The sequence below is a fragment of the Ammodytes marinus genome (genome assembly GCF_949987685.1).
Source record: "Ammodytes marinus genome assembly, chromosome: 7".
In the NCBI taxonomy this organism is placed as follows: domain Eukaryota; kingdom Metazoa; phylum Chordata; class Actinopteri; order Uranoscopiformes; family Ammodytidae; genus Ammodytes; species Ammodytes marinus.
Window position 1 is genome coordinate 4,003,294 of NC_137211.1, and position 60,000 is coordinate 4,063,293.

A 60,000-nucleotide genomic window follows, 5' to 3' on the forward strand; every position below is an offset into this window, starting at 1 on the left:
GGCAAGACACTGCAGGTGAATAGGGAACATCGATTCTTTACATTAAAACAATACTTTTTTGTATTGAATTTTTTTTCTGAAATGTTTGGATATATACGGTTTTCTAGAAACAAGAGGTGGCACAACTTCCCCACCGGCACAACTTAGGCCACTCTCCCCTACAATATAAAAGCTTCTTTAAAGGCCCAATTTGTATTGATTTTGCATTAAAACTTCCCACATTTCCAATGTTATTTTTTTTCCGAGTTATTCATTTTATTAAAGTAACGCACCGGTCGCCTGTCAATGGAAATGGATCGGACGGAATGTTCAGAGATAGTGTAGTCATGTGAGTATTCCAGTTTTGGTATTGTGTGTCTCTGATGTTCCTCGATTCCACAGGGTTAAAAGAAAGTCTATGGTTAAGGCAAAAATATGGGGAAAATGTGTGTGATTGTTTGAACAGGGAATCCTTTACCCATCAGAAATATTCAGTGCATGGCATAAATTAAAGTTTAGTGTCCCCTTTACAATGATAGATTAAATGTACTTAAACACAGACAGTGGCAAAAGTTCTGTTTTAGTTTTACTGGATCTCAGTGCCGCTTTTGACACAGTTGACCACAGCATATTACAAGATCGACTAGCAAACTGGGTTGGACTCTCTGGAACTGTACTAAACTGGTTTGAATCCTACTTAAAGGACAGAGACTACTATGTGTCAATAGGCAATTTCACATCTGAGTGGACACATATTGAATGCGGGGTCCCCCAAGGTTCCATTCTTGGGCCTCTTCTGTTTAACATCTACATGCTCCCACTAGCTCAGATTATGAATAAGAACAAATTATGCTACCATAATTATGCAGACGACACACAAATTTACATAACCATATCACCAGGAGACTACAGTCCGATACAAGCACTGAGTAAGTGCATTGAACAAATCAATGATTGGATGTGCCAAAATTTCCTTCAATTAAACAACGACAAAACTGAAGTAATTGTCTTTGGTGCCAAAGATGAACAATTAAAAGTCAGCGCACAGCTTACATCTGTTATGCTAGAAACCACACACCAAGCCAGAAATCTTGGTGTTGTCATAGACTCCGACTTGAATTTCAAGAAACACATTAAATCAATTAATAAGTCAGCATACTACCACCTTAAAAACATATCAAGAATTAAAGGACTTATGTCTCAGCAAGATTTAGAAAAACTTGTCCATGCATTTATCTTTAGTAGACTTGACTACTGTAACAGTGTCCTTGCAGGCCTTCCAAAAAAATCTATCAGACAGCTTCAGCTAATTCAGAACGCTGCTGCTCGAGTCCTTACTAGGACCAAAAAAGTGGATCACATTACCCCAGTTCTGAGGTCTTTACACTGGCTTCCTGTCACTCAAAGAATTGATTTCAAAATACTGATGTTGGTTTATAAAGCACTAAATGGTTTAGCGCCAAAATACATTACTGATCTGCTGATACGTTATGAACCGTCCAGAGCCCTTAGGTCGTCTGGGACAGGTTTACTTACAGTCCCAAGAGTTAGGACTAAACGAGGAGAAGCAGCTTTTAGTTTTTATGCACCAAATATCTGGAACAAACTCCCAGAAAACTTGAGGTCTGCTGCAACCCTCAGTTCTTTTAAATCGAGTCTGAAGACTTTTCTGTTTCCATTTTAACCTGTAATTTTTCATTCGCTTTTAAATGTCTTCTAATGTGTCTTATGTATTTTAATCTTGCCCCTGTAAAGCACTTTGAGTGGCCTTGTGTTTGAATTGTGCAATATAAATAAACTTGCCTTGCCTTGCCTACTTACTGATAACTCAGAGAAACATTAACCTCTGAAACAGCATTAACTTTTACAACATGTTGAGCAGCAAGGTCAGCTCTCCTGTGAATGTTTCATTTATAACCTCTAAATATCCTCTTCAGTTGAATATATTCTATTGCTGCTATAAAGTCTTAAACAAACAGATACTTTAAAACTGCCGAAAGGTTTCTCTATCAGACAAAGAAAGACCATAGTGCAGAAAATACTACGATAATAATTTTGTTCATCTTTCTTTTAGCACAGATTTAGCATTTTTATATAAATAACCTGTTCCAGAATTGTACTTAGGTGTATGTTTGTCATCTGATTTATCTTAATGGCCTGTGTGCGCTAAAAAATTATTGTGACTAAAGCCAAGGGGCCTTGCTCCTAAAACAGGTGTTTATGTGTTAGGCAACAGGGTTTGCAATAGCATTTATTTTTGATAGATATGGTTCTCTGACAAAACAGCTTTCTGTGCCGAAGCCTTGGAATTTGCAACACGTCTAAGTGAAAAAGTTGAAATTGTGTTACATGACATTTTGTTTATCTGTGAGTGTCTGTGAAGGAATGCCATGATGTTTTTTACTTTTGCTTTCTGTACTCCTAGCCTATATTATGCCCCTCAGTGGGTGTAGTTCAGCAGATCAGCTCTGTGAACGCAGCATATAACATTCACCTTAAACCAAGAAACCTCATTCAGGTAAGAAACCTATCGTGTCAGCTTTTAGAGTGCAAAACAAAAATGTTTGTTAACTCCCAAAAATATTATATATTATACGTTATTGACATAATGACACATAATAAGGACATTTTAATTGCATCTTGTTATTTCAGTTTAATTGCGATAATACGACACATTGTTTGAAACCGACATTACCTCTTTGTTTTTCAGAGGAAACTACTTGTCCTGAAGATGGCAGGTAGGCAAACGTCATGTAGAAGAATTGATTACTGTGTACACTTTGGTGTTTGTAGACGTTAAGATATTAGTCCATGGGCCAGAGGAAATTTAATTATAGCCTACATATACATATACATATGTATATATGTATACACACACACACACACACACACACACACACATATATATATATATATATATATATATATATATATATATATATATATATATATATATATATATATATATATATATATATATATATATATATATATATATATATATATATATATGTATATACAGTGCCTTGCAAAAGTATTCATACCCCTTGAACTTTTCCACATTTTGTCATGTTACAACCACATACGTAAATTTATTTTATTGGGATTTCATGTCATAGACCAACACAAAGTGGGGCATAATTGTGAAGTGAAATGAAAATTATAAATTGTTTTAAAAAAAAATTACAAATAAAAAACTGAAAAGTGTGGCGTGCAAAAGTATTCATACCCCCTGAGCTAATACTTTGTAGAACCACCTTTTGCTGCAATTACAGCTGCAAGTCTTTTGGGGTATGTTTCTACCAGCTTGGCACATCTAGAGACTGATATTTTTGCCCATTCTTCTTTGCAAAAAAGCTCGAGCTCAGTCAAATTGGATGGAGAGCGTCTGTGAACAGCAATTTTCAAGTCTTTCCAGAGATTCTCAATTGGATTTAGGTCTGGGCTTTGACTGGGCCATTCTAAAACATGAATATGCTTTGACCTAAACCATTCCTTTGTAGCTTTGGCTGTATGTTTAGGATCGTTGTCCTGCTGGAAGGTGAACCTCCGCCCCAGTCTCAAGTCTTTAGCAGACTCCAGCAGGTTTTCTTCCAAGATTGCCCTATATTTGGCTCCATCCATCTTCCCATCAATTCTGACCAGCTTCCCTGTCCCTGCTGAAGAAAAGCATCCCCACAGCATGATGCTGCCACCACCATATTTCACAGTGGGGATGGTGTGTTCAGGGTGATGTGCAGTGTTAGTTTTCCGCCATACATAGCGTTTTGCATTCAGGCCAAAAAGTTCAATTTTGGTCTCATCCGACCAGAGCACCTTCCTCCACATGTTTGCTGTGTCCCCCACATGGCCTTTGGCAAACTGCAAACGGGCCTTTTTATGATTTTTTTTCAACAATGGCTTTCTTCTTGCCACTCTCCCATACAGGCCTGATTTGTGGAGTGTACGGCTTATAGTTGTCCTGTGGACAGATTCTCCCACCTGAGCTGTTGATCTCTGCAGCTCCTCCAGAGTAACCATGGGCCTCTTGAATGCTTCTCGGACCAATGCCCTCCTTGCCCGGCCTGCCAGTTTAGGTGGACGGCCACTTCTTGGTAGATTTCCAGATGTGCCATACTCTTTCCATTTGGATATTATGGACTGAACAGTGCTACGAGACATGTTTAAAGCTTTGGATATCTTTGTATAACCTAACCCTTCTTTAAATTTCTCCACAACTTTATCCCTGACCTGTTTTGCGTGTTCCTTAGTCTTCATGATGCTGTTTGTTGAGAGCCTTGTGTTGGTTTGTTCACTTCTAACAAAGCTCTGAGGCCGTCACAGAACAGCTGCATTTATACTGAGATTAGATTACACACAGATGGACTCTATTTACTAATTAAGTGACTTTTGAAGGCAATTGGTTGCACTGGATATTATTTAGGGGGATCAGAGTAAAGGGGTATGAATACTTTTGCACGCCACACTTTTCAGTTTTATATTTCTTAAAAAATTAGAAAAATATTTATAATTTTCATTCCACTTCACACTTATGCGCAACTTTGTGTTGGTCTATCACAAAAAATCCCAATAAAATAAAATTACTTGTATGGGTGTAACATGACAAAATGTGGAAAAGTTCAAGGGGTATGAATACTTTTGCAAGCCACTGTATATATATATATATATATACACCCTATATGACTTCAATGAAAGCTTAGATTGTCCCCTTTACAATGATACCAAACACATTATTATGAAATAGCCTGAACCCAGGTAGGCAACAGTGTCTAAAGTGCAATTGGAAGTTAACTTCATCAGCTGATAACACTTCTACAGCTGTCACTCAGGAAGGGTTATCACACCAAAATATCATCTACAGACGCGTATCTTTACAGAAATGAGACTTTGCCACCTTGAGTGGTAGCGACGAGTGAAATTTTGGGGTCTGGCCCGTGGACTATATTATAAATACAAGTGTACAACTGTAACCATAATGCAAGTGTGGTGAGCTTAAAAGTTCAACAATCTTGTGAAATTGAAATGTTGAAATTGATTGCGGATTTTAAAGGGATAGTCTAGTATTTTTGAAGTGGGGTTGTATGAGGTTCCTACTGCAAAATACTGAACTATCCCTTTAAATGGAAACATTAACTTAAAAAATAACAAAGTTTCCCTTTTTATTCTTTCAGACCCAGAGTATGAAGGTCAGTAAATTAATCTTTTTACATTTTTATCGGTAAAACGATAATGTTGCATGTTTTACTCCACTGGTCTGTTGGTGATGAAGACATTTTAGGGCTCGAAGGCTCTGTTGGGGGCACAAAACACCAAACACCCATTTCAGGACTGAGTTAATATTAAAAAGTTGAAATGTTGTGAGAATAATATTTAGAGAGAAAACGTGTCAAGTCAAAATATTATGGGGAAAATGAATTATGAATTTATTTTAAACCAATAATAAAACACTGTCTAACACATGACTGCTCAGTTGGCTACCTCGATATCAAAAAGGTTTTATGGCCCCACGGTCGATCATCCCAACCAAACAATTTTGAATCAAAATATATCTGATGGTCTTCATTAAGGCCAGGACACACCGGCCCGATAATCGCCGTCGTAGAGTCGGGAGGGGTCGGGGACACGAATCTGTTTGGTGTGTGCCGTGAAATTGGTCGTCATAGATGTCGTCGGGCTTCTTTTGAGCCGATTGAACATGTTCAAACATGTTCAATCGGCGGCGGACAGTCTTTCATTTGGAGCAATTTGATTTGTGGAGGGCTAGCGAATCAGTGAAGCCCGGAAGTGAGGCGGGTAGCACAAACAGCTAACAACAGTTAGCCATCGTTTTAATGTGTTTGTTTGTTTCGTTCAGCGAGTACTCACATGCATCAACCCTTGTTGACTGCTCGACACCATGCTCGACACTCTCTGCTAAAAATGGTGCTCTTTATGGTCCATAAATATAAATACGTATTTATATCTATGTGTATGGTCTAGACTCTAGAGAGCCGTCCCATCATTTCCGGCTTCCGTATTTTTTCGGGCCACAATACATTTTAGCGCCGCCTGCTGTTATGGAGACATTACGTCCCGCGCAAGCGCAGAGCGTACGGAAAGTCAGCAGTCGGTTTGGTGTGTTCTTTGCACTTTTTCGGCCGCGATGGGAAGACTGGAGCTCCCTGGATCGGCAGTCGCGATTTTCGGGTAGTCGGACTGGTGTGTCCTGGCCTTTAGACTAAAAAGAGGATCCAAGCCTGAAGCTTTGTGACTCTCTGCTTTATACATTTTTTTTACATAAAATTTTCTTCTTTAATAGCCTTTGATTCTTGATTAAACATAAAAAAAAAAATTTTTTAAATTAGCTACATTTTGAGATTTTTTATTCTCGTAATTGTATTGTATAGGATTTATAATTAATTAATTAATTAATTAATTAATTAATTAAGCAAATTGTATTATAGATAGCCTATCTCATTTTCAAATCACTTCTTATGTCTCCAGACCACAGAATCTTTTCCAGCGTTCTCTAGTCGTCCTTTTGAGAATTAATTATGAATGTAATTTCTGTTTTGTTTGCAGCGCGCCTTGTTGGGACAGGCCGTGCCGATAATAACCTCAACCGGGCTGATGATTCTCTAACTGGTGGCTATGCGGGTGCTGCTGTATACGTAGAAAAAGATGGAATAGGACATTATGCTGGTGCAGGATTAGGCCTTTTTAAATCTCAAGCGGGCGATTTGGAGATGATGGCGAAAGGGCCCAATGTTGCGTTTGGATGGGGCACCTCTAAAGAGAACCGCAGTACGACCCTCTTTTGCAAAGCAGAGGTGTTCAGTATTTCTACCACTAACGGTCCAGTGAAAGGTACCCTGGGCGTGGCAGCAGACACCGGCGCCACCATCGGGGCGACAGGGGTAGAGGTAAAGCTGCTGGGCACAGGCGTCTCCATCGGTCGGAAAATGGGCATTTCACTGTTCGGCTCCGGGGTCGAATTCAACTTGTGGTGAAATTGTGGCTTTGTATCAAAAACATCGCTTTGTTTTTGTGACTTCAACAATCAAATTAAATCGATGTGTTTTCTTTATGTCTTCTGGCTTTTAGATTAAAGAGCAGCAGAGTAATATTACACCAGTGTTCATGTAAACTGATAGAGTGCACAAATCAGATTATTGTACTGAATTCCATTTCCTGCTAACGACTGTCTGTGTTCCACTAAACCTGGTCATGACTGGCTGACATTAAACTTCTCTTAAATTCAAGCCATGTTTATTTCTTATTGTCTGTATTTCATTTTATTGTTATTATTCTTTATTTTTAACATCCTGAAGTTGCAGTCGTGGGATAATATTTGATAAGTCCATCAACACAGACTGTTTGTGTATTATGTTTTCTTAAAAAGTTTTTAAATACAATTTTTTTTTTGTATAATTTAACTTTTTGGAAATTATTTTAAATATGCAGCATACTTGAGAAATAAAAGGAAATAACAACACTCAACTTCATACAAAATCTAATTAAATATGAATTAAACCTGCAGTGTGTAGAATTTTGGGTTTTATTTCCTAGCAGATTTTGTAGAAAGTAATTATAATATCCATAAGTATATTTAATTTAGTGCATAATAGCTGAATTTTTTTTTTTTTATTTATTTTTTTTTCCTTTAGAAAGGGTCTCATATATGTCCATATTTCTGCATATTTTGGACCAAGGCCTAGTGCCGCCATCTTGTGCCGAAAGTGTCATAGTTGGAATGTCATCAGATGCATTGTTTAAAATTTAGAATAGTTCTTGTCCTTGAAGGCCACTGTAGCTTCTGTTATTATTCGAAAGAGTTCGGGTTACCCAGGGAGCGTTGCATTCTAGAACTTTGTAGAACTTTCTTGATGATGTCATATTACACACTGCACCTTTAATCTACATGTAATGGTTGCTGCTTTGATCAATACATAACTCAAGCAAATCAACTCTTAATCTTTTTAAAGACTGAAAAAATATGTTCAAGTCATTTTCAAAAGCAACTACATGTGGGGTAATTTTAAGAAAAAATACATTTGTTAAAATATAATTTACTTGTAAAATACAAAAGTTTAATTTTTTTGTTCTGAGTAAAAATACCAAACTTTACCAAATGATGGTCAAAGATTGATAGATAGTTATTTGTTTTGAAATGAACTTAAATAAATACGAGTCTTTGCTGCCCCCTTGTGGCGAAAGATTTTACAGCAAGCCCCCACTAGAAATCTCACAGAACAGCCCATGTTAACCCCTAAGAGGAGTGTTGTGCATTTAGGGGAGCTGTTATTAATTTAAAAAAAATTTACTCTACGATAATGAGTGGTGGAAAGTAACTATGTATGATCGGCTACATTTACTCAAATACAATTGTGAAATACTTTTCTTAGTATTTCATTTTATGTGACTAACGTAAAGGGTTCGATTTGTGGTGGTTTGATCATTTTAAGAACAAACACCAGGATATGAGAATTAAATGTTTTGCTTTTTTCAAAACTATTTATTCTTCAATTAAGGTTTTGCATGAATTGGATATTGAGGATCTTATGTCAGTAAATTATCTCTCATCGTTTCTTTATAATTTGTCATTTAAAGGTGCTACGAGGAACTTTTAAATATTTCTGAAACAGTCTCATTTGTCTTCTGATGATCATAAATGACATGTAACAGCAAACGAGACCATCAGCGCAAAGAATGCTATTTTTATAAAGTTTTTCTTAATGCCTTTGTCATGGGTACCTGTGATATAAAATAACATGACTGATATTGTTACAGCCTTTATGTATGTTAATGACAAAATAATCATTATATTAAAAAAAAGAACTTTCAAGAATACAAAATCAATTCCATTTGAAGTTTATTATTTTCTAGATTAGTTACAAAACAACTGAAGAGTCGGGTATGACGTACGGCAACGCTCTGAATGACGTACAATCTCATTTATACACTTTCTCTCACATTCACACACACAGAAACTTGATCAAGGTGTTTGTGATTCACAGCAGTGTATATTCACTATGTGCAGCTTTATACACACACACAAATGTTACAGTTTATGATCAATTGTTAACATGTATACACACACGCACGCACACACGTTACAGTTTATGATCAATTGTTAACGTGTCCACACACACACACACGTTACATTGATCAATTGTTAACATGTATACACACACACGTTACAGTTTATGATCAATTGTTAACATGTCCACACACACACACACACACACACACGTTACATTGATCAATTGTTAACGTGTACACACACACACACACACACACACACACACAACACAATCTTCAGTCTTATGGCTGCATGCGAATGGCTCCGTCCAGCCTGATGACCTCGCCGTTGATCATGGGGTTCTCGGCCAGTGATGTCACCAGGTGGGCGAACTCCGCGGGGTCTCCCAGGCGCGAGGGAAAGGGCACCTGGCGCGCGAGGAAGGACTGAACCTTCTCTGGTAGACCGGCCAGCAGCGGAGTGGAGAACAGGCCTGGAGCGAAGATAGAAATACACATACATATTGAGATGTTTTATGGTTTTATTCGGTTTTTATTGTATTAACAGACTTACAGGGACCAAAGAAATATTCATAAATATTGAGATTGTTTTATTCCTGTCCCATCAATATGATTAAGGAAATATTTTATTCCTAGATTAAAAAAAAAAAAATGTTTTATTGTATTAATAATTTTTTTTTTTTTCTCTTCCTTCCAATAGACCTACAGGGAGAAAGAAAATACACATAAATATTGAGATGTTTTATGGTTTTATTCCCATTGAAGAAAACAAATAAAGAATAAATAAGTTATAGGAGGGGAGTCAGTGGAGAACAGGCCTAGAGGGACCAAAGACAAAAATAACACTATTGATATTGAATAGAAAATGTTTTTATTCCGAAGAAGTAAAGAAAAAAAAAGAAAAAATAAGCAATAATAAACAATAAAATAAAAGTGAAAGAAATCAACAATTCTACATTTTAAACAATGCACCTGATGACATTCCAACTATGACACTTTCAAGATGGCGGCACTAGGCCTTGGTTCAAGATATGCAGAAATATGGACATATATGAGACCCTTTCTAAGGGAAAAAATAATAATTCAAAACATTTTTTTTCGGCTATTATGCACTAAATTAAATGTACTTATGGATATTATAATTACTTTCTACAAAATCTGCTAGGAAATAAAACCCAAAATTCTACACACTGCAGGTTTAAGGTCAGAAAGAGTTCATAAACACGGCCAAATTTTTTATTCCGAACTAGTAAAAAATGAAATAAAAAATAAACAATAAAATAAAGGTGGAGAGTTACAATTAAGTTATATTTACAAACAATGAAGACAACCTGTCTAACACTGACAAAATGTTTATTGTGACAATAAACATTAGGTGTGTGACACTTTTTATTTGAAAAAGTATTTTCAGTGAAAAAGTATTAAAAAATTATCAACTTTTTTCCCCAAAAATTATTTGAGTTCCCATAGTAACGGTGTACAGTGTTTTGAGTGTATGCACATACCGGGTGCTATGGTGACGACTCTGATGCCCATGGGAGCCAGATCTCGTGCGATGGGGAGGGTCATTCCAACGATCCCGCCTTTAGAGGCAGAGTATGCTGCCTGGCCCACCTGGGAGGAACAAGATAGGGAGGAAAGGTTGAGTGTGTGTGTTTGTGTCTGTGTTCTATGTGTGTGTGTGTGTGTCCGTGTCCTGTGTGTGCGTGCGTCCGTGCGTGCGTGCGTGCCCTGAGTCTGTTTGTGTGCGTTTGTGTCTGTGTTTTTGCATGTGTGCCTGTGTATATATATGTATATGTGTGTGCATGTGTATACATATGTGTTTGGTGTCCGTATATATGCGTGTGTGTATGTATGTGTGTGTGTGATTGTATGTGTCTGTATGTCCGTATATATGCGTGTGCGTATGTATGTGTGTGTGTGTGATTGTATGTGTCTGTATGTCCATATATATACGTGTGTGTATGTATGTGTGTGTGTGTGATTGTATGTGTCTGTATGTCCGTATATATGCGTGTGCGTATGTATGTGTGTGTCTGTGTATATGTGACTGTGATTGTATGTGTATGTTTTAATGCACCTGTCCATCAAATGCGGCGACACTAGCGGTGTTGATGATGCATCCTCTGTGTCCGTCTGCGTCCGGTTCGTTCTTCCCCATCGCGCCCACAGCCAGACGGATCACGTTAAAGGTTCCTGCAATGTTTACCTGACACACACACACACACACACACACACACACACACACACACACACACACACACACACACACACACACACACACACACACACACACACACACACACACACACACACACTTATTTATGCAAAGTTTCCAGCAATGTTTACCTATGTATGTGTGTGCGTCCCTCTGTGTGTGTCTTACATCGATAACACGTTGGAAGTAGTCCAGGCTCTGTCTGTCTGTCTGTGTGTGTGTGTCCCTCTGTGTGTGCGTACTTGCCCCTCTGTACTGTATATGTGTGTGCCCCTCTGTGTGTGTGTATGCGTGCACGTGTCCCACTGTGTGTGTGCGTGCATGCGTGTGTCCCTCTGTGTGTGCGTCCCTCTGTGTGTGTGTGTCCCTCTGTCTGTGTGTGTCCCTCTGTCTGTGTGTGTGTCCCTCTGTGTGTGTGTGTGTCCCTCTGTGTGAGTGCGTCCCTCTGTGTGTGTGTGTGTGTGTGTGTGTGTCCCTCTGTGTGAGTGCGTCCCTCTGTGTGTGTGTGTGTGTGTGCGTGCGTCCCTGTGTGTGTATGTGTGTGTGTGTGTGTGTGTGTGTGTGTGTGCGTCCCTCTCTGTGTGTGTGTGTTCCTGTGTGTGTGTGTCCCTCTGTGTGTGTGTGTGTCTTACATTAATAACACGTTGGAAGTCCTCCAGACTGTGTGGAACGTCTTTCTTAAAGTTGTAGGTTTTCACTGCGACGGCGATTCCGGCGCAGTTCACGGCCAGGTCCAGTCTACCAAACCGCTCCCGGGCCAGAGACACCGCCGCCTGCACGTCTGCCTCTGACGTCACCTAGGGGTCGGATTGGATCAATAAAGTAAATCCAATCCAATCCAAAAACAACCAGGACAAGAGGTCAGAAGATAAACAAAGTGTGCAAGTGTAAAGTGGTTCCTTCCTTTGAGATGTACAATGGCTGGAATTAAAATGTAATGTGTGAAAGTACAATATAGTAGGGCTGCAACTAACGATTATTCTCTCGATTATTTTCTCGATTAATCCATTATTAATCGATTAGTGTTTTGGCCCGTAAAATGTCAGAAAATGGTGAAAAATGTTGATATATTTTCCAAATCCCATGTTGACGTCCTCAAATGTATTTTTATGTCCAAAACACACAGATATTTCAGTTTACTGTCATAATAGGATTAAATAAACCAGAAAATATTCACATTTGAAAAGCTGAAATCAGAGAATTTGGAAATTTTTTATCAAAAAATTACTTGAAACGATTAATCGACTATCAAACTAGTTGGCGATTATTTTAATAATCGATTTGTCGATTAATCGTTGCAGCTCTACAATATAGCCTAATTAAAACAGTTACAGGTAGAGTTCGTCAGATTTAAGACAATCGGCTAAATGTCTAAATTGGTTAAAGGATCAAATCAAATCAAATCAAATCAGTTTTATTTATATAGCCCAAAATCACAAACACATTTGTCTCAGTGGGCTTTACATTCCATACAATATGATACAATATGACACCCTGCCCTTACACCCTTAGCTCGGCTGAGAAAAAACTCCCAGTAAAAAACCCTTTACCGGGAATAAAAAAAATTGAAGAAATCTCAGGGAGAGTGGACAGAGTAAGGGATCCCTCTCCCAGGACGGACATACTGCAATAGATGTCATAAGTAGAGAAAATCACGAAGGAATTTGATCATTGACCAGGTGATTAAAGGACTCACGTCAGCGGGAGCGAAGGCGCAGCGTTCCCCCAGACTGGCAGCGAGCGCGGGGCCGTCGGAGGAGGGAAGGTCCAGGATCACCGCCGAGGCTCCGCTCTGGATCAACCGCTCTACGGTGGCACGACCCAGACCGGACGCCCCGCCCGTCACCAGGCCAACCATACCCTACACACACACACGGACACAGAGAGACACGCACATGCACAGAGAGAGACACACACACATACATATAGGGACACACGGACACACACATAGAGAGAGAGAGAGAGAGAGAGAGAGAGAGAGAGAGAGAGAAAGACACACACAGAGAGAGGGACACACACATAGAGTGACACACGTACACAGACAGACACACACGCATAGAGAGAGAGACATACACACAGAGAGAGAGAGAGACACGCGCACAGACACACACACAAACATATAGACACACGCACGGACACACAGACAGACACACACACATGCATAGTGAGAGAGAGACACACACACGCACAGACAAATACACAAAGGGAGGGCGAGAGAGACACACGGACAAGGGGAAGAGTACAGGGACAGGAAACACATTAGTCTTCAAATGTAAAGTAGTTTGTCGAAAATGTCAACTTATTGAGAAAGTAACTCAAAATATTACAACAATCTTTAGGAAACTGTTTCAAATAAGGGATCCATCAAATCTCCCTAAAGGCTGTAACATCTGCTCAGATCATTTTCACTGGACATAATCAATTCCACATTTTGAATGAATATATAGTTTTCAAATATAATTCTTTTTTTTTGGGGGGGGGGTCAAATTTAATGTTCCAATATTCACATTTTATTTTAAATGTAGTTAATTTAGGATTTTAGATTTTAGACACTGAAACAATACAATTCCTTTCTAATACGATAAGTAATCGTCTATTTATAGTTTACAGAAATAAATCTAATTAAATTGAGTACTTGACTATTTAATTTATTTTCTCTTTAGCAGTCCTCCTAATCCTGATATTAAAATGACCAAAAAATGTAATACAAATATAAACAATTGTTGCATTCGTTATGGCCCACGTTGCTCATAGTTAACATCTGATTTAAAGAGTTTTAAGCAGGTCCCATTGCTCTGCATGTATATAAGCCTGTATAAAATATCGCAATGCAACTTCTACAACTAGCTAAGGGAAGCGGATAGGCTCAAATAAAGTCAATTCGAACATTAAAGACACTTGCATGAATCAGAAAACGCGCTTATTTAAATGAATATCACATCACACTGTGTATTGTGATAGAGTTCGGCGTGTGTACAGGTTTATCTTTCTCTCTGCTCACCTTGATGCATCGTATGTTCGCCATGTTGGTTCAGGGACAAGCGGACGTGACGTAACAACGAAGGTCGTCTATTATAAAAGGAGCCGATAAGGGTCAAAGATTTTTTTTTTTAAATTGTCTATGAAGAAGAGGAAAATCCCTTAAAGATACAGTGTGTAATAGAGTGTATTGGAAATGTTCAGAACAGACTTGGATAAAGTCAAATATTGTTATCACGAGTATTTTTAATGAGTGTAGGCGCTTGACGGAAAAACTAGTATAGTGCATAAATACTTTGAGATAATAGTAATTTTTATATCTTTTTTGAATATATATTTTTTAAATAAGTGTTGTTTTTCGAACTTCCTTTGACTTTTTGTAAATTCTATATATTTTTTATTTACACGAATCATTACTGCAGCACTATCTGTCTATCTATATCCATCCATCTATCTATCTATCCATCTCTGGCCAAACATTCCATTGAAAAATAATAATCTTATGGCTGACCCGACACACAGAAATACGGACGGAGTGACACCTCTTTCACTTCAACGCCTCTTCGGTCACACAACGTGTTGGTGTATCTAAGCCCCGCCCCTCTAGTCTGACCTGACCAATCAGAGAGCGTCTCAGGGAACGCCCCTCTCATGGCAGCACGTAATTGGCTGAATAAAAGAGAACGTTGGCCAATCATAGCGGCTCTCCAGGGTCAGCTCAGGCGAACGACCGAAGCTATTATTCAGGAGTTACATGTTTAGTTAGATTTTAACAAATTTACAGGTTAAAAAAAAAAAATGCAATAGCCTGTTATTTGACACTGATAAAGATTTTACATATGTCATTCTACAATTCGGAAGTCTTTCCTAAATAAATGTATAAAGAATTGATTTTTATGACACACACAAACAAGGCACATGACAACATTTATAGTTTTCAGTAATAGGGATACATCCTTTATTTCAAATTGGAAGCAAAGATACAGCATGTAATATAAACAATTGACGTTAGAATCGGATTAAGAGCCTCTAACTTCAGCATCTTCCTAAATACACAGAAATTAAAGTAGAGCTGCAGCATTACAGTGGATTTGCTTAATCATGAAATATCCAATATAATCTAAAATCTAACATTTGCTAGTTTACCCAACAACCTACAATGACGACTGTCAAACTAAGATCTCTCACTCTCTTTCTTTCTCTCTCTCACACACTCTCTCTCTCTCTCTCTAGAAGCTGGAGCATCATGTAGGAGCATTTTGCTGCATTGTGGAAGGCAGTAAGTTGTATAGTTGTATCTCCAAAATAGGGGTTAATTAATATCCCGAACCCCACAACAACACAACTTACTACCTCACCACAACACAGCCACAAACATCCGGACCGGGAGCACTTCATACAAAAAAAAACCCTGCGTTCCAAATCACATACTCTTTCTTTTTACTACACTACATACTTCAGTACAGAAGAGTTTTAGGGCCACAGGAGAGAAAACAATAAGTTAAGGAAGATTTTTATTTATTTTTTTTCATTATGTCGAGAAATGTCAAGAATAAAGACGAATAGTCCAAAATGCTATTGGTGTTAGTGGGGCATTTATGTATTTTCAGCATACTACAATTTACGTGCATGTAATGAGACGTCCTAAATCTAACCTTGGGGTTACTTTTCTATGATATATTCTCATAACTGAATAAACAAAAACTTTCCTCACAGGAAAATGTGATCCCTGGAACACTGTTTGAAGTTAGAAAGCTTCCTGAAAAGTTACTGTTTCACTTTCGTTTATTTACAGCAGCAGGGCCCACAGTTTGGTTCCAGGTGCCTCAAAATAATAAATATTATCAAATCAAATTATATTGAATTTACATGTATGTTAGTGCATATTTGCTCCTTCTACAGCTAAGAACCTGAAGCTAAAGTAAAACCTGGGTAAACATACATCAAAATCAGGGTGCTCCGGTGGCGTAGTGGCTAGAGCGTGTACCATATTGGCTCCGGCCTTCGATGCAGTGGTCGCGGGTTCAAATCCGACCTGTGCACCTTTACTGCAGGTCATCCCCCCTCTCTCTGTCTCCCCATTTCAACTCTGTACTGTCTGATAAAGCTTGAAAATGCCCCCCCCCCCCCCAAAAAAAAATATATCATCCACAATACATGTTCCATCTCCCAACAGGAGTCCAAACTGTAACTAAGCAGGTCTTCTTGTAGCCGGGGCGATGGTTTGGTTGCCGTGAGAAAGACAGTAGGCTGTATAGTTATCTCCCAGATCTGGTGTGATCCTAAAACTATACAAACTACTACCTCATCCCACAGCTCCCGCGGTCTCCTCCGGAATACAAATCACTCAGTAAATAGTATTTTAGATCAAAATCTTGATCTTTACTGCATGTCATCCCCCCCTCTCTCTCTCTCTGTCTCCCCATTTCAACTCTGTACTATCTAATAAAGCTTGAAAATACCCCCCCCCCCCCCCCCAAAAAAAAGGGGTCAGTGATTCACTTTGTCAAAATCAATGAATATCTCCTTCACAATCTGCTACCTGTCCGTACTATGTGTGCGCTGGAGAAATAAAAATATATTCCAGTGTCTATTTGACTGTTTATAGAACCTAACAAACTTACAGCACAACAGCTAATATATTAAATATAGAATTCAACTTCCCTGCAATATTTTGTGCAAAGTTTCTGGTAAGACATAAGTATTAGGACTCAACCATCACAAAATAAATGATGTCACCTCAACTCAAGATGGGCTCCAGTGCCGAACACAGACCTAGGGGGACAGAAAGATAAATATATTAAAATATAAATGACATACCATCAATAATAAGTAGCAGGACATAAACAAACTAACATTGATTATTGAAGTCAAGTCAATCTGGACAGCATATTACAAACTCTTGATTCAGAAAAAAAAATGTAGAGTATATAAAAAAAATAAAAAATTTAAGAAAGGGGGGCGGACAAAGAGTACATGACAGGGGCACATCAAAAAAATACATTGAGCAACTTGCAACATGCAAAGGGTGACACTGACATTTTTGTTTGTTATGGTTTTTGAGATTTGATAATTAGAAATGTGTATTCATATTTTTGTTAATAATAATCATTTCTTCGCCAATATCTTGTTCTTACATTTGTTGTAATTAATGAAGTGTGCGTTTCAGTTTATTGGAATAAAAACCAAAATCACTGCCGTTTCTGTTCGTCTCGTTAGCTAAATATCTTAACTGCTTTTTCTTAGATTTGAATGATAATTGAAATATCTATAATTTCTCTATCAAATTCATGTATTTCATATTTTGGTGTTGTAGTAGGCTATAGTATAGGGTATACATCAGCAGATAAAATGTCATTTAAAACCTCTTGAATTAACCGTATTTTAGTCCTTGCAGTAAAGTCATAGTAAAAAAAAAAATTGCAAGTCACATAAGCGTCAAGTCCGGAATCTAGTCTGATACACTAAACCTTGAGTTTTTAGCCTGAAAACGGTCATAATAGACATTTCTGCAGACAGACATGAACCTGGGTGGAAAGATAGGACGCTGAATTCATCATGATTCACGGACCTGCTGATAGCTTACATCCTTAAAACCAGGTGATGCTAAAATGCTAACACGAGCACCATTCTCATCCGTTCTCCAAGCTACTTACCACTGTTTCCATGACGCCGATATCTTTTTCAATTAGTAAGAAGTGAAACTATATCATGCTGTTGTTGTTGAAGGGCAAATGTAAAAGGTTTTAGGTGCAGCTAGCTAGTATGTAGCCAGCAGTGTTAGCTAGTGACAGCTAGCTGCTGGAATTGGCGGTTCTCGTCCTCGTCAGTCCGCCAGGGGCCGAGCGTCGTCACAGGGCCTCCCCGCCCCCCGAGCACTCTATCCTGGGTACGTTCTGCTCCATGTCCCGCTATTTGTCTGGTTCTCCACGGCATAGATACAAACCTATAGCTAATAACACCACCAGTACAGCAGCAGCGTTGATTTGTCTGGTCTGCGCCTCGCTTTACCAGCACGCCAAAAAATGAAGCAAAGAAAACACGTGACCGCCCCCCACACCACACACGCAGTTAAAAAAAAACGAGGCGTCATGACGTCACGTTTAAGTCAGAAAGGTGACGCAGTGATTTTTCTGAATGCGGGATTTTCTTCTGCTACTACTACAACTACACTACACACATCTTCACGAAACATTTTTTTTTATGAATGGAAACGATTTTCCAAAGATGAAGTTGAGAAAATAAGACGGTCAGAAGGATAGACTACATTCACTGTTGTATCATCAAATAGTAATCTCGGACTGTAACCTATATAATAAAATAATAATACAACATTTCTGTATTATACACAAAATAAATCGTTTTCGTATGTCTGTATAGAAGCGTACATTATTATTTTTTTTAATTTACTTTATTTGCAAATTAACAATACAAATAGGCGTAGTGCAGTGCTGGTACTATATGTACAATGGTAAATAGTTATAAAATCTGGATAGTAGTTTCTTAATTACAGTAGGATCGAAGTAATATCCTGATAATTGATACTTTTAAAATTTCTAAATAAAGTAGCTTATTCATGAGATGTAATTTATTTGCTTGTATGTCTTATTATAGCGATCAAACTGGTCTTCAATCTGCTTTCTTCCACGACAATTTCCCCTTTTAAAATAAAGACACTGGGACACCATCAAAATACTTTTTTTACTAAAAGAATAAATTTTATTTCAGCACTGTAAGTCATTTCCCAACCAGTACAAACATGACTGCCATCTTCGTCTCTTTCTAAACCCATTCCTCCCCTCCGTCTGTGTGAGAGCAGACCACCAACAGCCAGACAAAAAGTTAAAAAAAAAAAATTAAAACGAAAACGAAAAAAAAAAAAAAAAAAAAAACTTGCTTTTTCTCAATCTTTCCACAAACAGTCTGGTGCTTCCATAATGCTAACATTGATGACAAATTATACCAACCATAATTATAACAGCAATATGATGATAATATTTCTATAACAATAATATTATGGATCATTTTTTTTTAATCCTTTTTCAATGCACAGGTAAATATATTTTTTTTCCGGAGGGGGGGAGACACACAGCCTTGTACTGAAGCACATGCAACGGTACACTTGTAGCTGTGGGCTAGACAAAAATGCCCTTTTTACTTGGACTCTGAAATGGGGTGTTTGGGGGGGATTATACTGGTGTTTTTGGGGTGTTTTTTGAGGGGGGGGGGGGGTTGTGGCAGTGTAGAGAGAGACAGACAGCATAAGGGACCTTTAATCCAAAACTGTGAGAATCCTGCAAATGGTTCAGAACAGGCGCTAACACAACGGGGGTGACTTGACTTTTCCACATTCTGTATGACAGACAATAATACTGTTTTGACTCCTACAACACTTCTACATCGGACATTTCGATTCAGGGACTTTTGGTTCTTCTTAAACATTGGCGAGCTCTTTCAGAAAACTGTTTTTAACATTGTATAGGTCACAGAGATGGTGAATTTTCCTCACAAGAACTTCAGCTGAGATTTTTATTTTTTTTTTTCATGGAAATTTAACAGAAATTCATTTGGTCTTTTAGGGATGTAGCACTCACTTTTCATTTTCGAAAAATCGGTGCATTTTCACAAATTCATAGCTTCAATCATCTAAAATGTCATAAAACAATAGAAGGAAGCCTTTAAAATATCTCAAAACCCAAAGTTTTCTATAATGAATGAAAGCATTAAAAATAATAATTATAAAATTCTCAAATTTCTGATGCTGGACCATGGAAAAATTGGCTTCTCTGTTAAACCATTAACAATTTTTTGCCGATTTCTTTTCAGTGAAATTGATCAATCGACTAATTGTTGCAGTTTATGTCGTAGTTCCAAATTAATTAATTCATTTCTTAATTTATCGACAAATTGTCTAATTACAGTCTTTTTTTTCTGAAAACACATTTCGGGAGGCAAACTGATCTCAGATGTGTTTTTTGAGGAAAATTCAGCCACTTTTAACAGCCTTAATGCCCTCAGTCAATCAATCAATCAATCTGGGAAGTCGAAGAAGGCAAGTTCGATTAAGCACAACATTTACATGAGGGCGCCAAATACCCAGCACGCCTGAAAACGTATCGTGTCAATGTGTCATTCATTCCTTTGCGTTACCGTAGTAACTAAAATTCAGTCAAAAGAGACATTACAGGGTTTGAGTGACAGGGAGTGGTGAATTTACCCACAATGCCTAGAACCTGTGAACATCTGTCACTCACTGTCCACACACAAACTAATCCATCCTTCTTTCTTCCCCTGTCTGTCTGCGTCTCCACAACCACGGTGAAAAAACAAAATAAAAATAGACGTAATAAATTCACCGTAACCTCACAGACCTGTCAAGAAAAATCACACGTGCTGTAATGTCATAATATATAGAGTCATACTCATCAGAAAACGTGTTACTCTGGGGCAAACCGTTGACATTTTGGGCGACATTTTGGGGATATTTGGGGCGCGATATAGTTGGGATTACTGGGTGTATACTTTGGTTCTCGGGGTGTTTTACAACTGGAGATGTTTCGCTGCTTTTGTGCAAGGGCGCTGCGTTAGATTAGATAATAAACGAGTCGACCACGAAAAAATTGTTTCATCTGGGGGGATATTACGAGAATCAAAAACATAGTGCAGACGACGATTTTTCAATTTCGAAAAAAAAAAAAAAAAAAAAAAAAAAAAACGGGAAATATTCATTTTTACTTACGTACATAATAAACGGTGGTCTAAAGATGCCATATATAAAATACAGGTAAGGAAAATCGCAATCATTACAGTTTCAAATCTCTAGGTTGGCTAAGCGTATTTCAGTACTAACTGAAGCAATGGTAGAAGGATTAGATTAAGAAGATGTAATAATAACATTAAAAATAGTAAGAAAAAACACATTTTTGCACAATTGAATAAAACCGTTGTGATTTTTTTTTTATAACCTTTTCAGAATATTTTTTTTGTTTGTTTTTTTTTACTCCAGACTCTGGCTAGTACATTACAGAAACTGATTATCAACGTTAATATTTATTTACCTTTTTACTGTTAGTTGGGGGGGAGTTGATTAAGGGGGCGGGGCAGCCCGAAAGAGAAAAAAAATATAGAGAGAGAATGGCCATTAGAAAGTTTAACGGTCCTAACTTGCTAAAGAGAGGAGAGGCATAGCGGAAGAGTGAAAGATTGAAGAAGAACTGAAGTACAGGGGTGTGGGGAAGGGGTTAACCTATGTGTGATATATCGGAGTGTGTGACTGCTTTGAGTGAGAGCTTGGTGAGCAAGTGTGTGTGTGTGTGTATGTGAGTGTGTGTAGTCTATAGGGGTGATATTAGGGGCAGAGTAAAGAAGAGAATGACAGTTTTGTAGGCGAGAAAGTCATAGCAGTAGGCGTAGGGGGTGGGTTAGGATAACAAGCATAAAAATCACTGATCAAATATCTATCGAACTAAAACAGACAAAAGGACAAAGAGAGGGACACTACATCATGTTATCGTGTTGAATTTTTTTTCTTTTTTCTTCCATACTAGCTACTGTGTAACTCAGGGTTTAACATCTATGTATCTGTGTGTGTGAACATGTGAATATGTGTGTGTGTGTGTGTGTGTGCGATGGTCGTTTCCGTGCCTACACCAAAACACCTCTAACGTGTATTCTTTTAAACGTGTCCATGCAAACTCAAAAATGTGGGATATTCTTTCTGTGGTTGTCAGTAGAACGCGACGTTACCGAATGATCTCCGATGAAACGGCACAGAATCACTTCAGCATGAAAGCAGAGTGACAAATGCAACTGAATACCTGTCTTGTCGTGTGTATATGTGTGTGTGTGTATGAGTGTGTGTGTGTGTAATGGTTATCTTGCGAGCGAATCAATAAGAGGGCGGTCGTATACCAGATCACACTCTGGGGCTCGCCACAGAAAAAAAGCCATCTTCTAACAATGTACGTTTTTTTTTTGCGATACACATATTTTGTACTAATGTCAAAAGTTGAAAAGCAGTTAAGTATATGACTCCTAGTTTTAAATTCTAGTATTTTCCGGCCAGTGGAGCTATATATATATATATATATATATATATATATTCTCTAGCCTATAGTCTTGGTTGTCTGTGTATTACAGTCCTGTGTTGTGTGTGTTAAAAATCCCAACGCTATTAACCATTTAACTCTTAACCTAGGAACAGCTAACAGCACTCCGATCGTGTGCTTTAAAATCCCTATATACGAATAAACGGCTTTATTTAAAAGTCCGAACTTCGATTTTCGTTTTGGTGTAAGAGAGACGGCGTCCCGAGCCTTGTAGTTATGAGTGTAGGCCTACACTCAAATGGCCGGGTTTCAAACGTTCAGCGTACTGTATGTCACTGTAATGGTATTGAGTTTCATAACTGAGGGGGAAGTGTCATTGACGCGACTACATTAACACTTACATATATATATAGTATAGTCAGGGTTCTTTTTCCTTCAAAAAAACGGCAAATTTTCTCTCAAAAGCTGTTTTATTTTGTATGTCTTGTTTATGTCAATTTCCGTGGCACACGATAAGAGCAACAAGTCATCAACATAGTAAGAAAAATAAGGTGCTTCTTGTTGACACTTTGAGCTCATTTCAAAAAACCTCTTTTAAGTTAAGTTTTTATAGAGATCGTATATGGCCAGCATCTCTCAGGCAGTTGTTTTTATTTATATCCGTTGGTCTTACTGCTTTTTTTTCATTTTGCAGTTGTGCTACCAAGTAAACTGGTTCGAGTTGTATGTCCTGTTTCATTCCGTCTATCAAGATGATGAAATCTACTATAATAATGTGAGTGGGGGGGACACATCTTCATTCTCTACAAACATAAGTGCTCTAATACAAACAATTCTTTTAGGCGTCTCAGATTGTGTGCGGAACACTTGTGGATTCCGCGATGAGGCCTCTCTCTCTCTCTCTCGTCATGTGACTTGTGAAACCGAACCCCAAAAAATCCTCACAGCCCATTACGGGACGGAGGTACTTTTTTTTGGGGGCGGGTATAATAAGTGCTTCCTGTTGGTCTTAAAGTGACACACAAGAACTTTAGCGGGAGGGGGGGTATATCGTCTTGACAACAGTTGATGTATGTTGCCACGCCCCTTTTTTTCTGTTACATCACTGGCTTCGCCTCGTGTAAAGCGGCGAGCCTTTTTATAATACACTTTGGAAATAACGTTTTTTGTCTTTCTTCTCGTTAGAAATCTGAAGTGATTCCCGGGGGAAAATTCTCGACGTGGAGAAAAATCGACGGCGGGGAAGTCACTTTCATTGCAAAGTCCTGGACTGATTGCGTGAGGCCAGTCTTAGAGGGGAAAACAGTTAACCCATTTCTTTTCCATCTTTTTTTTTTTTTTTGGCCTTAACTCCTCAGAAAGGTGCGTCAGAGAGTTTTATTCATATCTTTATATCGACTGGTAGAGGACTTTCCAGTGTGGTTTAACATTTCTTTCCTTTTAAACAAAAGTGCTTTCTTTGTTTGGAAACCACTCTTGTTCACATTCTGACGTCTCTCGAATAGATTCTCTACCTTTTAAACGTAGTTCTACATCATGTCATAACGATTTTACGATTAAGCGCAGGGGACACCCCATGACAGACGGGCAAATACACACCTGTACGGGGGGCTGGTTCAAAATAGGGCTGGGCGATGTGTCCGAAAATGTTTAATTAGGATATCGATAAGTATCTCGATAAATGTCAAATCGTAATTTCTTTCTTGTTTTAAGTGCTTGTAAAGGGGCGCTGTCACTCATATAGTTTTAATTCTACTACAGTTAAAACATGTCAGCCAATTGTAGCTAACTATTCCTGCGACCTGATTGGCTGTTGGTATTCTTCTTCTTCTTTATCTATATAATGGCAGGTGGCAACTTGTGGTTAAGGTGCATTAGCTCTAGCCTCTACCGGTCGTTTAACTTTTAAGAAATTTAACATTTGTGAAAAATTTCTAAAATCGGGGGAAAATGATATTGTGATGATATCGTTAAAATCGCTACATAACCCAGCCCTAGTTCAAATTCTTTATATATTTAAATACAACATTAAGTGCTTCTGTTAGGGAAATACAATCAAAGCTTTTGGAGATAGGGACAAGGGGGGGGGGGGGGGGCGGTGGAGAGGATAATATAATAATGCACTTTTTTTTTTTGGAGGAGCAGGGTAAATATAACTTGCATACGTTGGGGGCTTAAGGTGCATAAATTCATGGGGGTCACTCACTTAGCACTGCTGACGCTAGGCTATGCTACATAGGTCAAAGTAAGATAGCACATAGCATAAAAATACTTAGAAGAAGAAGAAGTGCTTGGTTTTCAATAGCCAATCAATCGATAGAGGGCTTTTTCGCTGTTAGTAAAATATACTAACGTTTTTTTTTTTGGGGGGGGGGGCGCGGACGAGAAGGGTCACTGCACAGAAGAATGATACTCACTTTGTATCTCTCTGAAAAATTCATGTAAGACAAAAAAAAAAACTCACACGAGATCGCTATGGCAACAAACCGCATCATCGTCAACAACACGACTAGCGACCATGGCGACCAGATGCTGTAACCGTTGGAAACCACATCCAAATCCGTCACCGTAACTAACCGAAAGCTTTAAACATCTGTGTGCAGAGATTCAAAAGAATAAGGGACCATAAAAAAAAAAAAAAAAAAAAAAATCAAACTGTACAGATACCCATACGTACAAAGGGGGTAGGGGGTGTTTTTTTAAGTGTCGGGGCGTAACAAAGGGGGCGCAGGGCTTCAAGCTTATTCTACTTTGAGTGCTTTTTAGGGAGGGACGCTTTAGGATATTTTGAGGGTCGGGGCGCATTACAGACTCACGGAGAAAAAAACCTCTCTTCATAGAACAATGTAAAACCACATGAGAAAAAACTAAAACAGGAAGTAACAGCTAGCTAACCAATCAGAGGGAAGCAGCAGGGGAAAAGTGGGCGGGGCCTTAGCAACGATCGCCTGCTGCTTCCTGTGAGAGTTAGCACAGCCAGCTAGCACGCCGCGAGGGGCTACAAAAACAGGGAAAGGCAGTCGAACACAGAACTCTCTCAATCCATCCATCCATCCATCCATCCGTCACTCCTCCTTCTGTAGTGCTCCGTCTGACGGGCAGTCGTCAAGGCAACAGGGGGCGACTACTACTTCCTCCTCCACAGCCACGGGCCCTTCTGATTGGTTGTCTCTGCTGGCTAAGGCACAGGGGATTGGCTGGCCCAATGCGCAGGCCGCAGCGCTGCCATTCAGCTGCTGAGTGGCGACCTCGTCGGGCAACGGGTCGTCTGACGGCTTTGGGGGGCTGCTGCTGCTGGAGGGGGGGGACGACGTCTGGATGGGAGGGGGGGCAGAGGGTTAAAGAAATAGTTCTCACTCTCCGGCTCAAGAAAACACAATAGAAACCATTCCTGTAACTGTTTTATGCATTTTTGATAAATAAATAGGCAAAGGTTTAACCAGGTTAGCTTAGCTGAAACACTGCTGCTGGAGGGAGGGTGGAGGGTTAATACAACAGAGAGGATACGTAGATGTGATTGAATGTTTTGAGGAAAGACAAGTTTAAATATATAGCTCAATTCAGACACAAGGCCATTCAAATAAATAAAGCTTTGGGGGGCTGCTGCTGCTGGAGGGGGGGGGGGGGGGGGGCGACGTATGTATGGGAGGGAGGGGGGACGGGACAGAGGGGTTAATACAACAGAGAACTTTAGATGTGATTTATGGGAAAAGTAAGACATCAATGGGGAACTTAGTTTACTCAGACAAGACTAAAATAAGAAAAACTCTAGCTGGACACTTTCCAATGGGATGTCTACATGAAGTTAAAGACACCAGCATAAGCGATGATTTCTGAGATAAATCACATCATCTTTGGGGGGGGCAGAGCGGTTAATACAACAGAGAGGGGGGATATGTAGATGATATTTTAAGTTGGGACTATTCTCCATTATCTGATGCAAAAAGATAGACATAGCAAATGCTCGTGTGGTACCTGTGTTCTGTTGGCAGGTGTCTTCTTCACTCCGCGTACTTTAGCTGGAATCTCTTTTCCTCTCCTGTGAACAAACACAAAGATGTTTGGACGTGGAACAAGTATCAATAGCCTTTTTTCACATTGATGTGGAACACAAGAATCCGTATTCTTTGTTTTATGTCTCCATTTTGAATCTATGATTTGTAAATGTTAACTTGTTTATGTTTCAAAAACACTCAAAGTTATATAAAAAAAAATGTAAAAGAAGAATGCATGTCTCTCACCCTTTCCCTGCTCCCACAGACACCACCTGCATGTTGAAGCCTCGGCCTCTGATTGGTTTGTTCCCGGCCCACTGGCCCACCACCATCCCCGCGATCTCCAGCTTCCCTCCCTGGGGCGGGATCGACTGGAGGCCTGGACAGGGAGGAGAGAAGTTAGTACGGAGACTGGCATTTCTATTGTCAAAGAAGAAACTATAGTGACCCAATTCAATACTACACACTAACTTCATGCAGTATGTACAATATGCTCTTCTTTATCAGCTTTAATTAGGCTATATTGTACTTCTAATTCCAGCCATTCTACATCACTGTCTAAATATATCGACTGGAGGCTTGGACAGGCTTTTTTCGCATTTTTTTTCAAATGATCTCTTTGTGCAAATTATTTTTTTTCTCATGTCTTATTTAATGTATTTTTTTGACTACAAGCATTCTACAGAATCACTTTTCTCCTTGTTCAAAATAACTATTAAAATTACTGATTATAAAAAAAAAATGTGTGTGTACCATAGCAGGTGTGTGTACCTGGGAAGGCCCTGGGCCTGTGCTGGTTGGCGTAGTGTGGATGGTGGGGGTGGTGGTGAGGGGGCATCCCTCCCATGGGGCGCGGGGGGTAGAGTGGGGGCATGGGGTAGAAGGGAGGCACCATGGAGGGGGGCAGGAAGGCAGGAGGGGGGAGGGGAGGAGGAGGGGGAGGCGGGCGGGACAGGTTAATGCCCTCCAGGATGGCCTGCCGCATCTTCTCCACTTTGGACACCAGCTCCTCCTGAATAACACAGAGAGATACAGTTAGATACACAGATAAGAGAATCCCTGCGTTCCAATAGGCATTCTTCCCTACTATTTAGTATGCCAGAAAAAGATTTAGGATGTCCCAATACATGCATGTCAATTGCAGTATGCCAAAAATACCGAGATGGCCCACTAACCCCATTTGTATTTTGAAGTATTCATCTTTATTCTAGACATTTCTCGATATAATGAAAACAAATATTCCTTATCCGATTCTTTTTTCCCTCCTGTGGCCTTAGAACTTTTCTGTACAGGTGGAAAAAAAACTATTTGCTAAAACCTGGTAAAATGCATTTCTCCTTGCTATTGACAAGGCTAATGTTCTTTTGTACATTGTCCCTCTTCAAATTGATGTGGAATTGGTCTATTCTCGCTGAGTGCCTTGACGTAACCCCCCCCCCCCCCTTGCGCGAGTCAATCTTTCATCCATATCATATCAATAATTCAACCTCATAGCCTTTATATTTTTAAACCAGGACGTCCAGTATTTGGATCAAGTAGCTCATGATAAACTTGGTCTTTTATAACAATATTTCAGGTACATATGAAATCAAGATGTAGGTAAATATTAGAGTATCCAATCAGATTTAGTATCAGAAGAATCCATTTCAAAAGACTCAACAATAAAATGTAATGGGGACAACCCAGAGAGAGAGAGAGGGAGAGAGACAGAGAGACAGACAGACAGACAGTCAGAGAGAGAGAAAGAGACAAAGAGAGAGAGAGAGAGGGAGACAGAGAGAGAGAGAGAGAGAGAAAGAGAGAGACAGAGACACACAGACAGACAGAGAGAGAGACACACAGACACACACTCCTGTTCGTACCTGGCCCTCACACATGTCCAGCAGTGCGGCGCGGTCTCTAGCGGCCCGGGCCAGTTTGCTCTGGAAAAGTTTCCCGTCAAAGAATCCCCAGGGGCAACAGTGTTCCCACGGCAACGGCTGGCCACACACGTCATTGACAAAGAGCGCCGTGTCGACGCCCGCCATGAAGAGAGAGGCAAGCTGCACCCCGCGAGAATCTACCTTCTCCACCTGACACACACACACACACACACACAGACAGACAGACAGACAGACAGACAGACAGACAGACCAGAGGGGGAATCACAGCATTTAAAAGACTATTAGAATGATATGAGTGAAAAACACAAGTGTAAAACAACAGCATTTAAAAGACTATTAGAGTGATATTATTGAGATGTCCCTACTGAATAACCATGCTGACAGACAGGCAGGCAGGCAGACAGGCAGACACACAGACAGACAGACAGACAGACAGACAGACACAGACACACAGCATTTTAAGACTATTCGAATGATGAGTGAAAAGTACATGTGTAAAACGAAAGTACATAAAAAAATACAATGTACAGGTCTTAAAAACTAATTTGTTACATTTTTAAGACCAAAACCAAATCTAAACCACAGTAGAGTGAGTGTAGAGTGGTCTGTTACCTTGAGCTCCTGCAGTTGGTCGGGTTCGTAGAGCTGACTGGAAACGGCCTGAGCCAGAAAGGCATCCAGCTCATGTCTCTGGAGGATCCTCCCCCCCGGCCACTGCATCATATACCTGACAGGAGGGGAGATTTGAAAACTTAATTTAAAATCTTGGGACAACAATGCTTAATAAAGGGCAGGAACTACAGCAGACCACACACATTTAACCAAATCAAAAAAAAAAACCTTAATCACAAAACACAATATGAGCACTAGACATTTAGTAAAAACATTACAAAGTTCCTTCGGCTAATTAAAAAGGTCGAGTCAGCGATTTTGGAGAACATTTGATGCCAAAATCCATGAATATCTCCTCGCAATCCAGTGCAAGTATATAGTCTACGCTCTGTAAACTGGTATGTTAACAAAAGGGGGGCCTACCATAACCAGCAAAATTCAAATGTACAGAGCCTCAGCTGTGTATTAACACAGTGTTTGTAGTAATGTGTACCTGAGGACGCAGCACATGAGCAGCAGATGTTGTGGGACTTGTGCGGGGTTGAGGAGGGCGGGGCAGTCGGAGCGCATGCAGGCCAGGAAGGCTCTGGTTCTCCGGGAGCGATCCTCACTGGCCCGACCCAGCCACAGGCGCCTGAGGTTGGGGCACGTCCACTCCCTGAAGCACAGCGCGGGCACCAGCTCCGGGGTCAGCGCAGACTTGGCTTTACCGCTGCTCCACTCCTTTACTATCACCGGAGGAACTGGAACACACAGGGCAGGGGATTTATTTGAAATAAAATTGGCCTTAGCATTTTGCAAGCAGTGATGCTTAAATGTGCTACAACAGCTGAAGCTAGATACTGTTATCGCACAGTGCTAATAAGACCAATCAATTATATAAAGGTAAAGGACCAATGCAAAACAAATCTTTAATAGAATAGAATAAAAACAAACGAAACACGTTTAGTTAATGTCTATGTAGTTACAGATTTCACAGAAAAATGTAACTTCTGTGGAAAACTTTAACCTAGTTTGGCTAGTTACCCAGACACACAACTAAGAATAAAAATATACTAAATTAACTTTATTTATACAGGTAAATTCCATTGAGACCGGAGACTCTTTTTCAAGTGAAACCTGTTCCCATTTACACGTTACCATTCACACACACATTCATACACCGATAGCAGGCTAACTATCGACATTCACACGGGGCAAGGTGGGTGAAGTGTCTTGCCCAAGGACACAACAACCATGACACAAAAGGCAGGGCGGGGATCGAACCGCCAACCCTTCGATCATTGGCCGACCCGCTCTACCACCTGAGACACAGCCGCCCACAGATACAAGTACATGTACACTTCATATAACCTCCCATAGTGTATATATATAAACCCTAACCCATCCGCTCACCTTCCAGAGGCGCCCTCTTGCGCATGGCGAGCCTCTCCAGGCGTCGGTGTGTCTCGGCCAGGCTGAAGAGCACGCCGTACGCGTACTGTCTGGAGGCGCGGAACAGCAGCGAGGCCGGAGGCAGCTCAGAGTTACACTCATCCTCTATACACACCGGCATCTTCATCTCTCCCTGGAGGGGGGGCGGGGGGGGGAGGGGGATAGGGAGAGGTTAAACGAACAAACTCCCAGAGAACTTGAGGTCTCCTGCAACTCTCAGCTCTTTTAAATACAATCTGAAGACTTTTCTGTTTCCCTTTTAACCTTAATTGTTATTTAAATTTAAATGTTTTATTTCTTTTATTTAAATGTTGTTCATGTTTTTCCTTCGCTTTTCTAACGTGTATTCTATACTTGATGTATTTTAATCATGCCCCTGTAAAGCACCTTGAATGGCCTTGTGTCTGAAATGTGCTCTACAAATAAACTTGCCTTGCCTTGCCTAAAGAGAGGAGAAAAATACACCTCTTTTTGCAGACATCCACCACTGCTGTTGTTGTGCTTGAGAGCTAGTGTTAGCCCAGAGCAGAGACGTGTAACAGTGATGACATGACGTGGCACTCTAGCACGTGGAAACACAAACCGGTTCTTAAAAGGTTCAAAAGTTGAACCAGCTCCAAACCGACACAAGCACAAGACCAGAAATAGAATCAGGTTCAAATTGGTAGTAAAAGGGACAAAGAGCTCTGAGGAGGGTCATGTTGTGAGCCTGGTTCAATTAGACTCGTGACTTTAGGTCTTTGCTAATATAAAAATATATAAATATATACAGCTCCGGAAAAATTAAGAGACCACTCCAAATGTTCAGTGTCTCTCGTTTGACTATTTATAAGTTTATGTTTGAGTAGAATGAACATTTTGGTTTTGCTCCATAAACTATCGACAATATTTCTAAAAAATTATGTGAACAAAATTGTCACTAAGAGCATTTCCATTACAGACTGGTCTCTTACTTTTTTCCTGTAGCTGTATATATATTTAAAATAAAAATTAAACATATTCTTTTAGAGACTTATAAAAGATGAATGTCATCTAAGTGAGAAACCCCCGTTCACCTTGGTCAATATGTGGAAAATCTGTGGGTACATCAGTCCTCTCCTGTGTCTGTGCTCAGCGACACGCAGCACCTCAGCACTCACCTGAAAGCCATCAGAAAGGTCAAACATAGTTCATTCAAAAGACAGTTAACTACATACAATTCTTCACATGTCAATACGTAATAGGTGCATTAATGATACAAACATCGCTCTTACAATTGAATCAAGTCATTGGCTGTGTTCAAAAAGCCCTTCTAACGTCCTCCCTCCTACATACTCAACAAGTGTATACTCCATACTGTCTACTTAACCATCCATTGTGTATGCGAGGTTCGTCGGACCGTTTACTCTGAAGTATACAGAAGCATTGTTGGGCGGTTGAGTAGGAAAAGTAACCTATCAATCCATACACAAAATCTTCCCAGAAGTAAGTATTCACCCGGGCATTTATCGCCTACACAAACTCGCATACACAACGGTCACATACTCAAATTGACGTCAAAATGAGTACGAGTAGGACGTTAGTAGGGTTTTTTCGAACACACAGCCATTTTCTTTTTCTCTCTCATGGACACTCACCTGAGGCAGAGGGGGTGTGGTTATGTCCATGTGACTCCTCGTCGCCATAGACAACAGTGACGGAATGTTGGACCCGCTCCCGTTGCCCTGGGAACCGTCTCCAGAGACCCCCCTCACAGCTGGCTCGTCCCACCGAGAAGGCTTGTCCGTCAAATGGCTGAGAGAGAGAGAGAGAGAGAGAGAGAGAGAGAGAGAGAGAGAGAGAGAGAGGTGGTGAGAGAGAGAGAGGTGGTGAGAGAGAGAGAGAGAGAGAGAGAGAGAGAGGGAGGGAGGGAGAGGTGGAGAGATAGAGAGAGCGAGAGGGTTTTTATGTATGTTTAAAACGACACTGTGGAAAAAAAAAATCCAGTGTTAATACACAGCCTAGGCTCTGTAATCGGGCATGTTGCTAGCTACGGTGGGCCATTTTATTTTTACATACCCTTTTCTACATACCGGTTTACAGAGCATGGGCTGTTTATTAACACAAAAAAATATAAAAATTCAGCGCACACAGTATGGACAGGTAGAGATGGTGAGGAGATATTCACTGATTTTGACAACAAGCTTTCTCCAGAATCACTGACTCCGGCATCATTGTTTTGCTTAAACATAGTAGAAAGGAAACAGTTAAAATAGTCATCCAAACCCAGGCTCTATTTCCGGTTTCTTACTTTGCGTTGCTGTCGTTGGGTTCGTCTCCGTCTGATGAGGACGAGGGCGAGGGCGAGGGGCCTGACTGGGGCCCTGCGTGGTGATTGGGTAAACGGCTTCCCCCCTGAGTGGAATCATACGGAGCCGACCAATCGGTGAAGCTCATCTTGCCCTTCAGCGAATCGTTGCAGTCCTGGGAGGCTGGAGGCGGGTTCTGGAACAGAGGGGCGGAGCCAGGGCCGTACGGAGCGTTCTGATAGGGCGGCTTCAACCCCGGAACCTGGGGGGGAGGGAACTGGACCGGGAGAGGAAGCAAATAAGCACAAGAATCTATTTCTATAATTTGTTGCATTTTATTTGATACAATTTAACTTTTCCTTTTATTGAGCGTGCCTTGTATGTACATTGAGAGGCAGAGCTAAGGGCAGGGTGATCAAAGATAATGAAGGATTATCAAGATAAGGACTGTACCTGATTCTTCCCGGGCTGCATGGGTCCCATGTGGCCGGGTGGTCCCCCAAACGGGTTGGGTCCAAAGCCAGGTACTAAAGCAGAGAAACAAACAAGAAGGTTAGCATTTTTCCACTCGATAAATACACATTTATTCAAGCCTAAAACTAACTAGATAACGGTGTAGATTATTGGGTTGTTTTCACTACTAATTAACTATTTGGAAAAGAACATTTAATCTGAGTTTTTATTGCTTGTGTATCATTGTCTTGGAACCTTTATTTGTTTGATTATTATGCCTAAACCTTTTGTGTTGTCTCTCGTGTGTGTGTGTGTGTGTGTGTGTGTGTGTGTGTGTGTGTGTGTGTGTGTGTGTGTGTGTGTGTGTGTCTTTGTCAATTTTCGTATGGTCTGTTGACTGTTTAAATTAAAATAAAGTTTATTTGAACTTGATCTACTCACGTATGAAGGAGGAAGGCCCCATGTTGGGCGAGCGAGGTTTGGAGGCAGTGGAGAAATAGTCGACGGCTTTCTTGAATCGCTCGACTTTGTCTTCCATACGAGACTGGAACAACGGGGAGGAAACAAATCATTATATTGACTAAACATCATGTCGGGATTATGTTGTTACCCTTCAGACCAAAGACTTTAGAGAAACTTGCCCTGCGTTCCAAATCCCATACTCTTTTTTTCTTCTTGTATTCTACATACTACAGCTGATCATAAAAAGTATCTAGTTTAGGGTGCAGTATGCTACAATTGGGACATACTTGTTGTAATTATTTATTTCATCATAACTTTGCGCCTTGATCTTGCCTCGTCGCATCCCTGTTTTGTTTTCTTGGCCGGATTTGGTAGACATCCGGGTATTTCTAACCATACTAAATCTGGCCACAATAATCGGGAAATCTTTTTTCTACCATACTAAATAGTAGATAGTATGGGGATTGGAACGCAGCCTTGTTTTAGCCGTCAATCATTTGTTAATGTATGCCGTTGTTGTGACCTTGCTTTAACTTGTGTCTATGTATAACTACAGCTTTCAAAAAGGACTATTGTTTAAGGTTTAATCAATTATGAAAATGTTCCAATACATTCATCAATCATCGACTAACTATTTCATCAAGTTACATTTAAGCCATTACAGCTACTGCGGTTTAAAGGTGGAGTCAGTGATTCTGGAGAACGCATGTTGTCAAAATAGCCTAGGCTCTATACCCTAAGGGTTTGTAAATAAAGGATCCCTACGTAGCTACCAAAACATTGGTAGTTTACAGAGCCTAAGCTGTGTATTAACACTGGATTGTATTTCAGCGCACACAGTACGGACAGGTAAGCGGATCATGAGGAGATATTTACTGATATTCATTTTGACAACAAGCGTTCTCCAGAATCACTGACTCCACCTTTAAGCTCAGACATAGATTCGATAGGGATACTTCCTCAATCATAAATCATAACGATACTTAAAGACCAAAACGTACTAATTCATCAATCTACAAATGCTGTGTAATCAGCACTGTAAACTTTATAGCTGTTTTTATTGCTGAACTGAAACTACATAGTTCTGCTTAGTGAATGGATTCCTATATAATGGTCTGGTGCAACTGAACGGCTTGGCCCTGATGTGTGAGGAAGTGCAGATGCTGACTCGGGTCTTGTGTCAACAGTGAAACAGTGATGACCTATTCACCCACCGGCTACAGGCTGCTGCCGACAGTTATGAAGGAAGTTAGAACGCATTTTCATTTTCCAGAGTCATATATTTATTAAAGATATAATATGTCAAGCTATTTCAATATAGCCTGTGCTTAAAAGTGAGCCCTAAATCTGTCAATTTAATTTTTAAAAAAGGTGGGGTCAATCATTCTGGAGAACGCTTTTGGTCAAAATCACTTTGTCAAAATCAGTGAATATCTCCTCATGATCCATTACATGTCCGTACTGTGGTTGCACTAAATATAAATCCACTATTAATACACAGTCTAGGCTCTGTACACTGGTATGTTAACAAAGGGTATTTAAACTAGGGGGTGGGGGGGGGGGGCTCCATAGCTTAGGCTGTGTATTAACACTAGATTTTCTTCAGCAAATTCAGTACAGACAGGTAGCGGATTTTGAGATATACTAATTTTGACAAAATGGTTTTTGACAGGAAGCATTCTCCAGAATCGCTGACTCCACCTTTAACCTTCAAGACAAAAACTATTCATTAGTAATCAGGCGCGTTATACAGTGAAAAAAACCCTGTTAATACACAGCCTAGGCTCTGTAAAAAGGAGCGTTAGTTATACAGTGGACCAACCAACCTGTGACTGTTTGAAAACGTCTCTGGCGATGGCGTCAAGGTTGCCGAGGTCTTTGATGGAGGAAACGTATTCTGACACGGCTTTGATCACCACCTCACAGGGAGGCAGGACCAGCTGGTGGGCACGCACCTGGGACAGACCAGACAGAGGGGTTAATACACACATAGATACAGACCAGACAGAGGGGTTAATACACACATAGACACAGACCAGACAGAGGGGTTAATACACACATAGATACAGACCAGACAGGGGGTTAATACACACATAGACACAGACCAGACAACGGGTTTAAAACATACAGTCAGTGCGGTTACATGGCACAACTAGATTGGATTATCACATATATCGAACAAGACACTCGAACGGACCGTGTCACTTGTCTGAGTATACATGGCCTTTCAGAAATCGGATAAATGTCCGATGCATGGCTGTCTCCACTATGCTAGGTGGCGCTGTAGCCCTTTCAACCATGCTTTCAACAAGTGGTTTTAGAGCCACGTCCGCTTCTCTTCCGTCAATAACCCATGGTGTAGCCTATCACGCGCAGGCACACAAGCACAGAACGAGAAGTCCGAACTGCGATATCCGATCCCTGTATACATGCAGAGAGAAAGCCGACAATGAACGAATTATCTAGGTGTTCTTATCCGACTTCTCTTGTCCGTTATTGTGCCGATTTGTGTCCGAAGTAGATCGGATAAAGGTGTTTACATGCAGGTTAACAGTCCTGTTGAGGTCTTATTCGTTTAGTTATCCGATTATGAGTCTGCATGTAAACGCACTGATAGATACAGACCAGACAGAGGGTTTAATACACACATAGCTGGTCTGTTGCAGAATAACACCATTGAGATACACATCAAATCTGGTGTATAAGTGGCAGGGCGAATTTATTCATACAGAACATTTTACACACAAAGGGACACTGAGTTTTCCCTCATTTTAACAGTAACGACGAGCATACACAAGGATAACACAACATAACAGAGAAAACAGAAATAAAATAGGATAAAAATGCATATATTTACAATCAATTAACAGAGAATACAGCTGAATAAAAACCTAGTTGAAAAGCTCATTTACATGGTGGAATAGGCAATATAATAAAGGAAAATATTAGTTTTTAGCTTTGCCTTGAAAGGAGTCAGAGTGTGGGCTTGTTCTAATATCATCTGGAAGGCTATTCCACGTCTGAGCTGCGTATATTACGGAATTCTGCTTCGCCGTGTTTTGTTCTAACTCTTGGACACAACCAGTAGGACAGTCGACAAGAACGTCGGACATGTATTTAGTTCCAGTGCAGTTCAGAGACTCCATCAAAGAGTCACATGGAGATATCTTGATCTTTCGAGGATAAATAATAAGGAAAAATTAAATATCTATTTAAACCTGCAGTGTGTAGAATTTTGGGTTTTATTTCCTAGCAGATTTTATAGAAAGTAATTATAATATCCATAAGTACATTTAATTTAGTGCATAATAGCTGAAATTTTTTTTTTTCCCCTTAGAAAGGGTCTCATATATGTCCCACATTTCTGCATATTTTGGACCAAGGCCTAGTGCCGCCATCTTGAAAGTGTCATAGTTGGAATGTCATCAGGTGCATTGCTTAAAATTTAGAATTGTTCTTGTCCTTGAAGGCCACTGTAGCTTCTGTTATTATTCGAAAGGGTTGGGGTTACCCAGGGAGCGTTGCATTCTAGAACTTTCTTGATGATGTCATATTACACCTTTAAGGTTTTTTTTTGTATAGGAATGTGAATGTAATGAATTATAGGAAAAGTACCTGCCTAAGTATTCTGAGATCTGCCACCTATGTTTAAATTAGTTTGAACTATTTGACTTATAACACTGTCTCATGATTATTGTAGCCAGTATTTCAGTAGAGTGAGCTAAGCTGTAGTATGTATAGGACAGTGGACTGGTCTATGTCAGCGATTTCCAACCTTTTGGTGTATAGTGTGTGTAATGTCACTTTTTAGTATGCACTTTAAGTATGTACTTTTAAGTATGCAGGTTTCAGTATGCACTTATTAGTATAACATAGGGGTCCGCGTAGCCCAGGTTGTGAATCACTGGTCTCGTTTTATAGTATAACAAATTGTATAGATTTGTAAAAGAGATTATAAGGAACACAGGAAGCTAATATAAATATGAATTATTGAGCTGTGGAAAAGGGGTAGGATTAAATAAGTTATACTTCTTCCTACTCCCTTTCAGGCATATCAATTCAATATGTTATTTGTTTATTTTTGTGAAATCACTTGAACATTTTTTCTTTTGTATTTTCATGCTTTTCATTTTGTTTTGTAATTTTGATATGTCTGAAATAAATTGAATCAATAAAAAAAATTAAAAAATAAATACCTTGAGAGAAGCTAGTGGGTGTTCTGGTCCCAGCAGACTCCAGTGGAAGGCAGCCAGGTCTTCATCAGGCAGAATATGATTTCCTGAAAAACACACACAATGACCCTTTAACTTTCTGCTGTCTCAATGAATAAAATATAGAAATACAACTGACAAGGAAAGGGTGTCTGTTTTACTGAGAGAGCGTCACAGAGAAATGTGTAGCGCTGTCCGGAGTATTTCCAATGTTCTACTATTTGTTCATTAGGGTTGGTATTCAATGTACAATTCAGCGATACATTTTGTCAGCAAATGATGTCCTGTATTTGTGTGTGCAGGCTGATGTATCGAGAGAGAGAGTGAGTGAGGGAGTGAGTGAGTGAGTGAGTGAGTGAGTGAGTGAGTGAGTGAGTGAGTGAGTGAGTGAGTGAGTGAGTGAGTGAGTGAGTGAGTGAGTGAGTGAGTGAGTGAGTGAGTGAGTGAGTGAGTGAGTGAGGGAGTGAGGGAGTGAGAGTGTGTTTGTGGGCATCACTGTATGCGTCTGTCTGTGTGTGCTAACGTGTGTCTCTTAAATATCTGTCTGTCTGTATCAGTCTGTCTGTGTCTCTCCCTCCCTCCCCCCTCACCAAACAGAGCAGCGAAGGTGTTGTGTCTTGAGGCCCAGCTGCCTGTCTGTCTGTATCTTTGTCTGTATCTCTGTCTGTCTCACCTAGCAAAGCAGGCCAGGTGTTTTGTCTTGAGGCCCAGCTGCCTGTCTGTATCTGTCTGTCTGTCTGTATCTCTGTCTGTATCTCTGCCTTCCTGCCTGCCTGTCAGTCTGTCTGTATGCCCCCCCCCCCCCCTTACCTAGCAGAGCAGCGAAGCAGGCCAGGTGTTGCGTCTTGAGCCCCAGGTGCCTGTCTCTCTGTCTGTCTGTATCTCTGCCTGCCTGTCTTCCTGCCTGCCTGTATCTGTCTGCCCCCCCCCACCCCCCTTACCTAGCAGAGCAGCGAAGCAGGCCAGGTGCTGCGTCTTGAGGCCCAGCTGTCTGTCTGTCTGTCTCTCTGTCTGTCTGTATCTCTGCCTGTCTGTCTGTGTCTCTGTCTGTCTGTATCTCTGCCTGTCTGTCTGTCTGTGTCTCTGTCTGTCTGTCTGTCTGTGTCTCTGTCTGTCTGTCTCACCTAGCAGAGCAGCGAAGCAGGCCAGGTGCTGCGTCTTGAGGCCCAGCTGCCTGGCGGCCTCAGAGAGCAGGTACTGGTGTGTGGTCAGGTTCTTCCCGTTCCAGCTGAGCTTCAGCGCGTGGGACGAGAAGTACGCCGGCACGTTGCACAGCGCGAACTCCGAGTCCTGAGCGATCAGACCGGAGAACCCAAAGTCCCTGTAGAGAGACAGCACCTCCTGGTGGTGGTCCTCCAGCGTCTGCACTACCTGGAATACAACCAGAGAAGAAGAGAGATCAAAGTCTGATGAGTCATAAGAATAAAATGACAGACGCAGTTCACAGAGCTATTGTTCAGGTGTGTGTGTGTGAGTTAAACCTGCAGTGTGTAGAATTTTGGGTTTTATTTCCTAGCAGACTTTGTAGAAAGTAATTATGATATCCATAAGTACATTTAATTTAGTGCATAATAGCTGAACATTTTTTTTTAAATAATTTTTTCCCCTTAGAAAGGGTCTCATATATGTCCATATTTCTGCATATTTTGGACCAAGGCCTTGTGCCGCCATCTTGAAAGTGTCATAGTTGGAATGTCATCAGGTGCATTGTTTAAAATTTAGAATTGTTCTTGTCCTTGAAGGCCACTGGAGAAGACCAGAAAACAGGAATATGTCTCTTTAACTCTCTGTCTCTATCATTATATTGTACCAGATTTATTGCTATATTTTTTAGTGCATTGTCCTATTTTTTTTTAATACAGAATGGACAAAATCAGACTGATTAGTCATTGAGTTTGAAACAGGTTAAATTCCTGCTAAAATAGTCAGACAGTGGTTCTGACATATTGCAATTCCAAAAACAACACTGAACACAATTCATAAACCACTGTTTGCTTGTGAAAAACTATCAATGCACAGAGAGAGAGAGAGAGAGAGAGACAGAGAGAGAGAGAGAGAATGAGAGAGAGAGAGAATGAGAGAGAGAGAGAGAGACAGAGAGAGAGACAGAGAGAGCGCAATAGATCTTCCAAGATGGTGCCACACTTGTAATGTCAATCTTGTTCATCAACGTCATTGTTAATCAAAGTGAGAACCATTCAATTACATTCATTTACTTAATGAGAAATCTATCCAATGAGCTGCTAATCAAATGATCGCAACATGTGGTAGAGACAGAGAGGCAGATTCATCTATCATGACAGGCTTGTTCTAAGTGCCTAATATGTCTTGTGTCAATCACCAATATAAAAGGTAAACTAATAACAATTTCAACAAATAGATAAATATAAATGTAACAATGCAATATTAAATGCAGGGTTGGCTTAACCAGAGGGATATACAAGTTACATTTAAACCTGCAGTGTGTAGAATTTTGGTTTTATTTCCTAGCAGATTTTGTAGAAAGTAATTATAATATCCATAAGTAAATTTAATTTAGTGCATAATAGCTGAAAAAAATGTTTTGAATTATTATTTTTTCCCTTAGAAAGGGTCTCATATATGTCCATATTTCTGCATATTTTGGACCAAGGCCTAGTGCCGCCATCTTGAAAGTGTCATAGTTGGAATGTCATCAGGTGCATTGTTTAAAATGTAGAATTGTTCTTGTCCTTGAAGGCCACTGTAGCTTCTGTTATTATTCAAAAGGGTTGGGGTTACCCAGGGAGTGTTGCATTCTAGAACTTTGGAGAACTTTCTTGATGATGTCATATTACACACTGCACCTTTTTAATCCCACTTTAAATTAAATTGAATGCCAACAGCAAGGCCATACTGGAAAAAAATAGCAAAGATATAATGGAAATTCTGATGCATATAAAGGAACTTTTAATAGGAATATATATTTTAAACCAACATTTATATACTCACATTGATATACTGTAACAATAGCCTTGTGTATTGTTTGTATATACTCTTAATAACAAAATCAAAAAGTGCTTATTTGTCACACAAGGACCCCTATCCAATATTTATTATATCCTACAAAAGGGCAATCAAGGAATGTGAAACCTTTGTAAATGGACTCCACTTATATAGCGCTTTTCCCTGATTTTTCACAGACTCAAAGCACTTTACATTGTTTTGTTCACATTCACCCAATCACACACACATTCATACACCGATAGCAGCAGCAGCTACCACGCAGGGTGCAAGCTAACTATCGGGAGCAATTCGGGGTTCAATGTCTTGCCCAGGGACACTTCGACATGTGGCGGGTAGGCGGGGGATCGAACCTCCGACCCTGCACACCAGAGGCGAACTCCCTACCCACTTCGCCACTGCCGCACCTTTGTGAAGGAAGTTCAATACCTTGTAGGTGAAATGTAATATTTTTAAAGGTCTTGTTTTGAGAATATTAAAATCGATGCTTTTAAGAGCCCGCGGGTAGAAGCCTGATATAGACTGAACATTCTAGCAGTTAATGTGAAATTGAGTAAGACACCAAAGGAATAATTTTATATTAGCTGAAAATACACAACTATGTCTCAGAATACAGGTAGGAAAAACAAGCGCACACACACACACACACACACACAGTAATTATCCTACTATGCATGCACAAGGAGCAACCACAATGTGTAGCACTCTAATGTGGGTGGGATTTCTCTATGCTAACATGATACACTATGGCATTGTTGCAATGGAACCAAAGGTAATCAGAGGTTTAACTGCATTTATAGGAGGCCTTGAAAGCAACGTTATGAGCCATATTACACACACACACACACACACACACACACACACACACACACACACACACACACACACACACACACACACACACACACACACACACACACACACCATGGTATGCGAATTATTCTTTGCACTTTTAGATATCTGCTTTGAAGAATGACAGAGATCCAGGGTGACGTTAAGAAAAATAAATAAATAAATAAATACATTACAAGAATAAATCAGAATTGTACAAGTAAAAAAAAAAAAATCTGGATATTCTGTGAATTGAGTTGTAATTTTACAAGAAAAATATTCATAATATGAGAATAAATTAGTTCTATATTAGTTAATAAATATTGTCTTTTCCCCTGCATTAAAATGAGGAACGTGGAGAATCTAGCGGAGTTATAGCCTGCTTCTTTCACAAATAAGGAAATGGTTTATTTATATTAAATAAATTTCTCTTTTGCGTGGCCACTATACTCTCTGTCATATTGAAGAGCAAGACAGTCTTCATTTCATCCTTCCATATTCTATATAGCAAGCTTATACTAGTGGAGAAAGGCAGACATAGTACATCCACCTTACTCTACTTTATTCTATATCAGTGCTATTGCTATTGATAAACATTTACATTTTTTTTTTTTTTACATTTATTTATATCAACAACAAGCTAAAATGCATGAAATAAGCCATTTCAATGAACAAGTGTCAGACAGGTAAGCTTATAATAGCGGAGAAAGGCAGACATAGTACATCCACCTTACTCTACTTACTATTGATAAAATTAGCTTTCACTTTTAATTTTTTTTTTTTTAATTCTCCATCACACAATCAAATTAAAATGCAAAAAATAAGCCAATTTAAAATGAACAAGTGTCAGACACAGAGGGCCCATAAAGAGTGTATAAACTCTACTTGATTCTATATCCGTGCAATTACTATTGATCAAATTCACATTTTTCTTAAAATTTATTTTTAATATTTAATTTATTTTTAAATCAACAACCAACTAAAATGCCTAAAATAAGCCAATTCAAAATGAAAAGTGTCAGACAGACACACGGGGCCTATAAATAGTGCATCCAGTCATCGGCAGCTCAACAATGTAAAGGAGGTTCACTGGGTTCATGTTATGTAACGTATAGGGCTAGGCTAGGTCAAGCTGTACACAATACGTCTTCCTAACTACTTCAGATGTCCCAAGGAAAAAAATGTGTGTTGCATGGGGAGACATTCCTCCTCCCAATAGACCGTCTCAAATACACCCATGACGATATAAATCTCCAGTGAGAACAAACAGCCCCACACAACACACACACACACACACACACACACACACACACACACACACACACACACACACACACACACACACACACACACACACACACACACACACACACACACTTTGCCAGACCGGGCCTGTGTTTGTATTTCACATTAAACAACGAAATTCCAGGTTGGCTGGCTCATCTCAAGTGTCTCAGTGATTTCAAACTATGGCTGCACTTGCTCACTCACTCACAAACTAACTGTTAAGAGTTAACCCAGGCAGCGCTGAGTGCATGACGTAAGCCGCTAAATGGGCGTGCGACATGAAAAGGGCAAGTGTTAAATGCATGGCACGCCTAACTAACCACCACAAGAACACACACACACAACTTCACACAGACGTCAAACACACACACGAATGAATGAATGATCAAATATTGGTATGGTAGTTGTTGGTTGGTACGCCTAACCACCACAAGAACACACACACACACACACACACACACACACACACACACACACACACACACACACACACACACGCACGAATGAATTATCACACGTTGGTATGGTAGTTGGTTGGTGACTTGCTACTCACCCGCACTCGGAAGCGGAACATGGCGAGGCGGACGCAGTGGCTGAGGCAGGCCGGGGGCAGGAACCAGGCGCGAGGGGGTGGGGTGGCTTTGCTGCCGACGTGGTTGACGATCAGCTGAGCCGTCTGCCGCTGGCCTTGAGCCCGGCGCGCCCACTCAGGCCAGCGCTCCTTGCCCAGTGTCCCGTTGAAAACCACCACGAGCTCGAGGCCGCCTTGGTAGAGACAGGCCTGGGACAGCGCGGCCAGGTAGCCCAACATGGCGTTCCACTCACCCCCGCATACCCAGTCCGTCTGGGAGGAGTAGCAATAATAACAATAGCTTTATTTATATGTAGCCTTTAGCACCTTGAAAGACATTGTTTACTAAGTGATTTGGTTTGATACAAAGCTAATAGTGAGGCTGATAAGAGACCGAGACCCCCAACATAGAAGGGGCAAGGCAGAGGCAAAGTTACATAAAAACAATTGGAGGAATACAATTAATACATAAAATAATAAAATTAGTTATAATCAAAATTAAATCAGATAAAAACATTACATACAAGCCAGCCTGTCAAAATAAGATTTAAGATTCTAAATTCAAGCCTTATTTATCTCAACAACACAAGCATCAGGTCGTTCCTAAGTTGGGGAGGGGTGGAGGTAGGGGCCTGTTGCCTGATCGCAAAAGCAACAGGGCGGTCAGTCAGTCACCTGGTAGCCGCCGTAGAGCCTCTGAAGGCCGGAGTCAGCGTCGATGAGTATCCTGGCTGGCGGGGGCGGGGGAGGCATGGGCCCGGGGTGGTGGTGTGGATGGTGCGGGTGGTGGTGTGGATGGTGGTGGTGAGGCGGCTGCTGGCGGCTCGCGCTGCGGGCCAGCTTCAGCAGGTCCACGGGCACAGCGGCCCCGGGACACCGCTTCTCTAAATACTCTTGGAACCCCTGCACTCCCATGACGGTGTTGTTTAGCCGGTGTGTCTGGCCGGGAGCGGGCTCGGAATAAGTCCTGTAATACGCCGTGGTTGAAATGTGGTGGGGCGAGACTTCGGAGCTAGCGATGCACTGAAGGCAAAGCTAACTACTAAGTCTCCCGATGTAGTGACTAGAACTATGAGGGTTTAGTTAAAAACCCCCGAGAAATAACTTCTCGCTCGCCCCCAGACTATAGTGAAATGAGTCGCCGTGCACTGTTGCTAACGTGCACTCGTGTCAGCTATCGTCACTTATTCGGAGATATCGATAAGCCAAATGTCTCAGTTTTGGTCGCGGGTGCTAGGTTTAGTGTCCATCCCTAGTGGATTTTTGGTTAGATGCCAGCAAGGCCAGTGCAGCTGCCTGCAACCAGAAAAAGTTCAACATTTTTTTCCTGCTCTCATAATTTGGCTTTTAACATAACCGGCGTCAAAATTTGCAATTGGGATTAGATAACGGAGATGCAGAAATGGCTGTGTGTTATAGATGAATGCCAATCGGATAAGTATCCTGCCTGTTTGTGCACATGAAACAGATGAAATACTGCGCATTAGTTAGCAAGAGCACAGGCTGGGTGGCCACTTCGCGGACATGATGTGGAACCGAGAAGCTAAAGTAAAATCGTTGTATCTCGTTTGACAGCTAAAATATTTGACATTTAATCAGCGCTACCTCATGCAAATTTGAGCACGTGTCTCGCGGTGGCTTGTTGGCTAGCGGGTTGACAGAATAACCAATTAAAACAAACTAACAAGCTGCACTAACATTTGCTAACTGTGGCTAGCCGTTAGCTGCTGGCAAGGGTCCCCGGCGTGATTTGACGCGTCAACTCCCGCAGACAAGTCGGAATGAGATGGATGTCTGACGAAATAAAAAGAAAATGAACTAAAATAAAATAAAAATAAAAGCCCGATGGTGCCTCCCTCGCTTTCTTTCCACGCTCACGGCTTCATGTTGCAGAGGGGAACGTTACTTCCAAGCGACATCAGCCATCTTGCGACTTCCTCGCGGCCCAGTGGAGTGGGAGGGAAGGGAGGAGGCGCGGCCGTTGGGGAGTGGAATGTTGGGAAATGTAGTTCATTGCTACGTCACGTCCGACTAGAATAGCAGTGGCGAGAGAACTAAAGAAACTACAACTACCGGCACAAGGATACAGACGGTTGAACGAGGATAAAAACGCTGGAGTAGAATTTCCCCAAGTGGAACACAAGTGATTCAGTTACTTATGTTGTTATTTTAACGCTGTTTTGGCAAATTCTCCTTCTTCATATCAACGTGTTATTATTCATAACATAACTGCGGTTGTGGTAAGAAAATGCTGATGCTACAGACCCTGCCTTATTGAAGTAAACCTAAATAGGAGATAGGCTACAAGTGATGAAAACCACTAAACTAACACAAGTTTAGTGGTTATTTGCTTAAAAAGCATGAAGGTGTTGAATGGTGTAACAGGTAGAATGGCGCTATCCCGTCCATGTCAAATATGTGTGTGTGTGTGTGTGTGTGTGTATGTGTGTGTTTGTCGCCTCCCTGTGGTTCTGTTCAGAAAAGGTGCCTCGAGGGGACGAGTAGGGGACGGGGGCTGCTGGGAAATGTAGTCCAATATCGCTATAAACCGACTGGTAAAGCTCTGGCGAGAAACCAAAATAAACTACAACTACCGGCATTAGGCGACAGACGGTTGAGCGAGGATAAAAACGTTCGAGAGTAGAAAGTCAGTCAGTTTATTACTATCGTCTTTATTTAAACGCGGTTGTAATCCTCATTACTCATTAAGAGATCAATTCATCACATAAGGCTAGTTAAGCAAATTCTGATGCTACCGGCTATAGCATCAGCTGTAGCCTGTATCCTTCATAGGAAATACAAGCAATGAAAACAGCTGAATTTAAGACCCACACATTATTAGAGGATACTTAAAAAGCATGACACGTGTTGAGCGATGTAACAGGTAGAATGTCTCGTCCATGTTAAATCTGTCTGTCTGTGTGTGTGTGTGTGTGTGTGTGTGTGTGTGTGTGTGTGTTTGTCGCCTCCCTGTGGTTAACTTTAGAAGTACCGAGAGGAAGTAGGCCAAGCCAGCGCCAACGGGCCCTCGGGGCTGTCTGTTAAGGTTACCATGGCGACGTGAAGCTAGCTTGAAAAGACTGCAACTTGTCTGCTGCTCATATCTGGTTGTCCACACATCTTTTCTGACTTAAAAATAATGAAATAAAGATACACAGTGTCGGATGAAATTGTCGTTGTGGATGAGTGAGTGTGTGTGCGTGACAGAGAGAGAGAGAAACGGGAGATGGATTTAACGATTAACCAAGAACGCGCAGCTCGCCCCCGCTGTCGTCCATTCATCCATCCATCCAGAGAGAGGGGGAAAGGAGAACATGACTGCCCGGTGTGTACGCTCCCTGTCCGGGGCACTGAAGCCTGTGTTCAACAGCCGCTTCCCCAAGGTAAGAAAAGCTCACCATTATACTGTTAAACCTAGTGTCGTGGTGTTGTTGTTTTTAACGTTTTGAATCGCTTTTACTTTTACGGTTACCGTCACGGGTTCATTTGTAGCTAAGCTGATAATCGGTTGGTTGGTTTGGCGACCGGTGGTTAATGGCGCTGTCCTTTCAGCACCACTCACATTAAGTTTAATGTCAACTGGAAATGAATGCAGAGAAAAAATGCACTCTTTGTCTTTTTTCTGAGATAATAATGCTGTTAATACACATTCAACTGCTTCCTGCTCATTCATAAATTATTCAGAGACAAATGGCTACCTACTACGACTCAGACACCATTACATCGCTTCAAGAGTGTTGCTTTGTATTTATTTATCGAGGGTAAACGGTTACATTTAGCCTAAACACCATATTCACAGGAGATATATTCTCATATAGCTCTTGAAAAATTTTTTTATAATGCGGATTTGACAACCAAAACATTACGTTCATTTCTGACTTGTAATATTATGTTATCTCAAACTCCGAAAGGATTACTAAACTCACACATTTATTTCAATACATTGTGTTAATTTAATTTACAGTACAGGCTCCCGACTTACCACCTCAATTCTATCTTCTGTCTGTATGTATTCACAGGTTTATGGGGCAGCGACTTGTAACCAGAGACACAAATCTACTGTTACCACTGTAAGTTGATGAGAATAAAAATGCCTGAAAGAGGATCTCAAAACACAGACACACACACACACACACACACACACACACACACACACACACACACACACACACACACTCTCTGTTTACCTTATATCACCTTCCCAACCCCATGTCCCCACTGTTACACCCAAAGCATGTCAACATGTCTATTTATAAATTATTTCTTTTTATGTTCACCTTTACAGTATGTCTACAGGGAAGTCATTAAGAACAACTTCTTATTTACAATGGCGGTTTGACAAGCGACACAAGTCACTCAGGGGAAGAGAGTTAGGATTAGACGATACATTAGACGTAAAATACAATTTAAAATGTCATACTTTTCAAACTTACATACCAAACTAAAATTGGCAATGAGAACACAGACAGCAGTCAACAAGTATAACATGAGAAGTTTTCAGGTACATGGATGAATATGAAGGGAGACACCTTACAAATGTGTCTAACTATAGAATAGAATAGAATAGAATAGAATATATTTATTGCCATTTGCACAGGTACAAGTACAAGTGCATTGGGATTCTTGTGCGAATCTCCCTGAGTCAGCTTCAATACAAACAATGTATAAATAGGATGTAGAAAAGCAACTGCATAGATCAGTGAAGATGGTTGAGATGGCTTTTCTTTTTTATATACTTCATTGTAGGAGCAGAAATAGTTTATCATCTTACTGTTGTTGTTCACATTTACAGAATCCTAAAATAAAAATGTGTGCAAACAAACAAAGGAAAATAGATAGAATATAATAATATAAATAATTAAAAGATGGCGATTTTTTTTTTAAGGATGAAATGGAATTTACTGCATGTCCACAGGAGCACCAATGTTTGTTTGTTTGTTTTGTTTTGTTTTTTGTCTAATTGATATTCCTATGATGTCACCAGGAAGCTGCTGGTGTCCAAGTGTCTCCCCCCATCCTCTGTCCTACTAACTTCCCTGTTTTCTCTTCTCCGATATGAATCCCTCTTTCACTCTCCCACACCAGACCATAGTGAGTATGGCTGCTCACAACACACACGCACAACACCCCCCTCCCCCCCACACACACACACACACAGTTGTGTAGCATTAATTGTGTGTTACTAGTACGTACTTCTAGTGTTGGGAGAGCTACTTTGAAAGTATAGCTTTGCAAAATACCATTGACTTTATTTACACTTTAAGAAATTGAACTAGAGCAAAGCAACCCTAGGGAGGAATCTAGTTCGGTTAACTAAAGCGTGCGTGTGTGTGTGTGTGTGTGTGTGTGTGTGTGTGTGTGTGTGTGTGTGTGTGTGTGTGTGTGTGTGTGTGTGTGTGTGTGTGTGTGTGTGTGTGTGTGTGTGTGTGTGTGTGTGTGTGTGTGTGTGTGTGTGTGTGTGTGTGTGTGTGTGTGTGTGTGTGTGTGTGTGTGTGTGTGTGTGTGTGTGTGTGTGTGTGTGTGTGTGTGTGTGTGTGTGTGTGTGTGTGTGTGTGTGTGTGTGTGTGTGTGTGTGTGTGTGTGTGTTACAGCCTCCACCCGCTCGGTACGGAGGCCGACACACCGTAACTCTGATTCCCGGAGATGGCATCGGACCGGAGCTGGCCAACCATGTGAGGGAACTCTTCAGGTGAGTCGACTCTGGTTAACTTTCCATTCTCATTTATTTATTTCATTTATTTATTTATTTCAGCTCTGGACCATAGTACATGGTATGGAGCATAACATTCAAATAATAACAAAACAAAACAATGGTGCACGGCATGGGCGAAAACAAAAACACCACTTAAACAATGGAAGGATATATTTTAGGAAGGCACCTGTTTTGTCAATAACCCTGCGTTCCAATACTTCCATACTATTTAGTATGCCAGTAAAAGAATAAGGATGTCCCAATGCATGCATGTCAAATTAAGTATGCCAAAAATAGATACCAGGATGCCCTAATACATCCAATTGCATTTTGTAGTATGGAAACCAGAATGATTTAGTGTGTAGTGTAGTAAAAGGGAAAAGTATGTGATTTGGAATGCAGGGAGTGGTTGTTTTTAAATGGGCTATAGGCAAGGCAAGGCAAGGCAAGTTTATTTAGAACAATTCAGACACAGGGCCATTCAAAGAGCTTTACAGGGGCAAGATTAAAATACATAAAGTATAGAATACGCATTAGAAAAGCTAAAGGAAAATATGAAAATAAATAAAACATTTAAATAAAATAATAAAATACAAACTGAATACATTTAAACTTAATCTCCATCTGTTTATATTTTTCTTTTCTTCAGGTTCTGCTGTGTGCCGGTGGATTTTGAAGTTGTGAACGTGGATTCAACCATGACCTCGGACGATGACATCAATAATGCCGTCATGGCGATCAGACGCAATGGAGTCGCACTGAAAGGTTTGGAGTTTCACGTGTGTGTGTGTGTGTGTGTGTGTGTGTGTGCGTGTGTGTGTGTGTGTGCGTGTGTGTGCGTGTGTGCGTGTGTGTGTGTGTGTGTGTGTGTGTGTGTGTGTGTGTGTGTGTGTGTGTGTGTGTGTGTGTGTGTGTGTGTGTGTGTGTGTGTGTGTGTGTGTGTGTGTGTGTGTGTGTGTGTGTGTGTGTGTGTGTGTGTGTGTGAACGTGAAAAAATAAGTTGTGACATTCTGTTATATCAACTTCTGCTGTGATGTTTATGCAGGAAACATTGAGACCAACCACAACCTGCCGGCCTCCTACGTGTCCAGGAACAACATGCTCCGGTGAGTCCATCGCATTTCATCCTTCAAACAAGACACCAGTGTCCCTCCAACCTGTCTATTAGAGCATAAACATGCCATAAACTGATCTTTAAAAAAAAAATACACCAGTGTAAATGACTCCAGTTTTGATACAGAGAAATATGTTCCCAGTTTAACCTCATCAAATCAAATCAGTTTTATTTATATACGTAGCTCAATATGACCAAAAAACATTTGCCTCAGTGGGCTTCACTGTCCGTACCCAATATGACACACTCTGCCCTTAGACCCTTAGCTCGACTGAGGAAACAAAACAGAACAAAAAACCCTTTAAAGGTGCAGTGTGTAATATGACATCATCAAGAAAGTTCTACAAAGTTCTAGAATGCAACACTCCCTGGGTAACCCCAACCCTTTCGAATAATAACAGAATCAACAGTGGCCTTCAAGGACAAGAACAATTCTAAATTTTAAACAATGCACCTGATGACATTCCAACTATGACACTTTCAAGATGGCGGCACTAGGCCTTGGTCCAAAATATGGACATATATGAGACCCTTTCTAAGGGAAAAAGAAATAATAAAAAAAAAAAAATTCAGCTATTATGCACTAAATTAAACGTACTTATGGATATTATAATTACTTTCTACAAAATCTGCTAGGAAATAAAACCCAAAATTCTACACACTGCAGGTTTAAAAGGAAAAAATATTGTATATTTGCACAGTATATTCTCTGTATAATATCTGCCCTTAGACCCTTAGCTCAACTGAGGAAAATCCCCCCATACAAAAAAAAACTTTTATCGGGGGAAAAACAATTCACACCTCACCCCTGTGTCTGTGTCTGTGTGTTCAGCACGACTCTGGACCTGTACGCCAACGTGATGCACTGCCAGTCTCTGCCCGGGGTGAGGTCACGTCACCGCAACATCGACATCATGATCGTCAGAGAGAACACAGAGGGAGAGTACAGCAGCCTGGAGCACGAGGTGAGGGGGGGGGACGACACACGGGCAAATATACCGCTTGGTCGGGGGGGTTCCGGTGGTGAAGTGGATAGAGCGCGTACCATATTGGCTCCGGCCTTCGTTGCAGTGGTCACGGGTTCGAGTCCGACCCGTGGACCTTTACTGCAGGTCATCCCCCCTCTCTCTCTCTGTCTGTCTCCCCAGTTCAACTCTGTACTGTCTATTAAAGCTTGAAAATGCCCAAAAATATAATAATAAAAAAAAATTGGTTTGGTTCGTCACCATTTCTTTTTGCATTTCCACTGTCAAAAATTAGGAAGGGAATCAAGATAAGCGAGCCGAGCTTCACCTATTTGTGTGACCGCTACAGGCTACACACTGCAGTCCGTTGATAGGTCGCCAAATCACCATTACAGTGCGAGAGATAAACCACCGCATCTAGTCACCTCAGGAAGAGTGACGATTCTTGTGTTTATAGTTAAACGTCACTACGCAGAACCTATGTTTATTGTGCGGTGTTTTCCCTCCTATTTAGTTTATCAGCGGGCGACACAGTGCCCCGCTGCTACGATGTCACAATAGATACTTCGACGGCTGTGACCCATAGACTGTAAATACTCCGAATGTGGCCATCTCTGTCAGGCATGTGTCACAGCCCGCTCAAGGGAATGACAATGAGGAAACCACACAAGAGATTAAGTTTAACCAAATAATAATTCATTTAAACAAAGTTTAACGTAAGTTACTAAGTAGTGCGTGAATGTCAGTAATCAGTAATGGGTGCTGTGTCTGTGTGAGTGAAGAGTGTAATGTATGTGCAAAGCAAAACAAACAAAACCAAACCTACATAATAAGGGTGCTGTCTGCAGTGGAAACCCTAGCCAGATCTAGGGTTACTGTGCCAAACCGAACTGTACTGCCTAGTGGAAACAAGGCATATACAGCTCTATCTGAACCATAACCAATGGAGCCTCCATATAACTCTCCTGTCTCTCTGTCTGTCTGTGCAGAGCGTGCCGGGTGTTGTTGAATGTCTGAAGATCATCACGAGGACCAAATCTCTACGCATCGCTGACTACGCCTTCAGAATGGCCCGGGCCAAAGGACGCAGACGGGTCACTGCCGTACACAAAGCAAACATCATGTCAGTTTATGAATAGTTTTTTATCTCACATTATTTCTATATTTTGAATACCTTGGACCTTTACTGCAGGACATCCCCCCTCTCTCTCTCTCTCTCTCTCTCTCTCTCTCTCTCTCTCTCTCTCTCTCTCTCTCTCTCTCTCTCTCTCTCTCTCTCTCTCTCTGTCTCCCCATTTCACTCAGTTACTATCAATAAAGCTTGAAAATGCCAAAAAATAATCTAAAAAAAAAAACTTTACATTTTAAGGGTGGAGTCAGTGATTCTTGAGAAAGCTTGTTGTCAAAATCAGTGAATATCTCCTGACTCCTCCTTACTGTCAGTACTGTGTGTGCTGGAAAAAATTCCAGTGTTAATAAACAGCCTAGGCTCTGTAAACAGGCATGTAGCTACTAGCTGAGGAGATATTTGACAACAATCACTGACTCCACCTTTAATGTTTGCGTTTGTTGGAGCAGGAAGTTGGGTGACGGCCTCTTCTTGGAATGCTGTGCGGAGGTTGCCAGCGGTTACCCTGAAATCGCCTTCGATGCCATGATTGTGGACAACACCACCATGCAGGTAGCTACAGTGTGCCACGAGGCTCAATTCATTACGTCGCTTTTAGTAGTAGTAAATATTTTTTATTTGGTCCATGACCACAAAGCATAGTATGCCTACATAGACCGATCGTTAAAAAAACAATGGCCGAAAAGGTGTAGGATGAAGCCGAGACTTATTATGCCAACCCTTTTAACATTTCATATTATATATCAAAACAAGAAGAGTTCAACAAAAATCCTGATTTTACAAAACAGGAAGCAGCAGTAGTTAGTTAAACAAAGCATCAATACAATCAATCAATCTTGTTCAGTGCCTTACATGTCTAAATACAAAGGTTTTCTACAGTTGCACGATGATTTCATTGCAATTAACAAATATATTAAAACCTAGTTACATCTAAATTACTACCTGAAAAAGACACTCTGGCATATACAGCAGTACATATACTGCTTTTTTCGCTAAATAAACCTCTTCAAGTAAAATGCAAAAATGTTTTAAACTTATGTTCAGTATTTGTTTGTTAACATATATTAAAACTTAGTTATTCAGAATTTCTACCTGAAAAATACATGCGGTCTCTGCCTCGTTCATAGTTGAGAAAACAAACTTCTTCAAGCCAAAATTTTTTTTTTTTTAAACGTATGTATTTGTGTGTGTTACTGTCAGCTGGTGTCCAAGCCGCAGCAGTTTGATGTGATGGTGATGCCTAATCTCTATGGCAACGTGGTGAGCAACGTGTGTGCTGGTCTGGTGGGCGGACCGGGGCTGGTGCCCGGGGCAAACTACGGAGAGAACTACGCCGTGTTTGAGACGGTGAGATGGATAGATGGATGGATGGATGGATGGATGGATAGATAGATAGATGGATGGATGGATAGATACATGGATGGATGGACGGACGGACGGACAGACGGATGGATGGTTAGATCGATGTATGGACAGATAGATAGACAGATATTTGCTTGAAGACTTGATTTAAATGTTATATTCATTTGCAACATCTAATAGATTCATGTTATTATAAAAATGCTCTTCATAATTGATCAGTGACATCATTGTGAATCACCAAATCTTAAAGCCCCTTCATCTGCCTCTGTTCATTACCTCTGTGTGTAGGGAACCAGGAACACGGGTAAGAGCATCGCTAACCGTAACAGCGCTAACCCGACGGCCATGCTGCTAGCATCCTGTCTTCTGCTGGACCACCTCAAGCTCCACGCCTACGCCAGCATGATCCGCAGAGCCATCCTGTCCACGGTGTCAGAGACCAGGGTACGTGAAGCCCCCTAATGGTGGATGGATGGATAAATGGATAGATACATAGATAGATAGATAGATAGATAGATAGATAGATAGATAGATAGATAGATAGATAGATAGATAGATATTTCAAGCTTGAAGACTTGATTTAAATGTTGAGCCATCCTCTCTCCACTGTGACAGAGACTCGGGTATGTGAAGCCCTCTAGTGGTCACACAACACATGTCCAGTAATAAAGCTGCGTTCCATTGTACTCGGAACCCCCGGAAATTCCGAACTTGGTAGTACAGAATTCTGACCTATAAGCGTTCATGTTATAGGGACTAGTGCATTCTGCTCTGGAAAATATGGATGCCAATAGCCAACTGCTGTTTGGTATGGCAATTTTCTGAACTTCAAAATGTTTCGTTATTATAAGACGGTGCCATACTGTTGTGATATAATTTGTTTAATCTTACGGAAGTCGGGAAAGGTGTATTTTGGAAGTTTCAGACTCTGAAATCTGACTTGAACATTGCACTTTTACTTGTTGGAATTTGGAAGGTCCAGAGTTCCGAGTACAATGGAACGCAGAATAAACCACATTGTGTTTTCTAATTTGACTGTGTAGATCCAATGAAACTCAAAAGGCCGGTTTGTAGAGAACAGTAATCTGATTAATAATGATTTGTAGGGTTTGTTGTGTCACATAGAGAATAGAGAATATTCTGCTCACATGTATTCACCTCCTGCTTTGTCCCGCAGCTTCACACTGCAGATCTGGGCGGCAAAGGCTCCACCTCCGACGTGGTCCAGTCCATCATGAGCGCCGTCGAGTCCACCGGCCCGCGCACACTCAGCATCTAGAACAAACACAATACACACAGCAGGGATATGTGTGTGTGTTAGGAGTGTGAGTGAGTGTGTGTGTGTGTGTGTGTGTGTGGGGTGGGCGGGGGGGATGTCTCTCTTCTAACACACACACACATCTCTTCTATTATTTACATCATAATAACACAAAATTTGATCACATTTGAAAGAAATTTGTATTAACACCAGCCCGCGGACACTCAGCATCTAGAACAAATGATGCACTACACACAGCAGTGATGTGTGTGTGTGTGTGTGTGTGTGTCTGTGTGTGTGTGTGTGTTTTAGGGGTGTGTGTGTTTGTAAGGAGTGTGTGTCTCTCTTCTATGCAATTTTTTTCATTATAATAACACTGAAATTGAACACATTTGAAACAAAATTGTATGAACACCAGCCTGCGGACACTTACAGCATCTAGAACAAACACAGTGTTAGAAGAGTGTGTGTGTGTGTGTGTGTGTGTGTCTCTCTGCCTCTCTTCTATGCAATTCCATTATAACACTGAAACAAAACTGTACACACACACACACACAGTTTGAATGTTCATGCTGTAGTTTTGATCTGACCCTTGTTTTCCCTTTTGTTCACTAGTTTGAGCACTTTGTTCACCAGCGTATTGTTCACTGTATGAAACACTCACACTACACAGTCCTAATGTCTGACATATTATACCCAATTATTTCCAAGTTTACTAGTGTTGTATTTAATGTATTTATTATTAAGTTAAAGCACTTAATAGCACATAATATTATTGAACTGAAGTTGAGTTTTGTAACTTATTATTTTAGCTGTAGTTAAACTGTAACACAGCTGTCATCCTACTGAATGTATTGGGCAACATTTTGGACGGTTGATATGAGCCCTGCACCTTTTAATAAAGCTGATAAATAAAAAAAATAGCCCAAGTCTCTGTATTATTCAAATCAAATCAGTTTTATTTGTATAGCCCAATATCACAAATAGACATTTGCCTCAGTGGGCTTTACATTCCATACAGTACGACACCCTCTGCCCTTAGACCCTTAGCTCGGCTGAGAAAAAACTCCCAGTAAAAAAAAACCTTTATCGGGATTAAAAAATTGAGAAAGCTCAGGGAGAGTTGACAGAGTAAGGGATCCCTCTCCCAGGACGGACATGCTGCAATAGATGTCGTAAGTAGAGAATTGGAAGAATTGGAAGCCAGTGCAAACATACATTTTGTACTGGCTAGACTAGACCACAGGGAGGCCACATTGTCTTCTGTTACACATACTCGGTTGTGATTGAGTGAAAATTAAATTCACGCCCTAGTTACTTGTTTGTAGTAGTCCTGCTGCTTTTTTTTATAGCATCAGTAATGATAGAAAGTTTAATTGTATTACGCTTTTTATGCAAAGGATTAAAAAAACAATAACAAAAGAAATAGCAAAAATTGTAGGAGATGACAAAGTGGGATTATCTCATGAAAAGTCAATCGAAATTTTTTTTTTTTTTTTTTTTGTAATTCAAGTTTTTTTATTGAATTTTCGCATTGGTGCACGACGGTACAAAGTTACACATACAGAGACATTTGTTTTTACAGTACAAATATAATCTTTGTCATAAAAAATAGAGATAAAAATAAATACTTCTGTAAAATCAAGAGGTAACAAAAGCAGCACTAGGGGCACATTCATATTGGAGTGACTAGAATGGTTATCCATACAACATTGAAACATGTAATTCTTAAAGAAAAAAACATCCAAGGGAAAGAAATCCTGAAGATTAAACCTGCAGTGTGTAGAATTTTGGGTTTTATTTCCTAGCAGATTTTGTAGAAAGTAATTATAATATCCATAAGTACATTTAATTTAGTGCATAATAGCTGAAAAAAAATGTTTGAATAATTTTTTTTTACCCTTAGAAAGGGTCTCATATATGTCCATATTTCTGCATATCTTGGACCAAGGCCTAGTGCCGCCATCTTGAAAGTGTCATAGTTGGAATGTCATCAGGTGCATTGTTTAAAATTTAGAATTGTTCTTGTCCTTGAAGGCCACTGTAGCTTCTGTTATTATTCAAAAGGGGTGGGGTTACCCAGGGAGCGTTGCATTCTAGAACTTTGTAGAACTTTCTTGATGATGTCATATTACACACTGCACCTTTAAGGAATGTTCATTGAAAACGTAGAATAAAAATATCATAAAATAGACTCTAGAGACATGCGCCATTATTTAGTCTTTAAAAAGAAGAGCTTTACACTTGTACGGAGTGGAAAGAAATATTCATAAATGTGGAAGTTATCAGTATGTAGACATAAGGATTTGTTACTGTGACATTGATTATGGAGGCTGTAGGCTGTATGTTAATATAACTTGTAGTGTCTTTGGGACGGGGGTAAAGGTGTGTGTCAGTGTGGGTCTGGGGTCTTGGTAATAGTAGTGGAGCAGATAAGTGCTACAATCTTTCAATTTGTGATACAATTGGCATGAGCAGTCTCCATGTGTTAGACAGAAAATGAAAGACATTTTTTTTATTCAAAAAACCAATACATTTCTATGAGACATTTTCAAATTCCCAATTTCAAATAATGTCTCGGACAATTGTCTTGTCAAGTGCCCCATGGGGACTAATGCTCATGCCAATTTTCACACTTCTGATGAAAATAAGTACTAAAAGGCGACTGCCGGTGCATGCGCAGAGAGCGACATAGGCTTTAATATAACTTGTAGTGTCTATGGGACAAGGGTAAAGGTGTGATTCAGGGGGCTTGGGGTTTTGTTAATAAGGCGGACTGCTGAGGTGAGAGGGTGTTAATGTGTTGGAGACCTGTGTTTTGACCCTGATGGTCCAAAGCCTCCAGCCAGAGGGGAGTGACTGTGTTTGGGGTGAAAAAGTGTTAATGTGGCGCGCGCACACACACACATACACACACACACACACACACACACACACACACACACGCACACACACACACAGCAGTTTTGACCCTGATGGTCCAAAGCCTCCAGCCAGAGGGGAGTGACTGTGTTTGGGGTGAGAAGGGTCAGAAACAATCTACAGCCTCAGCGTGCCGTCACTGCATCGGTTACAGGAATAACAATGTTGATAGCAGCGCCCTATCTATAACAGTATACTTTGAAATCTAGGGCGCTCCGGTGGCGTAGTGGATAGAGCGCGTACCATATTGGCTCCGGCCTTCGTTGCAGTGGTCGCGGGTTCAAATCCGACCCGTGGACCTTTACTGCAGGTCATCCCCCCTCTCTCTCTCTGTCTCCCAATTTCAACTCTGTACTGTCTAATAAAGCTTGAAAATGCCAAGAAGTTGTCTAAAAATAAAATACAAAATGGGATCTAAATGTTATAAAGTGCAGGATACGTCTGGGAAACGTCACATTTCAGTATCGATAGAGATCCTGTGACCTTGACTTCCAGACCGGTTCCTGAACTAAACGTTTTTTCAAAAGTAATTTTATGAAATTCTTTTTAACAAGATTTTACATATTATGGAAATCATTCATTCACAAATTTGTACATAATTCGTTAGCCTCATAGCATAATTGCCTAAATCATATTTACTCTACTCTACATCTACTCTATTCTACATCTACTATACTCTACATCTACTTTACCCTGCTCTATAACCCTTAAAATATGACTTAGGCAATTATGCTATAAGGCTAATGAAAAGTAGATGTAGGGTAGAGTAGATGTAGAATAGAGTAGATGTAGAGTAAAAGTAGAGTAGAATAAATATGATTTAGGCAATTATGCTCTGAGGCTAACGATATTATCAATAAATAAGACTCAAAGAGCTTGTGTTTGGGAGTGGGAAGGGTAACAATGTCGATAGCCGCGCCCTACTACTACCAATGGTGTGGTGGAGAATGTGTTACTGTAACACACTAAAACTTGGTTTAATAATATACACAGCCAGGGGGCGCCCTTAGCTCAGTTGGTAGGGCGTCCCCCCCATAAAGCCTCGGCCAGCAGCGGACCCGGGTTCGATTCCAGCCCGCGGTCGTTCTCTGCATGTCACTCCCCTCTCTGCCCCATTTCAACTCCATCTCTACACTATCAATAAAGCATAAAAAATGCCAAAAAAAATATATTTAAAAAAAAAATATATATACACAGCCCAGACTATGTAAACTGGTACAATCATATGAAAAAGTTTGGGAACCCCTCTCAGCCGGCATTATAATTGACTCTGCTTTCACAAAAAAAAGATAAAAGTGGTATGTCTTTAATTTACCAGGAACAGCTAAGTACTGGGATGTTTTCCAAACAAAGATTTTTTGAAAAGCAGCATTTGGTTGTATGAAATAAAATAAAATGTGAAAAACTGGCTGTGCAAAAATATGGGTACCCTTGTGGTTTTGTTGATTTTAATGCCTGTAACAGCATGTAAAACTGATGACTTTAAACGCAAAGTTGGTTGGATTATGTTGTTAAGCCTTGAACCTCATATAATTGTCTGTTTAATCATGAGAAAATGTATTTTAGGTGCCTAAATGCAAGTTGCACTTCTCTTTGACACTCTGCTGAAGTGAGACAGAATGGGATCATCAAAACAGCTCCCAAAAGATCTTAAAAACAAAGATTATTCATTGTCATGGTTTAGGGGAAGGGTACAAGAAGCTTTCCCAAAGGTTTCAATTGTCAATTTCTACTTTAAGGAACGTTGTCAGGGAATGGAAGGACACAGGCACAGTTGCAGTTAAACCCAGGTCTAGCAGACCAAGAAAAGTACAAGAGCGGCATATGCGGCGGATTGTGAGAATGGTTGCAGACAACCCACAGATCACCTCCAAAGACCGGCAAGAACATCTGGCTGCAGATTGTGTATCTGTACATGGTTCAACAATTCAGTGCAATTTGCACCAAAACATCTGTATGGCCGGGTGATGAGAAGGAAGCCCTTTCTGCGCCCACGCCACAGATACAGTTGCATGGAGTATGCTAAAGCTCATTTAGACAAGCCAGATTCATATTGGAAGAAAATGTTTTGGACTGATGAGACAAAAATTAAGTTATTTGGTCTTTATAAAAAGCAGGTGTTTTGGTGCAAATTGCGCTGGATTGTTGAACGATGTACAGATACACAATCTGCAGCCAGATGTTCTTGTAGGTCTTTGGAGGTGATCTGTGGGTTGTGTACAACCATTCTCACGATCCTCCACCTATGCCGCTCCTGTTTTTTTCTTGGTCTGCCATGCCTGGGTTTAACTGCCACTATGCCTGTGTCCTTCCATTTCCTGACAA

General features: G+C 40.5%; 3 protein-coding genes across 3 annotated transcripts; 1 reads left to right on the plus strand and 2 right to left on the minus strand.

Annotated features, from left to right (window-relative positions):
- Positions 1 to 8,813: 8,813 nt before the first annotated feature.
- On the minus strand, positions 8,814 to 14,249 carry hsd17b10 (hydroxysteroid (17-beta) dehydrogenase 10). The gene is made up of 6 exons (XM_080031591.1): positions 14,220 to 14,249; positions 12,915 to 13,079; positions 11,851 to 12,015; positions 11,081 to 11,209; positions 10,506 to 10,614; positions 8,814 to 9,473 (listed from the first exon to the last, which is right to left on the minus strand). Exons 1-6 carry the CDS (start codon positions 14,241 to 14,243, stop codon positions 9,283 to 9,285), a joined length of 783 nt encoding a protein of 260 aa, XP_079887717.1. The 5' UTR covers positions 14,244 to 14,249; the 3' UTR covers positions 8,814 to 9,282.
- A 4,760-nt stretch (positions 14,250 to 19,009) lies between these two features.
- On the minus strand, positions 19,010 to 45,160 carry fam120c (family with sequence similarity 120 member C). Its single transcript, XM_080031389.1, has 18 exons — positions 43,909 to 45,160; positions 43,216 to 43,506; positions 38,687 to 38,933; positions 37,548 to 37,630; positions 35,178 to 35,306; positions 33,331 to 33,433; positions 32,890 to 32,963; positions 32,439 to 32,713; positions 31,786 to 31,942; positions 31,225 to 31,308; positions 30,131 to 30,302; positions 29,229 to 29,478; positions 28,736 to 28,850; positions 28,103 to 28,312; positions 27,012 to 27,252; positions 26,487 to 26,619; positions 26,221 to 26,284; positions 19,010 to 25,559 (listed from the first exon to the last, which is right to left on the minus strand). The coding sequence occupies exons 1-18, from the start codon at positions 44,146 to 44,148 to the stop codon at positions 25,311 to 25,313; spliced, it is 3,117 nt and encodes a 1,038-aa protein (XP_079887515.1). The 5' UTR covers positions 44,149 to 45,160; the 3' UTR covers positions 19,010 to 25,310.
- A 4,414-nt stretch (positions 45,161 to 49,574) lies between these two features.
- On the plus strand, positions 49,575 to 54,774 carry LOC307253177 (isocitrate dehydrogenase [NAD] subunit gamma, mitochondrial-like; the record flags this gene model as incomplete). Its single annotated transcript, XM_080031076.1, has 8 exons — positions 49,575 to 49,690; positions 49,971 to 50,031; positions 50,872 to 51,004; positions 51,994 to 52,127; positions 52,583 to 52,685; positions 53,334 to 53,480; positions 53,784 to 53,939; positions 54,673 to 54,774. Exons 1-8 carry the CDS (start codon positions 49,624 to 49,626, stop codon positions 54,772 to 54,774), a joined length of 903 nt encoding a protein of 300 aa, XP_079887202.1. The 5' UTR covers positions 49,575 to 49,623.
- Between the last annotated feature and the right edge of the window lie 5,226 nt (positions 54,775 to 60,000).

What these genes read in the sequence shown, in the direction of transcription:
- fam120c (XM_080031389.1), bottom strand. Translation starts at nt 44,148, where the DNA reads ATGGGAGTGCAGGGGTTCCAAGAGTATTTAGAGAAGCGGTGTCCCGGG. An exon ending in TGTTCCGCTTCCGAGTGCGG is followed by an intron (nt 38,934 to 43,215) that starts GTGAGTAGCAAG and finishes GTTGTATTCCAG; the next exon opens with GTAGTGCAGACGCTGGAGGA. An exon ending in CCCAACGACAGCAACGCAAA is followed by an intron (nt 31,943 to 32,438) that starts GTAAGAAACCGG and finishes TCTCTCTCTCAG; the next exon opens with CCATTTGACGGACAAGCCTT.
- hsd17b10 (XM_080031591.1), bottom strand. Translation starts at nt 14,243, where the DNA reads ATGGCGAACATACGATGCATCAAG. An exon ending in ACTTCCAACGTGTTATTAAT is followed by an intron (nt 11,210 to 11,850) that starts GTAAGACACACA and finishes TGTGTGTGTCAG; the next exon opens with GTAAACATTGCAGGAACCTT. An exon ending in AGTCGTCACCATAGCACCCG is followed by an intron (nt 9,474 to 10,505) that starts GTATGTGCATAC and finishes TCTTCGCTCCAG; the next exon opens with GCCTGTTCTCCACTCCGCTG.